The sequence below is a fragment of the Hevea brasiliensis genome, unplaced genomic scaffold (genome assembly GCF_030052815.1).
Source record: "Hevea brasiliensis isolate MT/VB/25A 57/8 unplaced genomic scaffold, ASM3005281v1 Scaf328, whole genome shotgun sequence".
NCBI classification, from domain to species: domain Eukaryota; kingdom Viridiplantae; phylum Streptophyta; class Magnoliopsida; order Malpighiales; family Euphorbiaceae; genus Hevea; species Hevea brasiliensis.
Genome location: NW_026614838.1, coordinates 1 through 72,089, shown reverse-complemented (window position 1 = coordinate 72,089; position 72,089 = coordinate 1). Strand labels below are relative to the sequence as shown.

The 72,089-nt window shown below is 34.7% G+C and overlaps 3 protein-coding genes and 1 pseudogene across 3 annotated transcripts; 1 reads left to right on the top strand and 3 right to left on the bottom strand.

The window, feature by feature from the left end:
• Positions 1–35,213: 35,213 nt before the first annotated feature.
• LOC131177096 (decapping 5-like protein) lies at positions 35,214–42,137 on the top strand. Its single transcript, XM_058142081.1, has 7 exons — positions 35,214–35,470; positions 35,570–35,670; positions 39,098–39,169; positions 39,276–40,139; positions 40,834–41,001; positions 41,322–41,429; positions 41,530–42,137. The coding sequence occupies exons 1-7, from the start codon at positions 35,302–35,304 to the stop codon at positions 41,668–41,670; spliced, it is 1,623 nt and encodes a 540-aa protein (XP_057998064.1). The 5' UTR covers positions 35,214–35,301; the 3' UTR covers positions 41,671–42,137.
• A 16,190-nt stretch (positions 42,138–58,327) lies between these two features.
• LOC110667893 (protein MODIFYING WALL LIGNIN-1) lies at positions 58,328–60,113 on the bottom strand. The gene is made up of 3 exons (XM_021828858.2): positions 59,770–60,113; positions 59,469–59,674; positions 58,328–58,598 (listed from the first exon to the last, which is right to left on the bottom strand). Exons 1-3 carry the CDS (start codon positions 59,872–59,874, stop codon positions 58,364–58,366), a joined length of 546 nt encoding a protein of 181 aa, XP_021684550.2. The 5' UTR covers positions 59,875–60,113; the 3' UTR covers positions 58,328–58,363.
• A 2,949-nt stretch (positions 60,114–63,062) lies between these two features.
• Positions 63,063–67,041, bottom strand: LOC131168713 (uncharacterized; the record flags this gene model as incomplete). The annotated part of the gene is given in 5 exon segments (XM_058142080.1): positions 63,063–63,418; positions 64,384–64,526; positions 65,392–65,473; positions 66,389–66,466; positions 66,601–67,041. Coding segments are annotated over 5 exon segments (762 nt in total). The 3' UTR covers positions 63,063–63,208.
• Positions 67,042–68,152: 1,111 nt separating this feature from the next.
• LOC131177095 (conserved oligomeric Golgi complex subunit 6-like) lies at positions 68,153–70,899 on the bottom strand (annotated as a pseudogene).
• Positions 70,900–72,089: the final 1,190 nt, after the last annotated feature.

Here is a 72,089-nt window from a genome sequence, read left to right as displayed (position 1 = left end):
TAGATGATTGTGAGGAGAGCTTCTAGAAGCTTAAGGAATGTCTAACTACAGCCCCTGTGTTAATGAGTGGTGAAGGATATACCGTATACTGTGATGCCTCTAGAGTTGGCTTAGGGTGTGTTTTGATGCAATATGGAAAAGTAGTGGCTTATGCTTCAAGGCAGCTAAAGAGACATGAGCAGAACTACCCCACCCATGATTTGGAAATGGCAGCTGTAGTCTTTGCACTAAAGATCTAGAGACACTACCTGTATGGTGAAGTGTGCAGATATACACTGACCTTAAGAGTTTGAAGTACATCTTCCAACAGAGGGATTTAAATTTGAGACAGAGGAGGTGGATGGAGCTTCTGAAGGACTATGATTGTCCCATTCAGTACCACCCTGGGAAGGCCAATGTAATAGCAGATGCTTTGAGTAGAAAATCTTCTGGCAGCTTGGTGCACATATCAGCGGAGAAGAGATCGTTGATTCAGGAAGTACATGAGTTGATGGATCAAGGTCTGATCTTAGATATTTCAGATGAGGGGGTATTATTGGCCCATTTTTCAGTGAGACTAGACCTGCGAGATAGAATCAGAGTTTCCCAGCACAGAAACCCGCAATTGATGAAGATTATAGAAAGAGTACAGTAAGGTGAAGGTGGTGAGTTTGGATTTGCCGATGATGGTGCTCTTATGCAAGGTTCCAGGATATGTGTGCTTGACGTGGACAATCTCAGGAAGGAAATCATGCGAGAGGCACACTATACACTATATAATGTCCACCCAGGCTCCACCAAGATGTACCATGATGTGAAAGATAGCTACTGGTAGAATGGCATGAAGGGAGACATAGCAGACTTTGTGTCCAAGTGCTTGACTTGTCAAAAGGTGAAGTTTGAACACCATAGGCCGTCAAGGAAGCTGCAAGAGCTCCCTATCCCAGAATGGAAGTGGGAAATGATCACTATAGATTTTGTAACTGGGATGCCTCGTACCACGTGAGGATATGATTCGATATGGGTAATTGTAGATCATCTAACTAAATCAACTCATTTCTTACTTGTGAAAACTATCTATTCTATTGCACAGTACGCCCGGCCCTATGTTCGAGAAATAGTCAGATTGCATGGAGTTCCTGCTTCCATAATATCTGACAGAGAACCCCAGTTCACTCATAGGTTTTGGAGAAAGCTGCAAGAGGCACTTGGCATGCAATTAAACTCTAGTACCGCCTTTCGCCCTCAGACAGATGGGCAGTCTGAAAGGACAATTCAAACATTGAAAGACATGCTTCGCATGTGTGTTTTCGATTTTGGAGGTCAATGGGATTATCAGCTACCCTTGGTGGACTTTGCCTACAACAATAGTTATTATTCCAGCATCGGGATGGCACCCTATGAGGCGCTATATAGCAGAAATTGTAGGTCTCCTCTATGTTGGACAGAAATGGGAGAAGCGAAGGTGCATGATGTAGACCTAGTGCAGTACACTCTAGAGATGGTTCCTTTAATCAAGAGACGATTGAAAATAGCTTTCAGTAGGCAGAAGAGTTATGCAGATCCCAGACAAAGGGATGTAGAGTTTGCAGTAGGCGATTACGTATTCTTGAAGATTTCTCCGATGAAGGGAGTCATGAGATTTGGAAAGAAGGGCAAGTTGGCACCTCGGTATATTAGACCTTATGAGGTTACTGATAGAGTTGGAGCAGTTTCCTATCGGTTGGAATTACCACCTAGCCTTTCTCATGTTCATCCTATATTTCACATCTCCATGCTCAGGAAATACATACCAGATCGCTCTCATGTGCCACATGAAGGAGCAGAAGCATGGAAATTGGTGCATTGGAGCATTGAATTTCAAAAATTTTCTTCTAGGGTTTCATGCATCATGCCACATCTCTTATGTGCCTAATTAATTTCAATGCTCAATTGCATATTAAAACACTTTTAATATGCATTAGGATCTTCATTTGCCATTTAAGATTGTGAATTAATAAATTAATTCAATTAAACCCTAATTTGAAAGAGGAATTTAGGCACTAACCTCTTTGATGTACTATGGATGCAATTGACACCTTCAGGAAACTCCTAGGACCCTAAGTGTTGTCCCTCTAGCTTGTCCACACCAAGATCACCAATGGCAGCCAATTTTGCTTCTTAAGCCTTTGCCAACCAATTATAATTTGTGATTTTGCTTTTAGAGAGGTTATATGTGTGTATAGGACACTAGAAATAATTCCTAGCAATTTTAATTCAAAGGGAATGAATAATTCTTTTTGAATTGATGAAGAAAACAACAAGAGGGAGAGGGAATAGTGGCTGCCGCCACTCTTAGAATAGAGAGAGTTATTTTTTTAATTCTTCTTTCTTTCCCTTTTATAGTTAGGTCAAATAATCACTTAAACCCTTTGCCACATGTCACCACCACATTGCATCTTATTTTTAATTGACTTAATCTCATTAAGCCAAGTGTTAAAGCTAGACTTAATATTAACTTTGATTATTTTGCATGATAGGAAGACAAATGGAAAGTTTATATGGTGCCATATGTCACCATCTCATCCGTCTGCAGTTGGAAATCCATGTGAAAGTTAAGATGTCCAGCTGCTCAATAAGCCGAACCATCTTGTGGACATGATCTCCTACATTCTGTCTCTCAGACATCCTCATGCGGAATAGCTGTCTAGATATCTCATACCTAGCATTCCTGCTGTGCTCACCATACAACTCTTGCAGGTGAAGGAGGATCTCACTTGCATTTTGCATATTTTCATGCTGCTTCTGTAACTCATTACTCATAGAAGCAAGCATGTAACTTTTAGCTCTCATATCATGCTCCTTTTGTAACATCCTCCCTGTACGTATTCTGTACGTTCTGTTGCTCCAGTGGCCAAATATCAGTGCAGGCAAGCCAGGATGTCTGGAACTACACTTCGGTGATAGTGAATAGACATATAATGATAAAATAAATAAAAAGAAAATACAAGAAAAAATTAAAGAAAAATAAAAGAGAGAAAAAGACACTAAGTTAAACGAGAAGACGCAAATGTGATGGGTGACAAAGACTGAAGGCCATTGCACCCCAGATCATGAGAACCCTCGAAATTTAATTTCGGGACGTAAGTAAAGATCTATTGAAATATAATTGACATTAGAATTATCAAATAAAAATTAATAAATTAGTACAAAGAAAAATGAAAAATCGAGAAACAGACAAAAATTAATGTTACCAAAATATCGGGAATATAACCCGAAGTAGGGTATTTTGATCATTTGACACCAAGAGCTGCCTTTTGACCTCAATGTTCATTAAAAATAAATGATATTACACTTAAGAAATATCATGAAAAATTAAAATGAAATACATTATGTAAATAGTAAAAGATTAGTGGCAAATGAGCAAAATTAAGGAAATTAAAATTAATGAATTATTTAACCAAGTTAGTGCTCCACTAGTGACATCTTAAGGTACCCATATTAAGCTTTAGTGGACTGAAACTACCATCTTCAACCTCAAAGATAAGAACCAGCCGAATGGAAAAACACCATGAATCCTCCATAGCCGAAGTTTGTTCAACCACCATGCAACCATCTTCAAGCCATCTTTTACCATAATTTCTTTATTAAAGCTTGCACACTCAACTTAAGGAAGCTTTTGGGAACAAGAAAGGAAAGATTTGATCAGGTTTTGGGAAAGATCTCAAGAGGTAAGTGTCCAAAACCTCTCCCTTGCTTTAGTAAACCTTGTGTTTAGGTTGAGGTGAGTATTTTGGTGAAGAGAAATGAAGAGAATAGTGAGAAATGAAATGGTCCATTTTCGGCAGCCATGAATATTTGTTGTATTTGAGTTTTTCTTACCTTTAATGGATAGAAATTAAGGTTGATTAACTCAAATGGAGGATATAGTAAGTTAAAATCTAAGTATGTGCATGTAGTGCTTGAATTAAGGGTGTGAAATGGAACCTTAATGCTTTGGGCAAACTGCCATGTTTGGCAGCCTATTAAATCATGAATTTGTGTATGAATATGAAGTTTATTAATGAAATATGCTAGTGTTAAATTGTGGACAGCATATGCAATTGATATTGAAGTATGAGTATATTGAAGTGTATGTGTAATATTGATATGGAGATATGTTGAATTTTGGTGGAAGTGAATGTTGAACTTAATGATGAATTGTGTGTATTAAGCACTTGAATTTTCTGTCCAAAATTGTTTGCTGGAATTGTGTACAATATATATATATATATATATATATATATATATATATATATATATATATATGGAAGTGCCATTGATTGAATATTAAAGTAATGAGGAGGAGAAGGAATATCAAATTGGAAGTGTAAGTGTTTTGTGCAGGTTTTAAATTGATGGCAGTACCTAAATTAGGTCATAAGTGCCAAACTGTAAACCCAATTGGTATGAGGCCAATGGGGGGTGAAACTAGACACCAAATAGGCCAACTTTCATGTAGAAATGTTGCCAAAATTCTGCTTAGAAACTGACTTTAAAAATGACCAAATCAGGAATAGCAACCTTGCAACCCAGATTTTTGACCATATGAACAGTAATCATTAGGATGACCTAACTTACTCAAAACAGGTCCAATTGATCTGAAATTTTTACCATGGACAGCTTAGACATAGAGCTAAAATTCTTATGAAGACACCAAAGCCCAGAAATGACCAGAACCAAGTCAAATAGTTAGCACAATTTTGGGTACCAAAACTGCCAGAACTAAAAGTGACTTAAAATTGAACAAATTTTGCACTAAAGGTGCAATCTGTCCAGTTTTAGTAAATTGATCATATCTTGGTCTATACAACTCAGAATGACCTGAAATTTTTCTCCGCATGCAATAAGACATAGAGCTACAATTTTGCTTCTTTGACCAGAAGCTAAAAACCAAGAGAAATAGGACTTTAAGCTAGACCAATCTAGCACACCAAAAATTGAGAATTTGACATTTACATACAATGATGCTGTAACACCCCGTTTGCATAGCCTGGTAGATTTCACTGTTCCGGTGACCGGTGTCGGTCCGGATAATTAAGGAGATTAGAACCACACTTAAGACAACTAGAGAAGCCATAAACACAAATAATTAGTAATGTTCAATTAGTTGAGTATAAATAAGAAAAACAGAACAGAAGAAGTTAAACGAGCCGAGAGTTACAGCGATGGGTAACTTTCTCGGGAATGACTGCGAAGTCATTTTAAACTCAAATTTCGAACCGTAAAAAGTGACGCTGCGGTCCTTAGGACCCTTATGAACACAGTGGAAAAGAGAAAATCATGAAAAAGAACTGTTAAGCTACCAAATAATTAGGTTAGGAGCGGAAGAAATATAGAATTAATTGCAAACCGGATGAACTGAGGGGCAATTTGGTCAATTGACCACGAGAGTGACTCGACCTAATCACAAATAAAATCGGAGAAAAGGAAATTTCGGAATCGATAATTAAATTAAAGAACTAATAAAAAAAAAAAAAAAAGAGAGGAAAATTTAAAAGTAAAAAGGTGATGACATCATGCATGACCTCATGCATGATGCCATAACTAAATTAATTAAATTATTTATTAAATTAGCTTTTGTGGTCTTCCATAAGCAAAAATTATAAAAGAAAACAAAAGAAAAAAAAAATAGAAAAATCTCATCTTCATCTTCTCCCAAAAACGTCACTCTCTTCTCTCCCTCACAAAACCACCATGAAAGCTCTATTGTGAGCTTGAAGAACTAAAAATCCTACCACAAAAAAATAGTCTACCATATATAAGACTTGTTTGGGCAACTAGAAAACAAGATCTAAGGGAAAGAAAGAAAAGAAAAATTTGAAGAAAAGGAGGAAGAAAATTCTGCTCAAGGTTAGTACTATAAACTTCAATTTTTTTTGTTTAATTAGTGTTAGTGTGGCATCAAGAGCTTGTAAATAAACTTAAAATGAAATAAAAATATGGGGAAGGACCAAACTGAATTTTCGTCCAGCCTATGTAGGGGTGAGTATTGCATGAGTTTGATTGAATGAAATATGTTAGAAAGCTTGAATAAGTTGAGGAATTGTGTTTGTATGGTTGGAATTAGTAAAATGCAATAAATTAGGTGAGTTAGGGTTTGGAGGCCTAGGGTTTTGAGGCAAATTTTGGAGAAATGCATAAATGATGACTTTGACCTATTGTGAAGTGAAAAATGGTCAATAATGACCAAAGGAGATGTGTGGGAATTGTTAGAATGGAAGTCAAATTCGTAGGGTAAATGCAGCATGACCAAGCCAACTTTGAAGGACCAAAACGGAAATTTTACAAGTCCAATTGATATGCCACCAATTGGGGATGAAAATAGACATAAAATGACACAATTTTCATTAAGGAACCATGCCCAAAAACTGACCAAAACCTAGTGAACCAATTGACCAAAGTTGGTTAAGAGCGATCACATCACAAACTGACCAAATGAACAGTATTTGTTCATTTGGTCATAACTCGAGCTAGGAAGGTCAAAATGACCTGAAATTTTACCAATAATTAGATAAGATATAGATCTAAAACTTTTATGAAGAACACTAACCCAAATTATGCCATTAACCTAATCAAATTATTGAGCAAAGTTGAGTTACTAAACCTGTAAAACTGCAGATTTCCATTTGAACAGTAAAGTTCCAAAGCTATAACTCTATCTAGAAAACTCCGATTTAGGCGAATCTTGAACCGATGGAAACCTAAGACATAGTAGAACATTTCGTATGAAGGAAATTAGACCAAATTATGGACTTAACTTGATCAAATTACTGAATAAAGTTGGATCAAAAATCTGCAAGAACCAAAATTGCAGCATGAACAGTGCACGTGAACAGTAATTGTATTTTGGCTATAACTTGAGCTACAAAACTCCAATTGGGGTGATTCAAAAATGAGAATACACTTAAGACAATAAGGAACATTTTCTATGAAGGAAGGTTTGCCAAATTCCAACAGTAAAAGGACCAATGAAACAGTGCAACTTAGGACTCCAAAACCGAAAATTGGCAATTTTGCCTAAAAGACCTAAGCTTTGAGAAAATGACCAAAACCAACAAGTTTAGTGACCAAAATGTGGTATGTGGGTAAATTTAGAATTCCCATACCTATTAAGCCTTAGAAAGTCAATAATTTGACTTGAATAGTGCAGTGAATAGTAACCCGAAACACAAAATTTCGAGAACGTCGAATTTAACACGTTAGAGCTAGGTAAATGTGAAGCTAAATTTATTTTGGATTTATTTTAAGTTCTAGTACTGAAACATTGTAAAATTGCGTGTTTCAGTGGAAAAGAATACCGGGACAGAACCCGAGGAGTCGAGTCAAGGCCAACAGGCGACTCGTTTGAGGTTTGTGCACAACATCACTATGCTTTAAAATGTATTGATAAAGTGAATGAAATATGTATTTTACATTTGCTTTGAATTGTTGAAAATTTATTTGTGACATTAGTTATGATGTTTTGACTTAAATTGTTGAAAGTTATTGTGTATATTTGAAATGACAATGTTTAGCAAATTGTTAAGATAAGTTTTGAAACCACAGTGTCATGACCATATATTTGAACACCTCACTAGCATGACTAGTGGGGGTAATTTGTTTCGAATTTTGATTCCTTCTCTGGAGAAGTGTTGAGGTGTGCCAGTAGAAGAGGATGTGAATGGATATCCATATATTTGAGCTAGCTAGCCTTGTGATGTGATTTCTCTTTAGCCTCTGGCTATTGAGATTCTATTTGTTTCGAATGGCATGATCTAACTGTGAGTTTTATGAAATGTGATTTGATACTTCAAAATGAAATTGTTTGGGATTAAAATCTCATAATGCATGATTTGTATTTAATTCTCATGTTCAATCAAATTTTCGAATAAATGTGATTTAAGTTCTGCATAAAGATTATTTTAGTATGTTGTGCACCACTGAGTCCTAGTACTTAGCGATAGCTTTCATTGCTATCGCAGATTTAGAGACTAGAGGAGCAGCAGACTGAGCTGCTGAAGATTGAGGATCATACAGCTTGAAGTCTTCAGGTATAATTTATACCCTAACTGTAAATATTTCTTTTGATGTATATATTGCACATAAATGTATGGACATGTAAAAATGGGTCTTGAGCAGTTTGTATAAAAATTGTATAAAGTTGTAATATATATTGTAGTTTGAAATTCTCTTAATGTAAATTTTATAATGTTGTATCTAAATTGTTTTATTTCCAATGAAATATGAATGGAACTATTTTATTTAATTTGAATGAAATGTATTGTTGGTATTTTGAGGATTATTGAATTTTGAACTTGAGAAATTGATTGAAATGATTGTGGAGTTGTTGAAATGGATTGAGTTTGATTATGAAATTGAAGCAGTTATTGAGAAAAAATTTTAGAAGTGCTTTTTACAGGTATTTGAAGAACTGTTTTCTCAAAATACAGAGGAAACTCTGTCAAAATTTTTATAAAATTTGCGGAAAAATAAAATGGGCCAAAATTTCCAACTAGCTTTCAACTTAATTACATGTTTTAAATACTTATTAGAAATGCTCACCACTTATCAAAAAGAAGAAAATTGTTTTAAAATCCCTTGTAGGGTACTTAATGAGTTATCGGTAGGTGAAGTTCGGTAATTCATTAGGTATTCTACGGGATCATGTTATGCCTTACAGAGGGGTAAGGTGTGACATGTTTTAGTGGTATCAGAGCAAAATTTTGAAGTATGTTTTAAATTGTGAATTTGTGTATTTCTTTGTTAAGTACAACTGCTCAATGTCCATAATTGTTACATACAGTGCATTACATCATGAATATGAACTAACGGAGGGAAATCTCCTTGTGTTACTTGTTTAGGAGATACCCTAACTTCAGCTTGAAATGGAAGAAGGGGATCGCTCAGTTGAGAAGTCTGTTGAAGCTAAGGCACAAGGGGAAGCCCCAGCTTTACCGAATGTTAGTGGATCAGCAGCACCAGCCCCACAAATGCCACAGTTCCCTGCACAGTTCATACAGCAGATGGCTACGATGTTTCAACAAATGGCTGGGGGTATGCCTGTTCAAGCTCCACCCCAACCACCTGTGGCACAACCACTGCCTCCAGCAGCATTATGATAAATTACTAAAGTATGGGGTGCAGAATTTAAGGGTACAGTGGACCCTTTAGAGGCAGAGCAATGGCTTGAAAGAATGGGCAGAGTGTTTAAGCGCGCGCCGGATGAGTGAAGTTTGAATATTACGTGTCGCCATCGCAGGGGATGCGTATGATTGGTGGAAGACCATCCCCACGGCTTGGTTGAACCACGATCTTGACACAGGATGACTTCATCGAGAGTTCAGATGAAATACATCCCGGATGCATATGTTGATCGAAATTGCAAGAATTTTTGAGTTTGAAACAAGGGAACCGATCGTGGCGAGTATGAGAGGAGTTCTCACCGAGTCACTATGCGGAAGTCTCCTTACTACTAGCAAGGCAAGGTGCAAGAGATTTGAGACGGGTTTGAAGCCCAAAGATAAGGATGCAAGTTGTGGGATTTCGACACGAACTTCTCGAGCTTATGTCTCAAGCACTTGAACCGAGAGAATTGAATCGAAGCAACTCGGTGAAAGAAAAATCGAGAAAAGTCGAGAAATCGGGGAAAAGACAAGGGAGAAAAATCAGTTGAACAGAGTTCTGGTGCTACCTCTGGAAAGAAAAAGAAGTTTAGTGGACCCAGCAGGGGTCGAGGTGGAAGATTTGGTAGGGGTAGATTTTCTGGACAGAGACCCCCTAGGTCTGGTCAGCAGTCGAGCAGGGGTTCACATTCTGCCCGCCCCTGTGAGACTTGTGGCAAGATTCATGGGGGGGAGTGTTATTGGGCCACTGGAGCCTGCTTTAATCGTGGAGGCACGCCATATAGCTAAAGACTGCACTAGTGCTTCGCCAAGATTTGGTCGGCTCCTACTACGCCGAGGATCTATTCAGTCCCACTCCTAGAGGTTAATAGTCTTTTGGAAGAGTAAGAGGCAGAGGTAGGCACCGCTTGAGCATCGAGAACAGATTGGTCAATCGACAAGGAAGTGCTTCAGCCAGAGTCTACACAATGAGACAGCGAGAAGAGGCTGAGACTTCCGATGTGGTAGCTGGTACATTCTCTATCTCTGATCAAGAAGTATTTGTATTGTTTGATCCGGGTTCAACCCATTCATATGTTAGTGCTAGCATAGTCAGTTCACTTGCTGTTCCATGTGTGCAAATGGGTTTTGAAGTGCTAGTAACTAGTCCGTTAGGACAAGAAGTCCGGATTAACAGAATTTATAAAGACTGTCCTTTGGTGATCCAAGGACATGTTTTCCTGTCAGACTTGATTGAAATGCCCTTCAGAGAGTATGATATCATCTTGGGCATGGATTGGTTAGCCAGGCATCATGCCATGATTATCAGAGATCAAGACAGTCACTTTTGGTCTCCCTTTGTACGGTGATGTGCTAATACATGGGGAGAGGCATTTACTGCCATCAAACATCATTTCGGCTGCACTAGCCAGAAGAATGATCAGAAAGGGGTGTGAAGCATACTTGGCACATGTAATAGACACCCAAGTGGGGAGTCCAGCACTGAAAGACATCCCTACTGTATGTGACTTTCCGGATGTATTTCCTGATGAATTGCCAGGATTACCTCCAGAAAGAGAGGTGTAGTTTGAGATTAATGTTATGCCTGGTGTGGATCCAATCTCCATAACGCCATATAGAATGGCACCTGCAGAATTGAAAGAGTTGAAAGTGCAATTGCAAGAATTGCTTGACAAGGGCTTTATCCGCCCTAGTGTGTCACCTTGGGGAGCGCCAGTGTTGTTTGTAAAGAAGAAAGATGGCACTCTCCGCTTGTGTATTGATTATCGGCAATTGAATAAGGTGACAATAAAGAATAGATATCCATTGCCCCGCATTGATGACTTGTTTGATCAGTTAAGGGGTGCAGCTGTGTTCTCCAAAATTGACCTGAGATCAGGTTATTATCAGCTAAAAGTACAAGAGCAGAGTATTCCTAAAACTGCCTTCAGAACCCGCTATGGCCATTATGAATTCTTAGTCATGCCATTCGGGTTAACTAATGCTCCGGCTGCTTTTATGGATCTGATGAACACTATCTTCAGACCATACCTCGACCAGTTTGTTGTGGTATTCATAGATGATATATTGGTCTATTCGAGGAATGCAGAAGAGCATGATAGACATCTGCGGATTGTACTGCAGACTTTGAGGGAGAAACAGCTATATGCCAAATTGTCGAAATGTGAATTTTGGCTGAAGGAGATATCCTTTTTGGGGCATGTAGTATCAGAAGAGGGCATCAAGGTGGATCCAAGTAAGATTGAAGTCATAATTGGAGGCCACCGAGAAATGTCACGAGATTCAGTTTTAGGTTTATTTGGATACTACCGTAGATTTGTGAAAGGATTCTCCATGTTGGCATCTCCATTGACCAAGCTGCTTAGAAAAGATGTAAAATTTCAATGGACGGATAAATGCCAACAGAGTTTTGATGAATTGAAGAGATGTTTGACTGAAGCTCCAGTCCTGACTTTACCTACTCCGGGTAAAGAATACACAGTATATAGTGATGCTTCTCACAATGGGTTAGGCTGTGTATTGATGCAAGATCAAAATGTCATTGCCTATGCATCACGCCAGCTAAAACCGCATGAGAGGAACTATCCAACACATGATTTGGAGCTTGCAGCTATTGTGTTTGCTCTTAAGATCTGGAGACACTATTTGTATGGGGAAAAGTGTTACATCTACACAGATCATAAGAGTTTAAAGTATTTGGGCACCCAGAAAGAGTTGAATTTGAGACAGAGGAGATGGTTAGAGTTGATAAAAGACTATGATTGTCTGATAGACTATCAGCCAGGGAAAGCTAATGTTGTGGCTGATGCCTTAAGTCGCAAGACTATGGCAAGTCTACGGGTTACTCCTTTGTCTTTGGTACATGAGTTGAGATCATTGCATGCCAGCTTAGAGATTAATGATGATGGGCAGACAGCAGTTGCATGGCATGTACAGCCAGTGTTAATTGATCAGATTAGAATGGCTGCTCAGAATGATCAGAAGTATCAGAAGCTGTTGGAAGAAGTCAGGCAGGGCAAGAAACCAGAATTCTCAATCAGAGATGATGGTCTACTGCTACACCAGGGCAGAATATGTGTTCCTAATGATGTTGAATTGAGGAAGATCATTTTGAAGGAAGCACATGAGTCTCCTTTTGCCATGCACCCTGGTGGTACAAAAATGTATAAGGGGCTAAAGGAGCATTACTGGTGGATGGGTATGAAAAGAGATGTGGCAGAGTTTGTATCCAAATGCCTAACTTGTCAGCAAGTAAAGGCAGAGCATCAAGTACTACTGGTTGTTACATCCACTACCGATGCAGTGGAAATGGGAGAGAATAACGATGGATTTTGTGATGGGACTTCCGAGGACACAGAAGAGTCATGATGCAGTTTGGGTCATTGTTGACAGACTGACTAAATCTGCTCATTTTCTGCCAGTTTGGATGGACTACAGTTTAGAAAGATTGGCCAAGTTATACATCGATGAGATTGTGAGACTGCATGGAGTGCCAGTATCCATCGTGTCAGACAGAGATCCTAGGTTCACTTCTAGATTCTGGGGTAGTCTTCAGAAAGCCCTAGGAACTAGATTGAACTTCGATCGCATTCCATCCATAGACAGATGGCGACCCGAGAGGGTAATTCGGATCTTGGAGGACATGCTACGGGCTTATGTGATTGAGTTTGAGGGCAGTTGGGATACACACTTGCCTTTGATTGAGTTTGCTTACAACAACAGCTACCAATCAAGCATTGGGATGCCTCTATATGAAGCTTTGTATGGCAGAAAATGTAGAACCCCGTTGTGTTGGGATGACGTGGGTGAAAGAAAAATGATTGGACCCGAAATTGTTCAGCAGACTGAGGAGAAGATCAGGGTGATCAGAGATCAACTTAAGACTGCATCAGACAGTCAGAAGTCCTACATTGATTTGAAAAGGAGGGATATTGAGTATGCAGTGGGTGAGAAAGTATTCCTCAAGGTTTCTCCTTGGAAGAGAATTATGAGATTCGGTAGAAAAGGGAAACTGAGTCCTCGTTTCATTGGGCCATATGAGGTTCTGGAAAGAGTGGGTCCTTTGGCATATCGTTTGGCACTACCTCCAGAGTTGGAAAAGATACATAATGTCTTCCATGTGTCTATGTTGAGGAGGTATCGATCAGACCCATCTCATGTACTACCAATAGAAGAAATTGAAGTAAATCCAGACCTCACATATGAAGAAGAACCCATAGAGATTATGGCTTATGAGGTGAAGCAGCTACGAAACAAGCAGATACCATTGGTAAAAGTGTTGTGGAACCATCATTCGGGCCAGGAGGCCACTTGGGAACGAGAAGAGAACATGAGGAAATAGCACCCACAGTTGTTCAGAGATTGATACCAGGTAAAATTTCGAGACAAAATTTATTTAAGGGGGGGAGAATTGTAACACCCCGTTTGCATAGCCTGGTAGATTTCTCTGTTACGGTGACCGTTGTCGGTCCTGACTATTATGGATATTAGAACCACACTTAAGAAAACTAGATAAGACATAAAAACAAATAATTTGTAATGTTCAATTATTTGAGTATAAATAAGAAAAAGCGAGCAGAAGAAGTTAAGCAGTAGAGTTACAAATGATGGGTAACTTTCTGGAATGACTGCGAAGTCATTTTAAACTCAAATTCGAACCGTAAAAGTGACGCCATGTCCTTAGGACCCTTATGAACACAATGGAAAAGAGAAAATCATGAAAAGAACTGTTAAGCCAGTCAAATAATTAGGTCAGGAGCGGAAGAAATATGGAATTAATTGCAACCGGATGAGCCGCGATGGGCAATTTGGTCAATTGACCCCGAGAGCTGACTCCTGACCTAACTGTCAAATAAAATTGGAGAAAAGGAAATTTCAAAATCGATAATTAAATTAAAGAACTAATAGAAAAATTAAAAAAAAAAGAGAGGAAAATTTAAAAGTAAAAAGGTGATGACATCATGCATGACCTCATGCATGATGCCATAACTAAATTAATTAAATTATTTATTAAATTAGCTTTTGTGGTCTTCCATAAGCAAAAATTATAAAAGAAAACAAAAAAAAAATAAAAAAATAGAAAAATCTCATCTTCATCTTCTCCCAAAAACGTCACTCTCTTCTCTCCCTCACAAAACCACCATGAAAGCTCTATTGTGAGCTTGAAGAACTAAAAATCCTACCACAACAAAATAGTCTACCATATATAAGACTTGTTTGGGCAACTAGAAAACAAGATCTAAGGGAAAGAAAGAAAAGAAAAATTTGAAGAAAAGGAGGAAGAAAATTCTGCTCAAGGTTAGTACTATAAACTTCAATTTTTTTTGTTTAATTAGTGTTAGTGTGGCATCAAGAGCTTGTAAATAAACTTAAAATGAAATAAAAATATGGGGAAAGACCAAACTGAATTTTCGTCCAGCCTATGTAGGGGTGAGTATTGCATGAGTTTGATTGAATGAAATATGTTAGAAAGCTTGAATAAGTTGAGGAATTGTGTTTGTATGGTTGGAATTAGTAAAATGCAATAAATTAGGTGAGTTAGGGTTTGGAGGCCTAGGGTTTTGAGGCAAATTTTGGAGAAATGCATAAATGATGACTTTGACCTATTGTGAAGTGAAAAATGGTCAATAATGACCAAAGGAGATGTGTGGGAATTGTTAGAATGGAAGTCAAATTCGTAGGGTAAATGGTCATGCTGCTGGCAGCATGACCAAGCCAACTTTGAAGGACCAAAACGGAAATTTTACAAGTCCAATTGATATGCCACCAATTGGGGATGAAAATAGACATAAAATGACACAATTTTCATTAAGGAACCATGCCCAAAAACTGACCAAAACCTAGTGAACCAATTGACCAAAGTTGGTTAAGAGCAGTCTGCCACTGCACAAACTGACCAAATGAACAGTATTTGTTCATTTGGTCATAACTCAAGCTAGGAAGGTCAAAATGACCTGAAATTTTACCAGTAATTAGATAAGATATAGATATAAAACTTTCATGAAGAACACTAACCCAAATTATGCCATTAACCTAATCAAATTATTGAGCAAAGTTGAGTTACTGAACCTGTAAAACTGCAGATTTCCATTTGAACAGTAAAGTTCCAATAGCTATAACTCTCTCTAGAAAACTCCGATTTAGGCGAATCTTGAACCGATGGAAACCTAAGACATAGTAGAACATTTCGTATGAAGGAAATTAGACCAAATTATGGACTTAACTTGATCAAATTACTGAACGAAGTTGGATCAAAAATCTGCCAGAACCAAAATTGCAGCATGAGCGATTGCGTGAACAGTAATTGTATTTTGGCTATAACTTGAGCTACAAAACTCCAATTGGGGTGATTCAAAAATGAGAATACACTTAAGACAATAAGGAACATTTTATATGAAGGAAGGTTTGCCAAATTCCAACAGTAAAAGGACCAATAAAACAGTGCAACTTAGGACTCCAAAACAGAAAATTGGCAATTTTGCCTAAAAGACCTAAGCTTTGAGAAAATGACCAAAACCAACAAGTTTAGTGACCAAAATGTGGTATGTGGGTAAATTTAGAATTCCCATACCTATTAAGCCTTAGAAAGTCAATAATTTGACTTGAATAGTGCAGTGAATAGTAACCCGAAACACAAAATTTCGAGAACGTTAAATTTAACACGTTAGAGCTAGGTAAATGTGAAGCTAAATTTATTTTGGATTTATTTTAAGTTCTAGTACTGAAACATTGTAAAATTGCGTGTTTCAGTGGAAAAGAATACCGGGACAGAACCCGAGGAGTCGAGTCAAGGCCAACAGGCGACTCGTTTGAGGTTTGTGCACAACATCACTATGCTTTAAAATGTATTGATAAAGTGAATGAAATATGTATTTTACATTTGCTTTGAATTGTTGAAAATTTATTTGTGACATTAGTTATGATGTTTTGACTTAAATTGTTGAAAGTTATTGTGTATATTTGAAATGACAATGTTTAGCAAATTGTTAAGATAAGTTTTAAAACCACAGTGTCATGACCATATATTTGAACACCTCACTAGCATGACTAGTGGGGGTAATTTGTTTCGAATTTTGATTCCTTCTCTGGAGAAGTGTTGAGGTGTGCCAGTAGAAGAGGATGTGAATGGATATCCATATATTTGAGCTAGCTAGCCTTGTGATGTGATTTCTCTTTAGCCTCTGGCTATTGAGATTCTATTTGTTTCGAATGGCATGATCTAACTGTGGGTTTTATGAAATGTGATTTGATACTTCAAAATGAAATTGTTTGGGATTAAAATCTCATAATGCATGATTTGTATTTAATTCTCATGCTCAGTCAAATTTTCGAATAAATGTGATTTAAGTTCTGCATAAAGATTATTTTAGTATGTTGTGCACCACTGAGTCCTAGTACTTAGCGACAGCTTTCATTGCTGTCGCAGATTTAGAGACTAGAGGAGCAGCAGACTGAGCTGCTGAAGATTGAGGATCATACAGCTTGAAGTCTTCGGGTATAATTTATACCCTAACTGTAAATATTTCTTTTGATGTATATATTGCACATAAATGTATGGACATGTAAAAATGGGTCTTGAGCAGTTTGTATAAAAATTGTATAAAGTTGTAATATATATTGTAGTTTGAAATTCTCTTAATGTAAATTTTGTAATGTTGTATCTAAATTGTTTTATTTCTAATGAAATATGAATGGAACTATTTTATTTAATTTGAATGAAATGTATTGTTAGTATTTTGAGGATTATTGAATTTTGAACTTGAGAAATTGATTGAAATGATTGTGGAGTTGTTGAAATGGATTGAGTTTGATTGTGAAATTGAAGCAGTTATTGAGAAAAATTTTTAGAAGTGCTTTTTACAGGTATTTGAAGAACTGTTTTCTCAAAATACAGAGGAAACTCTGTCAAAATTTTTATAAAATTTGCGGAAAAATAAAATGGGCCAAAATTTCCAACTAGCTTTCAACTTAATTACATGTTTTAAATACTTATTAGAAATGCTCACCACTTATCAAAAAGAAGAAAATTGTTTTAAAATCCCTTGTAGGGTACTTAATGAGTTATCGGTAGGTGAAGTTCGGTAGTTCATTAGGTATTCTACGGGATCATGTTATGCCTTACAGAGGGGTAAGGTGTGACAGATGCTTGAAACAATTTGGCAATGAATGCCAACTTGTAAAAATGGTAAATTGCACTATATTGGCAGCATATTGAATTACAATATGTGACATGTTGATGCTAGAAACAACTTATCCATAGTACCTAAAAAGGTCAACATATGCATTGACTTATGAACTACATAATAGTTAGTAAACTCTAAAAATTGAAGAATTAAACAATTAATTTATAATGTGCCCTAGTTTGCCTAGTTGACTAGTTTGGATAGGTTGGCATGCCAATAGGATTACGGCAATTACGTAAATGGCTTCATGCCATACTATATTTTTACGGCTTATTATGCCACACTGTGGCTTTAATAGCCTACGGCTATACATATTGTGTATTTATTATTGGCTTATCGCCAGATTGACTATATGGCTTTTTAGCCACGCTATTTGCACACTGGGAGACACTTTATGACCGATGGTGTGATGGCCCGAGGTACTAGGTACCCAGTGCTAGTATATCCGTTTATCCAGTCTAGTCAGTATATAGGCTACACGGGCAGTAATTCAAGTACTATTAAATGAAAATAGCTAAATCCAGTCTACTGACATACAGCACTACCAAAAATTAGAAAATATTAAAATGTTAGCAAATAAAAGTAGAATCAGCAACTGTAAAGTATATCGATGTTATAAATTCGTAAACACTTTATTTACTTTATTTTAGTGTATATTTCTTTATATTTGGCACCACTAAGAAAAATTGCTTAGCGCGTTGCTTTTGTAACGCGTAGGTATTGGAGACATAGCTGGGGAGCCCAGCAGACCTATGACCGAGTGAGACATCAAATCTGCACAGGAGTCCAGAGTCATCTGCACTGCATTGCATATATGGTAGGACTTAGGATATCTTGTATTTTGTACTTTTGTTGTATTTTTGAAATTCGGCCTTATATTTTGTAATATTATGAAAGCTCTAAAGTTTGTAATATCTTGTACATATTAAATAATATGGAGATTTTCTGGATATATTTAAATTATTATGGACTGTATGGTGGAACTGTTTAATGATTGTAAAAGTCTATTGACTTTACTGATAAATAGAGACTGTGAAATTTCTGAGATTTTGATATTTTCATATTAAACTGTTTTCAACAGGTTTGAAAGGACAGTTTGTCCGAAATACAGACGGCACCTTGCCAAATTTTTATTACCATTTTTGAAACACTAATTTTATCAAAGTATGAAAATAGTATTAGCATGATATGAATATTGCATAAAAGACTTCTTAAAATCAAATTGAGTTCAGGAAATGAAATAATCACAGACTAGGTGTTCCGGCACGCCGTGTAGCATGCCTTGCTCGGCTATATTATAGACGGGTGAGGGGTGTTACATTTAGTGGTATCAAAGCACGGTTTAGGCGTTTTTGGACCTAGATAGATTGCATATCATGCATTGCATTGTAAGTGTTAAGATGACTCTAATGCAGATCTTTTGATTTGTTTTGTTATTTTGATTAGAATATGGACTCTACATCGCAAAGAGTGGTCGATGAGGAGGTGGAAAGTCATGCTCCATCTATGACTGAACCAGGAGACAGGAGGGAACCTGCTCCACCAGTACTAGGTGCACCAGCCACATTTCAGCAAATGGCTGAGTTCTTTAGATAGATGGTAGGAGTTATGCCACCACCACCACCTCCACATCAAAAATCTCATATGGAGAGACTCAGGAAGTTTGGAGCAGTGGATTTTCTGGGCAAAAGGGAAGATGATTCTATCACAGCTGAAAACTGGTTGGACAGAACTGGAAGAGTCTTGAAACAACTTCATTGTACTCCAGAGCAGAATTTGGAAGCTATTGTATCACTACTGTAAGATGATGCATACCAATGGTGGGATACAGTTACTAGTGAGGCGCTACCAGAACAAATAACTTGGGATTTCTTTCTCACTGAGTTCAGAAAGAAGTATGTGGGCAGTGTATACCTGGAAGAGAAGAGAAGGGAGTTTATTACCCTACGCCAAAGACAGCTGACAGTGGCTGAATATGAAAGAGAATTTGTCAAACTGAGCCACTATGGGCGAGAAATAGTCCCTAATGAGGCAGAGAGATGCAAGAGATTTGAGGAAGGACTCAATGATAATATTAAAGTAATGATTACAGCCTTGGGGATTACAGAGTTTGCCAAGTTAGTGGAAGCTGCACTGAAGGTTGAAAAAGTTAGAATGAATGAGCAGAACAGAAGGGACAGACAGCAGAAAAGAGGTCAAGGTCAGACCGGTACATCTTCTGCCCCTAGTAAGAAATTCAGAGGTTCGCCTACTCAGAATTTCAATAGAGCACCAAGTCAGGGTCAGTCACAGAGGCCCAAATTTCAGTTTGCACCAAGGAGAGTCCAGTCCACACCTTCAATGGCTAGCTCTCCAGGGACAGGGTACAGGGGACTAGCCCCAACAGTATCTGTTGCTTGCCCACATTGCCAAAAAAGGCATAAGGGTGAATGTTGGAGGATGATAGGTGCTTATTTGCAGTGTGGATCTACAGACCACCTAGTTCGAGATTGTCCTCGCAGAACTGCTACATCCACTCCAGTATCAACTGTTAGGCCTGCCCCTCCAGCTCCAAGGGGTAGAAAGCCGGGTAAGGCCGAGCGGCAGTACTTCACAAAAACATGTCGAATGCGTGGAGAGAGCGGAAGGTAAAAACCAGCGAGCCTATGCTATAAGGGCACAGGAGGAACAGGATGCTCAAGATGTCATCAAGGGTATGTTCCTCCTCTATAATATTTTTGTGCATGCATTAGTGGATCCTGGATCTACTCATTCACATATTTGTATCAAGCTGCCTGTGGAAATGGGAATACTAGTAGAGGAAAGTGACCAAGACATCCTAGTCACAAATCCGTTAGGCCACAGTGTGATAGTAAACAAGGTGTATAAGGATTTTGTCGCCCATTAAAGATTCAAGGGAAAGAGTTACGGCGGACTTAATCAAACGCCTTTTCCATGAGTTTGATGTGATTTTGGGAATGGAGTTATCCCATCATCGCAATAGTAGATTGTAAATTGAAGAGAATCTCTCTGAAAACTGCTGAGAACGAAGAAATAATAGTTGTGGGTGAAAGGACAGATTTCTTGTCCAATATCATCTCAGCTACAGTTGCAAGGAGATGGTTGAGAAAAGGGTGTAAAGCCTATCTGGCACACGTGGTTGACACTAGGCAAGGTAAATTTGACTTGTCTGACATACCCACAGTAAGGGATTTCTCTGAGGTATTTCCTGAGGAATTGCCTAGTTTGCCACCAGAAAGGGAAGTTGAATTTGCCATTGAGATTATGCCGGTACAGCTCCAATTTCAATTGCTCCGTATAGGATGGCACCTACTGAATTGAAAGAGTTGAAAATCCAGCTACAAGAATTACTAGACAAGGGGTTCATACGCCCCAGTGTGTCACCGTGGGGAGCTCCAGTACTGTTTGTAAAGGAGAAAGATGGGACACTGAGGTTATGTGTTGACTACCAGCAGTTAAACAGAGTAATAGTGAAGAATAAGAATCCGTTGCCTAGAATTGATAATCTGTTTGATCAGTTGAAGGGAGCCGGTGTGTTTTCTAAGATTGATCTCAGATCAGGGTATCATCAGCTAAGGGTTAAGGATGCAGATGTGCCTAAGACTGCATTTAGAACCCAGTATGGGCATTATGAATTCTTGGTGATGCCATTTGGGTTAACAAACGCTCCAGCAGCATTCATGGACCTGATGAACCATATCTTCCATCCATACTTAGATCAGTTCATAGTGGTCTTCATTAATGATTTCTTGGTGTATTCCAAGGATAAAGCAGAACATGATGAGCATTTGAGAATTGTTCTGCAGACTCTAAAAGAGAAAAAACTATATGCTAAATTGTCCAAGTGTGAGTTCTGGTTGAATGAGTTTGCATTCCTTGGACATGTAGTATCAGCTGAAGGGATTAGAGTGGATCCCAAGAAGATTGAAGCAGTGATGGAATGGAAGCCTCCCAGAAATACAACTGAGATCAGAAGTTTCTTGGGGTTAGCTGGATATTATAGAAGATTTGTAAAGGGATTTTCCCTGATAGCTGCTCCAATGACTAAATTACTACACAAGAATATGAAATTTGACTGGAATGACAAGTGTCAAGCCAGTTTTGAGAGGCTGAAGGCTATGTTGACAGAGGCACCAGTGTTAACACAGCCAATGTCTAGAAAAGACTTTGTAGTCTACAGTGATGCCTCACATAATGGGTTAGGGTGTGTACTCATGGAAGAAGGGAAAATGGTCGCATATGCTTCCAGGCAGTTAAGGCCACATGAAAAGAATTACCCTACTCATGATTTGGAGTTAGCAGCAATTATCTTTGCATTGAAGATATGGAGGCATTACTTGTATGGAGAAAAGTGCTACATATACACAGACCATAAGAGTCTGAAGTATCTGCCAACCCAGAAGGAACTTAATTTGACACAGAGGCGATGGATTGAATTCCTGAAAGATTATGATTGTGTGATTGACTACCACCCTAGGAAGGCAAATGTAGTCGCTAATGCTTTAAGCAGAAAATCTATTATAGCATTAAAATCTCTGAATGCCCAACTGTCCTTAACTCATGGTGGAGTTATTTTGGCTGAGTTGCAAGTGAAGCTGAATCTGTTACAACAGATACAAGATGGGCAGAAAATAGATGAGAAATTAATGGCTATTATGGGCAAAATCATTAAAAGGAAGGAAACTAAATATGAAGTGAAAGAAAATGGATGCCTGTACTATAAAGAAAGAGTGTGTGTTCCAGATGATAAAGAATTGAAAACTAGTATTCTGAGAGAAGCACATAACAGTGTGTATGCTATGCACCCAGGAAGCACAAAAATGTACCATGACCTGAAACTCCAATAATGGTGGCCAGGTATGAAGAAGGACATAGTTGACTATGTAACTAGATGCTTGACATGTCAGCAAGTCAAAGCAGAACATCAAGTTCCATCAGGTTTGTTACAGCCCATAAACAGACCTAAATGGAAATGGGACCGAGTCACTATGGACTTTGTCAGTGGTCTACCTCTCACTCAAAAGAAGCATGATGCAGTATGGGTGATTATGGATAGGTTGACCAAATCAGCACATTTTCTGCCCGCCAAAACAGATTACTTACTGGAAAAGCTAGCAGAATTGTACATCAGTGAGATAGTTAAACTACGTGGAATTCCGCTTTCCATTATATCTGATAGAGACCTGAGGTTTACATCTAGATTTTGGAAGAAATTACAAGAATCCTTGGGCACACAACTCCATTTTAGTATGGCTTTTCATCCTCAGACGGATGGACAGTCAGAAAGAATAATCCAGGTCCTCGAGGATATGCTGAGAAGTTGTGTTATTGAGTTTGAGGGAAGTTGGGACAGATAACTTCTACTGGCAGAATTTGCATACAACAATAGCTATCAAGCTAGCATACAAATGGCACCTATGAAGCACTGTATGGGAGAAAATGCAGAACATCTGTATGTTGGACTGAATTGGGTGAAGATAAGCTAGTGGAGCCAGACCTGATAAAACAGACAGAGGAAAAGGTGAAACTGATAAAGGCCAATTTGAAAGTTACCTCAGACCGACAGAAATCTTATGCTGACTTGAGGAGAAAGGACATTGAGTATGAAGTTGGCGAGAACATATTTCTCAAAGTATCACTGTGGAAGAAAGTGTTGAGATTCAGGAAAAAGGGAAAATTAAGCCCTAGGTTCATTGGCCCATATGAAGTTATGGAATGTGTGGGACCAATAGCCTACCGATTAGCCTTACCACCTGAGCTGAACAAGATACATAATGTGTTCTATGTCTCGATGCTCAGAAGATACAGATCAGATCCTTCACATGTCATCTCAACAGAAGAAATTGTGGTACAACCTGACCTGACATATGAAGAAGAACCAATTAAAATCTTGGCACAAGAGGTAAAAGAGCTCAGAAACAAGACAATTCCACTAGTGAAAATCCTATGGAGACACCACAACACGGAAGAGGCAACATGGGAGAGCGAGGAGACAATAAGGTAATAGTTCCCTCAGCTCTTCACATCAGGTAAATTTCGAAGACGAAATTTTTATTTAGAGGGAAAGAGTTGTAACATCCTCCCTGTACGTATTCTGTATGTTCTGTTGCTCCAGTGGCCAAATATCAGTCTAGGCAAGTCAGGATGTCTGGAACTATACTTCGGTGATAGTGAACAGACATATAATGATGAAATAAATAAAAAGAAAATACAAGAAAAAATTAAAGAAAAATGAAAGAGAGAAAAAGAAACTAAGTTAAATTAGCCGGCACCGCAGCGATGGGTAACCATACTGGGAAGGCCGTTGCCTACCCCAGGACCGCGGGGAACCCTCAGAATTTAATTTTGAGACATAAGTAAAGGTCTATTGAAATATAATTGACATTAGAATTATTAAAGAAAAATTAATAAATTAGTACAAAGAAAAACGAAAAATTGAGAAACAGACAAAAATTGATATTACCGAAATATCGGGAATATAACCCGAAGTGGGGTATTTTGGTCATTTGACACCAAGAGCTACCTTTTGACCTCAATGTTCATTAAAAATAAATGATATTACACTTTAGAAATATCATGAAAAATTAAAATGAAATACATTATGTAAATAGTAAAAGATTAGTGGCAAATGAGCAAAATTAAGGAAATTAAGATTAATGAATTATTTAACCAAGTTAGTGCTCCACTAGTGACATCCTAAGGGACCCATATTAAGCTTTAGTGGACTGAAACTACCATCTTCAACCTCAAAGATAAGGACCAGCCGAACGGAAAAACACCATGAATCCTCCATAGCTGAAGTTTGTTCAACCACCATGCAACCATCTTCAAGCCATCTTTCACCATAATTTCTTCATTAAAGCTTGCACACTCAACTTAAGTAAGCTTTTGGGAACAAGAAAGGAATGATTTGATTAGGTTTTGGGAAAGCTCTCAAGAGGTAAGTGTCCAAAACCTCTCCCTTGCTTTAGTAAACCTTGTGTTTAGGTTGAGGTGAGTATTTTGGTGAAGAGAAATGAAGAGAATAGTGAGAAATGAAATGGTCCATTTTCGGCAGCCATGAATATGTGTTGTATTTGAGTTTTTTTTACCTCTAATGGATGGAAATTAAGATTGATTAACTCAAATGGAGGATGTAGTAAGTTAAAATCTAAGTATGTGCATGTAGTGCTTGAATTAAGGGTGTGAAATGGAACCTTAATGCTTTGGGCAAACTGCCATATTTGGAAGCCTATTAAATCATGAATTTGTGTGTGAATATGAAGTTTATTAATGAAATATGCTAGTGTTAAATTGTGGGCAGCATGTGCAATTGATATTGAAGTATGAGTATATTGAAGTGTATGTGTAATATTGATATGGAGATATGTTGAATTTTGGTGGAAGTGAATGTTGAACTTAATGATGAATTGTGTGCATTGAGCACTTGAATGTTCTGTCCAAAATTGTTTGCTAGAATTGTGTACAATATATATATATATATATATATATATATATATATATATATATATATATATATATATATATATATATATATATATATATATGGAAGTGCCATTGATTGAATATTGAAGTAATGAGGAGGAGAAGGAATATCAAATTGGAAGTGTAAGTGTTTTGTGTAGGTTGTGTATTGATGGCAGTACCTAAATTAGGTCATAAGTGCCAAACTGTAAACCCAATTGGTATGAGGCTAATGGGGGGTGAAACTAAACACCAAATAGGCCAACTTTCATGTAGAAATGTTGCCAAAATTCTGCTTAGAAACTGACCTTAAAAATGACCAAATCCGGAATAGTAACCTTGCAACCCAAATTTTTGACCATATGAATAGTAATCATTAGGATGACCATAACTCACTCAAAACAGGTCCAATTGATCTAAAATTTTTACCATGGATAGCTTAGACATAGAGCTAAAATTCTTATGAAGACACCAAAGCCCAGAAATGACCAGAACCAAGTCAAATAGCTAGCAAAATTTTGGGTACCAAAACTGCTAGAACTAAAAGTTACCTAAAATTGACCAAAATTTGCACTAAAGGTGCAATCTGTCCAGCTTTAGTAAATTGACCATATCTTGGTCTATACAACTCAGAATGACCTGAATTTTTTCCCCACGTGCAATAAGACATAGAGCTACAATTTTGCTTCTTTGACCAGAAGCCAAAAACCAAGAGAAATAGGACTTTAAGCTAGACTAATCTAACACACCAAAAATTGAGAATTTGACATTTACATACAATGATGCTTGAAGCAATTTGGCAATGAATGCCAACTTGTAAAAATGGTAAATTGCACTATATTGGTAGCATATTGAATTACAATATGTGACATGTTAATGCTAGAAACAACTTATCCATAGTACCTAAAAAGGTCAACATATGCATTGACTTATGAACTATATAATAGTTAGTCAACTCTAAAAATTAAAGAATTAAACAATTAATTTATAATGTGCCCTAGTTTGCCTAGTTGATTAGTTTGGATAGGTTGGCATGCCAATAGGATTCTGACAGCTGTTCTGTAAATGGCTTCATGCCATACTGTGTTTTTACGGCTTATTATGCCGCATTGTGACTTTAATAGCCTACGGCTATACATATTGTGTATTTATTATTGGCTTATCGCCAGATTGACTATATGGCTTTTTAGCCACGCTATTTGCACACCAGGAGATACTTTGTGACTGATGGTATGACGGCCCGGGGTACTAGGTACCCGATCGTGATATCCGCTTTATCCATGCCGTGATATAGGCTACACGGGCAGTAATTCAAGTACCATTAAATTCAAATATCTAAATCCAGTCTACTAACATACAGCACTACCAAAAATTAGTAAATATTGAAATGTTAGCAAATAAAAGTAGAATCAGCAACTGCAAAGTATATCGATGTTATAAATTCGTAAACACTTTATTTACTTTATTTTAGTGTATATTTTTTTATATTTAGCACCACTAAGCAAAATTGCTTAGCGCGTTGCTTTTGTAACGCGTAGGTATTAGAGACACAAATGGGAACCTGCAGGACTCTACGACGGGTGAGACATCAGATCTGCACAGGAGTCCAGAGTCATCTGCATTGCATTGCATGCATGGTAGGACTTATGATATCTTGTATTTTGTACTTTTATTGTATTTTTGAAATTCAGCCTTGTATTTTGTAATATTATGAAAGCTCTAAAGTTTGTAATATCTTGTACATATTAAATAACATGGAGATTTTCTGGATATATTTAAATTATTATGGACTGTATGGTGGAATCATGTTTAATGATCAGAAAAGTCTATTGACTTTACTGAGAAATAGAGACTGTGAAATATCTGAGATTTTGATATTATCATATTAAACTGTTTTCAATAGGTTTGGAAGGACAGTTTGTCCGAAATACCGATGGCACCTTGCCAAATTTTTATTACCATTTTTGAAACACTGATTTTATCAAAGTATGAAAATAGTATCAGCATGATATGAATATTACATAAAAGACTTCTCAAAATCAAATTGAGTTTAGGAAATGAAATAATCACAGACTAGGTGTTCCAGCACGCCGTGTAGCACGCCTTGCTCGGCTATACTGTAGATGGGTGAGGGGTGTTACACCTTCCACTTATCCAAAGTATCATGTTCCTCTTGAGTGGCCTCTGGAGGTAAGGTATCAGGAACCTTTGAGTCTAGAACATATCCAATACGTTCTAGGTTTAGGACAAGTTTTAAATTTCTAAGCCAATCAGAAAGATTAGGTCCTGTTAATCTATTGTGATCAACTATGCTCGCAAGGATATTGGATGGTGGTGGTTGTTGTGTGCTCATTATTATCAAAAAAATTAACTACAGAAAATAACTAGATTAATTAGTAAATATATCAAGTAATTAGCCAAAATGATTATGGTCTTTTAATCAAATTGGTCCTTACACTAACTTAGCAAATCTTACACTTCCAAAGTAGGAAACAGAAATCCTAGTTGGATGGATTTCTAATGGGTGATTGAATTCTTATAGTCTTATTGATCATCTTCAGACACATCCATTATTGGAATTACAATAAACTATAAGTGAGTAACTCCTTGCCCATCACATCTCATGTGAGGTTCAATCATTTATCTAGCCCCTAATGCTCAAAATCTCAGGCACATCCATTATTGATTTATCTTGCATTAGTTAAGTTGATCCCATTGAGCTAGTAAACATGCAAATAATTTAATTTCCTCAGGCACATCCATTATTAGCCATCAACTATTTACATATTTACAACATCTCATGCTAAAGGAGTACATATTAACACTTGATCTGATTTCCTCCCACTAGTCCCACCAATGCTCTTGACCTCATTGATCTTCTTGCAATCCAATTACATTGTAATCCTTAGCATACCAAGGCGAATTTACAAGAATATGGACTTTAAAGTCCTCAAATAAATGAAATTATAACCCAAATTATTACAACATTTATAATACATACCACTAAAATAAAATTAATTATTTTACAACCCAAAGAAAAATAAAAGAAATAAATCCAATCACATTGGTCTTTTATTGTCCATGATCATGCATATTAAAATTTAACAATTAAATAAAATATACATACTAAAAAATTAAATTGAATATCACATATTCAACCAAAAAATTCAGATTTGAATCTCATTCAAACAAATTTAAATTTAGAAACCCTTTCCAAATTTAATACCTTGAAAACATTTTTCAATAATTAATTGTGTGATTAAAATTCTTAATTAAACAATTTAATTAGGTATGGGCCTAATTATGGGCCTTAAGATATACAACAATTGCATAAATAAGCCCAAAACCAAAACGCACCCTTGGGGTGTGTATCTTAACCATGCCGCCACCCATGAACACCATCACATTCATACCGCCACACATGAGCACCCAAACAGCTTTAGATCAATCCAAATTTGATCCAATCACACAATTAAACCTCATATTTAATCCTAAAGGCAAATATAATGGCTTCTGATACCAATTGAAAGAGCAGAAGCATGGAAATTGGTGCATTGGAGCATTAAATTTCAAAAATTTTCTTATAGGGTTTCATGCATCATGCCACATCTCTTATGTGCCTAATTAATTTCAATGCTCAGTTGTATATTAAAACACTTTTAATATGCATTAGGATCTTCATTTGCTATTTAAGATTATGAATTAACAAATTAATTCAATTAAACCCTAATTTGAAAGAGGAATTTAGGCTCTAACCTCTTTGATGCACTATGGATGCAATTGACACCTTTAGGAAGTTCCTAGGACCCTAAGTGTTGTCCCTTTAGCTTGTCCACACCAAGATCACCAATGGCAGCCCCCAATTTTGCTTCTCAAGCCTTTGCCAACCAATTATAATTTGGGGTTTTGCTTTTAGAGAGGTTATATATATGTATAGGACACTAGAAATAATTCCTAGCAATTTTAATTCAAAGGGAATGAATAATTCTCTTTGAATTGATGAAGAAAACAAGAAGAGGGAGAGAGAATAGTGGCTGCCACCACTCTTAGAATAGAGAGAGTTGTTTTTTTAATTCTTTTTTCTTTCCCTTTTATAGTTAAGTCAAATAATCACTTAAACCCTTTGCCACATGTCACCACCACATTGCATCTTATTTTTAATTGACTTAATCTCATTAAGCCCAGTGTTAAAGCTAGACTTAATCTTGACTTTGATCATTTTGCATAATAGGAAGACAAATGGCAAGTTTATATGGTGCCATGTGTCACCATGTGAAATGACCAAATTACCCTTATGTTTTATTTTTGAGTTTTTAACCCAAAATCATTATTTCTCCTCTTCTAATCAATTTATATCAAATATAAATTAATTAATTAATTAATTTCTCACAATTAAATTCATATTTAAAGACTTTAAATATAAATTTAACTTATACTATACATCCAATAACCTAGATTCGGTTTTAAGCCATGCTAGGGACTTTACAATCTCATTACAAATTAAACCTATTTAATTAATCAATTAAACTCTTTAATTTATCAATTAAATCACATTGTTCTTGGTGATTAACTTGTGTATGTGTGTGACTCACTAGGCTCATCACTAATTAGCAATGAGATATGATATTAACTCTTAATATCATCAGAACTTTTTCTTACCATAAATGATTCTCTAAAGGCATCTCATAGACCATGGTTGATACCTAGCATAGTGTGCTATGGCCACCCAATCAGTAACAAGGAATACCTTAAATGAACCTATAATTATATGTTACCATGCACTAGAATCTCTCTGTTACAAAATCCCAATTCGAGCTAGAGTCATGGTTAATGTCAAACCCCATTTGCTATGAACATTATGTTCTCTTTTAATTCCAGTTCTTGATTAATTAGATTTTCTTGTCAAAAACTCTTTTCTGACTAAATCTGTCTGTTCTGGCCAGGAACTTGAAACATCAAGAACAATTAAATGAACATAGGATTTTATCCCTATTTACTTAGGGTAACGGATTCCATCTTGATCAACACCTATCTCCATATATAACTAATAGGAGTCAACACATGCCCATATACCCATACACAGTACAAGTATGAAAGCAGTATCAAACTCAAACCACCTATATACAAGATAATTGTGTTATCTCAGGTCTAAAGATTATGTGCACTGATATGATATATGACAATGCATTGACAAGAGTAAACTCTATGTGCTTGTCATAAGCGTCACTGGTTTGGCCTACTTATCATGTATAAGTGCCTATCATGTTTGTTATGTGACATGAGACTCACCATTCCATCTTATTTATATCTCATATAAATACCTTGGGAACAAACATGATTACAATCTTTTCTGAATAAGTTATGTCCTTTGCGAAGTATCCTTGATTGTGAACCAATTTATGATACTTTGTACTAGAAATACTGTCACTCATATTCTTAACAACTTAAGAATAGAATTTCTAATAAAATATCAATGGACCTTTTCTATTACACATAAAAATATTATGTAAATGAAAAAGTAAAGTTGCATTTTATTAATAAAATATGTATAAGATACATACAAAATGATATGCTCTAGGGCATACTACTAACACTACGAATGGATACAGTAGAGCTGAAGGAAGACTTGACGTTTGAGGAGCAGCCAGTAGCCATAGTGGACTACCAAGTGAGGCAACTAAGGTCAAAACAGATCCCTATGGTTAAGGTGTTGTGGAGGAGCCAATCAGTAGAAGAATGCACCTGGGAGTCAGAGTGGGACATGCGTAGCAAGTACCCTTATTTGTTCAATGTGTAATTCTATTCTTTTATTCTGCCTTGTGTAAAAATTCGAAAACGAATTTTCTGTAAGGAAGGAAGAATGTAATACCCTTAATTTTTAAATTAATTATTTTATGGGTAGATATTAATATTTTATTTTATTTAAATTTTGGGAAATTAATTGAAATTTTTCAAATTTTTGAAATCAGATTTGATTTTTCAAAAATATAAAACTTTGATGATTTTTAAAAATTTATTTAAAGACCACGTGGCAAAACTAAAAATATATTTAAACTCTACGAATTTTTTTGAGTTTTTTGGAATTTTTTCGAAATTTTTGGGCATCGTTTTCAGTTTCAAGGCAGAGTAAAAATTAAATTTTGGGTACCCTGAATCGAACTGAACAGGATCGAACTAGTCGAATCGGACCGGCCCTCTTTCCCTTCTTCTTTTCTTCCCCTCGCACCCTCGACACCCTCACTTCCCTTCCCTCTTTCTTTCTCCTCCTCCTCTCTCCTCGCCGCCCACCGCCTCCCTCCCAAAGACTCCTCCCGCCGCCGATGCTCCAAGCTGCCGGAAAACGGCCCAAAAACTCTCCCTACGTGCCACACGATGTTTCATCTTTTCGGCCAAAATCCGGTCAATCCGGCCACCAATCGGATCGGGTCTTGTCCCAAAACACATCTACACCTCGAGAGCTTTTCATAGAAACCAAGAATACAAAAATCCATCGAGCGGTTTGTCAAATTTTTGGCCGAGAAGTTTTAGCCCATTTTAACTTTTGGGCTAGATTTCTCAAAAACCGTAAACCCCACCAAAAATTTGAGAATACTGGAGTGCTCCACTTGTCGAGAGCTTTACGGCAATACCCATTTCAAATTTTTCCTACACCATTTTTCCGTGGGTCCCGCGAGACTTCGCAATATTTTTCCGAGTATTAAATGAGTTTAAAAAATTTCATAAAAATTATATACTAACCCCCGTGTTATGGGATTCACGTAGGTACATTCAATTCACGGAAATTCCACGATTGCTCGAGTCTGTAATTTTGGGTCGGGCAGATAGACTATCAGAAAAGCTTCAGAAGTGGGCTGAGTATAGGCTACTCCACTATTTTCAGACGTCTCGGATGCGTCTCCAGGGTTGGAATTGGCATAGGTAAATCCGAACCCTACTTTTTCTTAATTATCTAGTGCCTGATTTCGATTAAAAATCTATAAATTATTCGTGGTAGGTTAGAAAAATATAATTCCTTTTGTATTAGTTTAATAATATTGCTAAGGATCTCGGGGCAAAGTTTTAGAATTTTTAGAGCTCATTTGGGTAGTTTTTGCAAAAGGGTTAGTTATAGAGACTAAATTATAATTTTTTAAATTATGGTTAAAATTAGTATTTTACTCTCTGAGTCGAATGCTCACTCCTGTTCATCTATTTTTTCAGGCTATAAAAGAATTACTTGTTGTGACTAACCCGCTCTTTTTCTTCGCAGGTCAATTAGTAGTATCTAATGCATTTTATATAATTGAGTTAAATTTTAGACTCCGCATATGTTAGGAGTATTTTAATTAATTTTGGGTCTGTAATATAATATTGTGTTAAATTTGTAAGAATATTAAATGCATGCATGACTAAATTGGATGAGGGAGCTGAGTTTCCATTGGATTTTATGATATTATGAGTATGTGAAGGGTGAGTTGAGCTCCCAAATTTATTATATATTGTGTTTACAGGTCGGGCGAGTCAAAAACTCTCCGTTGAATGGTCCATTTTATGGCCAGACTATGTGCGATTAAATTCTTGAAATTAGGCCCAAATGGGCGTTAGGATTGGGTTGAGAAATAATTAGGCTTACTACTGGCCTCGGGGGCTTTAGGCTGGCCTAGATCTTAGTGCCGGTTCTGCCCATAGGTTGGGTCGTAACACCATTCTTGGGGTTAAACTAGTACTATGACTTGGATAAACTTAAAGCTTACTGCAAGCTTTGACAACTTTAAGTTAGATTAATTAGCGAGCTTCATTAGTAAAGGATTCCTAAAAGTCCTTTACAAAAAAGATTAAAAAAAAATGAGGATTTCAAATGCAATTGAGAAATTGAGAAACATTAAGAGAATAATGAGAGAGAACAATAATGTAGATAAATTTATTTTAAAATTTTATTTTTCTTGTGAATCCCATTTATTATGAGAAGATCGTTTGTTTTTTAATGCAAAATAGTGTAACATAAGCATTTCTTGACGATCTAGACTTCGTCTGGTATTTTGGTTTGAAGTCTTCTTTTTTTTTTAAAAAAAAAATCATTTTTAGATACTGTTAAGAAAAACTATTTAGTTGATTTGTAGTTTTTATGACTAAAACATACTAAAGTTAGCTTTAAACTTATTTTTAATACAATTTAACTAATACATTTAAAGATATATTTTTATTTACAACAGCTCCAATAATAACACCAAATAACCCTATAGAGAATTTATCATTCTTTTGCTAATGAATTGTTGTGAGCATTCAATCAATTCAACTTATGTGCAGGAGAGACCTTTTCCTTCCCACTCGCTTAGTACCTACTTTTTCGCAATAGAGTTTGCTTCTATCTATCCTTCCTTTGGGTTGACATTGTTCTGTTTGCCAAAGGAGAATTGTCTTCCTTTTCTGTTTCAACATGCACAATAGTCAATCTAATGTCTTTTTATGTTTTCCTCTGCCATTTTTTCTTTCATTTTCCTTATTTTACATGCAAAAAGGACAATGTTTTTCTTCTTACATTGTCCTTTTCACTCATGCCAGAGTTTTGTACACTATCGACGACAAATGATTATGTTTTTCTCCTTGATAGAAATTAAAAAAAAAAACTGAAATAAGAGAAAAATCGAATTGAATTTGAATCAAATCAATTTGACTTTATTCATTGATTATGGGATGAGTTTTAGGACTTTTGTTTTAGCGTAATAAAAGACTCAAAATTACGCAGTTGAGGTTCTTTAGGATTTTGTCATCTCACTACTAATGGAACTTTATCCTAAATAATCTAGAGCAAATAGGAATCCATATCGATTATGAATGAGGTATTTGCAAGGCTCGTTCTTAGTCCTTTCCAATTGTTGTTGATTGAAAGGATGATCTTGAGTCAAGGCATACTAAGACTTGCAATCGTAGCTACATGAGATAATTGATTTTGTAGGAAGCCTCCACAAGATTTGGTGGATGATATCAAGGGAGTATTAAGAATAAGTTATTCCTAACGAAAATTTGTAGAATCACATCAAAGAATGAGAATCCAAGGATTAGAACTATTAGACAAAACCTTATTGAGTTTCTCCTTCTGCTAGATTGTGGTATACTCTTTTTTTGGGCTTTTCTTTTATTTTTGGATTTTTGCTATTTTGTTGCTTTGGTTTTATACTTTTGGGATATGATTTTTCTTTTAGTTTTAGTTCTTTTTAGGTCTTATGGATCTTTTATTTTGCATATCGAGATTTTTCTGATTTTTTCTGCTTAATAAAATTATTTGCTTATTAAAACAATCAATTATAAAAAAAGGTAAAATCCTAATTCTTCTTAATTAAGAATTTGCAAATGAAAAAAACAATAAGAGATTTAGTTATTTCATAAACAAAAATCTAGAAACAAAAGAATTGCTTTATAAAGGGAAATAAATTATTGTTAACAATCAAATGGGAGAGAAAATGATACAAAGAACATAATACCTAGTCATAAACTAAAAAATCAAAACAAATAATTGATAGACAAAAAAAGACACTATATCTAATCAATAATCTCAAAAAATATAATACCCAATCACCTTAGTTTTAAGTAAAAAAATGCACCAATTTTGTTTATATAGCCAAATTCATTTCAAAAGTCGTCTTCTTCATCAACTTTTCCACTTGATGCATGAGCTTAGGGCTAGCAAGATTGCTTTACATAGGGGCAATAGTGAGTCACAGTCAGAAAGACTAAGAGAAAGCAAATTGCAGACTCATAAGGAAAGATCATAATCACAAAAGAAGAATCAAATAATTGAAGAAGAAGAAGTAAATAATAAAAAAAAAGAATAAGCAAGAAATTAAAGAAGTAAAGAATCAAAGAAGAAGTTGTAGAAAGAGGAAGCAAACTGATTGCAAATGCTAAGCGCAAAGAAAGGAGAAGTTAATATGATATATGAAAGGAATAAAAAAAAAGAAAGTGAAAAAATAACTTATGCAATTCTAATTTGCAAAACATATTGTTTTAAAGAAATCAATTTAATTTGATTTAATATAATTTTTTTCCAAAAATCAAATTAAGCTAAATAGATTAAATATTATAAAAATAAAAATTAAACTAAATTGAATTATTAAATAAATTAAATGTAATTTACTAATTAAATTAGTTTAATATTTATATTTGAATCGATATCAATAAAAATAAATACTTAGAGCTTGTTCATTTATGAAAAATTACGATAACTTTTACGAAAATTTTATAAAAGAATTAGGAAACAACTTTTTTTATAATATAGATTATATTATATTTTTTTATAATTAAAATTAAATAATTATTTAAAATATTAATTTGAGAGGATAAAAATTTAATTATATTATGATAAGTTAAATACATAATATATATTTAAAAAATTTAAATAATAATAATTTATTATTTTATTTATGAAAGTTGAATAATTATTTTTCGAAATAAACAAGTCCGGCCTTATAAATCACCCATTTAACGTTAATAAGAACCCTAACCCACTAATATCTAGAATATTTGGCTTCGTTTTCCTTCACTTTCTTGTTGATTTTTCCATTAGGTCATATAATATGGGTTCATTTTCGTCACCGTGTTCTTCTGTTTCTCCTGCAAAATCGTCAAATGCGGGAGATTCCTACATTGGGAGCTTTATTAGTCTCATTTCAAAGTCCGAGATTCGCTACGAGGGCATCCTCTATCATCTTAGCGTTCAAGATTCCATTATTGGCCTCAAGAATGGTGCATTATCCTATTCACTGTTTCATATTTCTTCAACTTTTTTTTTTAATTTAATTTGTATTTTTTTTTAAATTTTTTGGGTATATTATGATGTTGCAGTAAAGTCTTATGGAACAGAAGGTCGAAAGAAAGATGGCCCCCAAATTTCCTCAAGCGATAAGGTTTATGAATTCATTCTTTTCCGTGGAAGTGATATTAAGGTAAATGCATTTACTATAACATCAAAAAAATTATGGAAAATTGATACATTGTTAGTTGGGTATGATGTTTACAAGGAAATATCTTTTCTTTTTTTTTTTTTTTTTTGTGTGTGTGCAGTTATATCATGATATTTGTGTTTTGTCACAATTCAAAAATTTGTAATGCTTGTCTAAGTCGTTGGGAGAGTCTTTGAATATGACAAATTGGAAATGGTTGATACTTGTGGTTAAATTTTGAAATTGTTTTTTATACACATTAGCCATGCTTTGTAATGCTCTATTGGCATAGATTAAAACCAATGATTATGCTTCTTTGGGTTATTGGGGTGGAATTCCTAGTGTGGATTTTATGCTAATGGGAACCTTGGGCGCTATGCTTCTTTGGGTTATGGGGTTGGAATTCAAAGTGTGGGTTTCCTTTCAATCCGTTGCAGTTGGAGATAGATTGATTCTAGAGAGAGAAGGATTGTCTTTTGCAATTTGATTAATTGAACTAACATAGGAAGTGGTTTTCAATTATGTACACTAATATTTCTTCCCAATCCATCGACATTGGAGATAGCTTGATTCTAGAAAAAGAATGATTTTCTATGATATTTATCTAAGTGAAAACCCCATCCCTATGAGGTCTTTATCTCTCCTACGTTGAGTTTTTGGACATACTTAGAGCCTGTTTGGCATTGTAGTTAAAACTTTTTTTTTTTTCGAAAAAGAATCATTTTTTATGCTAGTGGAAAAAGCAGTTTGAAAATGTAAACATATCAAATTTAACTTAAAATCAATTTTTAATAGCCTCTAACCAATATATTTAAGGTGGTATTTTTCTCAACGATACTCAACTCAACTCAACTCAACTCAACTAAGCCTTTTTCTCAAAAATTTGGGGTCGGCTATATGGATTCGCTTTCTTCACTCTAAACGATTTTGGGTTAAATCCTTAGAAATATGTAATGCTTATAGGTCATGTTGTACTACTTTTCTCCAAATCAATTTAGGTATACCCCTTTTTTTCTTTTTATCCTCTAACTTAATATGCTCTACTTGTCTAACTGGAGCCTCCGTATGTCTACGCTTCACATGACCAAACCACTTAAATCTTCCTTCTCTCAACTTATCTTCAATTAGCACAACTCCTACCTTTTCTCTAATACTCTCATTTCGGACTTTATCTAGTCTAGTATGGCCACTCATCTACCTTAACATTCTCTTCTCTGCAACTCTTATCTTAGACGCATACGACTCTTTCAGTGCCCAACACTCACTGCCATATAACATAGCCGGTCGTATGGTTGTACGGTAAAATTTTACTTTCAACTTATTGGGAATTTTACGATCACATAAAATTCCCGTGGCACGTCTCCACTTCAACCATCCGGCTTTAATCCTATGATTAACATTCTCCTCACATCCCTCATCTACTTGAAGGACTGAGCCTAGATATTTAAAGTGATTATTTTGGGACAGTACAACTCCATTCAAACTAACTCTTTTCCTATCATCCATTTGGCCTTCACTGAACTTGCAATGCATGTATTCTGTCTTCGTTCTACTTAACTTAAAACCCTTTGACTCTAGAGTACTTCTCCAAAACTTTAACTTTCTATTGACTCCTTCTCGTGTCTCATCTATCAGAATAATATTATTCGCAAACATCATGCACCAAGGAATACTCTCTTGTATATGTTTCGTCAATTCATCTAAAACTAATGTAAAAAGGTAAGGGCTTATGGCTGATCCTTGGTGTAATCCAATTGAGATCGGAAAATCTCTTGTGTTCCCTCCCACTGTACGCACAATAGTAGTTGCTCCTTCATACATATCTTTCAACACTTGTATGTAACTAATAGATATCCTCTTTTGTTCTAACACATTCCATAAGACATCTCTTGGAACACTATGATAAACCTTCTCCAAATCAATAAAAACCATGTGTAGATCCTTCTTCACATCTCTATATTTCTCCATCAAGCTTCTAACGAGAAAGATCGCTTCCATAGTTGAACGACCCGGCATGAAACCAAATTGATTGAGAGAGATAGAAGTATCATGACGTAGTCGATGCTCCACAACTCTCTTCCACAACTTCATAGTATGACTCATGAGTTTAATTCCCCTATAATTTGAGCAACTCTATATGTCTCCCTTATTTTTAAAAATAGGTACTAAAATACTTCTCCTCCATTCATCAAGCATTTTCTTTGAGTTTAGAATCTTATTAAATAATTTAGTTAACCATGCCACTTCCATATTTCCCAAACACTTCCACACTTCAATTGGTATTTCATCGGGTCCATAGGCTTTACTCATTTTCATTCTCTTAAGTGCTTCCTTTACTTCTAAAGATCTAATCCTTCTAGTATAATTCACATTCTTTTGTATTGTTCTATAGTCTATATTCACGCTATTACCATTTTGACTATTTTTCTCAACGATACCTCAAAAAATAATGTCAAATATACCCTTAATCTCAGAAGACAATGTTTGTGTCATGCTGCTGAACTATTATTTTTTCTCTGTTGGTTTTATCCATTTTATCTTCTTTTCTTTGTGTATTCTTTATGTCCTAGGTTTGGAACTCTTAATAAAATTTTTAGTTCCTAACCACTTCCAATCCCCTAGCCACAAAAAGAAAAAAAAAGGGGAAAAAGGAACAGATATAAAGCATTGTAGGTTAATATTTTTTTCATTGTCTATACGTTGTATGACAGGCATTGCTGTTTAACTGTCATTAATGATTGCTCTGACCTTTAGATTATCTAAGAATTTATCAGAGAAGAATCATTTAGCAACTATCTAGGGGTTCAAATAGGCAAATTGTGAGCTGCTGATGTACAACAGGTTGAGAAACCAGCCTTCAAATGCTTTAATGGTAGGCAAATCTTAAGCAATTTACAAGTTTAAGCAGTGTTCTGATTTAAGGAAGAAGGGGACTAGGGTTAAGAATTTGATTTAGAGCTAATAGATTGAGAAGAATATTTGTGGTTGTTTTTTTTTACTGTGAACAGTATCCAAAGTATTGTAGCAGCTGAGTAAAGCAGCAGCAGCAGCAGCACAGAGAAAGAAGAGAAATGAAGGGGGAGAGAAGAGTAATGGGCACCTCGTCTTCCAAATCAAATACTCAAAATTCCATCCCCTTTGTGCTACAGTGTGCCTTGCACCTTTTAAAACTATTATCTCTGTGATTCTGATCCCCCACCATTGCTGCATGGAGAAATTTATAAATTTTAGTTTTCCTTTCTTTTGGGTTGGTACAATTATGTCACAATGATCCTTTCCCATTCTCCTCAATATCTCTGGACTGTTTGTACATTTACGGTATTCAGCATTGATATTTGATACTGTAATGAGTGAATTTTTACTTATTTATGTTTACATATACTGGTTTGTGCTGTATGTGTATATCCTAATCAATTATCGGGATTTTCAGGATTTGCAAGTTAAGACCGCACCACCTGCACAAACTGAAGAACCAATTCCTGATGACCCTGCTATCATTCAGGTTTTGACTTTTGACTTTATTTAAGGAATTGTAACCTTTTGAAGTCTCTGAATTATGAGGTCAAATTCATGTTTTTATTTAGATTCTGGTTTTTGCTATTTTGCAGTCACACTATGCAGGGGTTCCTTTAAGTTTTTCAGCTTCAGTTGGTGGTAAAACTTTGGCAGAATCTGCTCTGGTCCAAGATATGCCTGCTTTGACAAGCAGAGGCTATCCGACTGCACTGACTTCGTTGCAGTCTGTAAACCATGTTGGTTCAAAAAATCTTTCCCAGGCTGCTGAAGATTCTGATCAATCATTTTCTATGTCAATGTATTGGCAAGGATATAATGGAACATCAATCAATAGGTCTAATACTTCCCAGCACTCTATTCCTTTTCAACCCCCATCCATGGTTTCATCTTCCTTGTCAGCACAGAATCAGATGCCTGCTGCAGCATTGACTGATTCTCCAATAATGGGATTAACAAATGCATCAGAATTTGCTACTCCTGTACCATCTGTTGCCTCTAATAATTCAACTTTTAGTCCAGTACAATATTCTCTTTCTCATGATATGCCATCCTTCTCATCTGTAAAAACGTCCCTACCATCTCTTACTTCATATACTAATATTAATAGGCAAACGGTATCTTCAGTTCCATACTCTAGTGAAGATACAGGTCTCACTAATGTTCAAAATGTTAATAAAGCTGTTTCTGACCCTAAAACAGTGTACACTGCCCAATCTATGCCTTACCCTATATCTTCTTATGAGGCTTCTACTTCAAGCCCCTTGTTAACACGAGCTCCATCTCTCTTAAGTCCTGATCAATTAGCACAGTCTAGATCACATGTGCTTTCTTCCATGGTGTACCCTGATCAGAAGAATACGGATCCTCTGACTCCTTTATCATCTACGTCACTGTCCTTTGTTCCTTCTCCAGCTTCTCAAGAACCATTATTGCCATTGCCAAGTACTGTACAGAAGGTTAGATACGTTTTATTATTTTCATCAAAGTTTCTTGTCATTGTGTTGCATGTTATGGTTAAAGCTCTTTTGCCCCCTGCATCTTTGCACTCTATTTTGTGAGAATTTGTTTGCAACAATTTTAAGGTTCTTCAGTTGAAGGCCTGAATCATTTAAGCTTTTTAATTCAAATCTATACAAAGTTTCTGTCTGTAATTTCTCTTTCTATTTTTTGTTTTGCAAGTATGGCTTCGAATTTTAATAATCTATACGATGAGGTTTACTTGACGTACAACTTTCATGAAATCATTGTGTAATATGTCTGATTTTTGGAGAAATTTCAAATCAAAGCTGAATCTTTTAGCTGTAGATCACATGGTGATATTTGTTATTTATAAAAATTGTGTTTAAAAACTTGTTATGGTTGATGAGAACTTTTTTTTTTAATGTGAAATTTTTTAGAATTAAAGGGGGGGAAAATCTATTGTGTTTGAAGTTGAAATACTTAAAACTTCCAGGCTTCAAATTGTAATGTTTTGAACATTAGGACCTTACTTGAAGTTCTTAAAGAGTGAAGTGCTTACGCCATTTGATGGTATGCAAGTGTATCAACTAGGAGTGAATTAAGTGAAGGGTCTGCCTTAGAAGTTTTGGATTCACAGTTTTGCATTGCTTCCTGCTTTTTAGTTACTCTTTTTTACACTTCTCCATGCAGTTCACTGAAGAATTTGATTTTGAAGCCATGAATGAGAAGTTTAAAAAGGATGAAGTTTGGGGTTATCTTGGAAAGGCAAATCAGGGAGATAGCACAGTGGGCACAGAGGACAACCAAGGCTTCGAGGACAGAGAGGTTCCTTGCCTGGTGCCTCATTTGGATGCTAAGGTAGGAGGTTTAACATATTTACGCATGAGACGGATTTATTTACTTATTTATTGTTTGAAATGAAAATACAGATCGCTATTATTGGTTCTAATTTACTTTGTAGGGTAACTTAACATCATTTTATTAACATCATTTTAAGGGATTAGGGATCAAATTCCACTCGCACTCAGTTGCAGTGGGGAGTTACCCTCTGTGATTATGGAATCTAGCTACTGTTTTCTTCTTCTTCTTCTTCTTCTTCTTCTTCTTTCATCCCCCCAAAATAGAAGTTGAAGTTTTAAATTATGCTCGATAGTTAACCTTATTATGTTTCTGTGCAGCCTGCATACAAGAAAGATGAATTCTTTGACACAATTTCTTGTAATACACTCAGCCAGGGAAGGAATGGTCAGAACCGATTCTCTAACCGAATGACGCTAGATAATGAGGTTAGCATATTTCTTACACACAGAAGATGTGGATCAAATTATGCTCAACTTAATCTTCTAGGTGATTTATTGACTTTCTGCTCTTGTATTGTTTGATTAGACTTTTGGTTGGCGCAATCAGAGATCTAATCCTGGCTATGGTGGATGGGGTGCCGGACGTGGCTATTACTATCATGGCAGACATAATGGGGGAAGGGGATATGGTTATGGTGGGAGGGGGAATGGGAACTTGCCTTTCTGATGCAGCCCTTTCAAACCACCACCACATCCCCGCCCTCCCTTCTCAAGAGATCCATTTGTTTTTGTACATCATGGTCCACCTTTCATTTCAGCTTGCCTTATTTTTGATATTTTGCATCGGAAGGATTTATCCTCAAGGTAATATGATAACTATATGAGGTATCTATATCTGGTGATTTTAATGTTGAGATACCTGGTAGGAACCATTAAATTGAACAGTTATGGCAAGTTCATGTTTTTTTGGGTAATGGGCTGCCTTTTCACTTTTATTGTTAGAAGGAACAATGCAATTAGGTTTTCCAATCGATCTATATCTTGAACTCCTTTTTGTACTTAGGTATGCATATTTGTGCTCTGTAAATTATGGGCAGACATTGTATTGATTTAGTGTTCTGGAAATATGCTAAGGTGGCGTTGGGATGCCCCATATTAATGAAAGCATTATTAAATTCAGCTGATTAATTTGAATCAGTTTCGCTTTTCACAGATTTATGAAATGAGTTTTTCTGCTCCATTTCTAGATCTCTTTGTTCAGGTGGATGGGGAATTTGAGTTTGATATTATATTAAAGTTATGATTTTTCACTTGAACAACAAATACAAATCCACATTCATTTAAAATGAATCTTTATTGCTTTCGGTTTGGACTTTAGAAATTTTATAAGAATTCAATTCAATTAATTTTTTTTTATTATTAGAAAATTTTAATTAAATTTTTTTCAATTTTTCTAATAAGCTTGGTTGTGTGATAATTCATTAAAATTCTTTTTCCTGCAATGAATTGAATATTTAATTTACTGTTGTCATAATTATGATTGAAAGTTGGCCTGGTTTGGCATTGTTAAAGAAGCATGGCTAAATCTCTAAATTTGAATGATGTTAGCTTAATGATAAAGCATCTAAAATTTCAAGCACAATGAAATTATATATATATATATATATATATATATATATATATATATATATATATATATATATATATATATTTTTTTTTTTTTTTCAGAAGATGTGAAGATCATGCAATTTAACACTGAGAAGCCTTCTTTGAATAAGAAGATATTTGAAGCCTTTGCACTGACGTTGAGGTTAATGAGGTGGAGTGGCTGTGAAAGAAAGAGAGAGGGAGAGAGACGTGCGTAATGGGCTGTGGAAGAATGAGAGAAAGGCGAGCATAAATAGAGAGAAATTTAGAATTTTTTATTGGGGAATGATAGTTTTGTTGAGGAAGGCTAGTTTTGTTAAAATTGATGAATGGACTTAATTGTTTAATGAAAGTAAAGTATAGAGTATAAATAGTATATTTTTTAAAATATAAGAATAAAATGTAGGGATTAAATAGTAATTTAATTTAAAAGTTTAATTTGAAATTTTGGTTTATTTTATGGATTAATTAGAAAGATTAAATTATTAATTGAACTAAAATATAGGGATCTTTTCATTTAGTTTCTAAAATATATGGATTCAGTCATTAATATTACTATATTATAAGAACAAAATTATAATTTGCCTATATTTTAAAAACTAAATTAGTTTTACACAACCAAATGCAGAAGTCTTTGTTTTTAATTATTGAAAATGGTGAATTAATCAAAATTGAATGAAGGGTTAATTATTTTTTCGTTTCGTCTTATGCTGTCTTGTATTTTGAAAGGTTTAATTATAAAAATAATTTATAAAAATAATTTAAATAGTTTTACACAACAAATATGATTGTCTTATGCTGTTTTACATTATTAATAATTTAATTTGATTTTTCATATAAAAATAATTATATTGAGTCATTGACAAAGATATTTTTATTTATTTTATATATTTTTTTATCATAAAAGTTTAAATATTGTGAAAATAATTTAATAAATTAGTTTAGATGTATATTTGTTGAGTATATTTTATATAAAGATTTTAAATATTAAACATCATAAAATAGAAAAATACTAATATACAATAAATTTTTAATATTTAATAATATAACTAATATGATTAGATTTTCAAAGTCATAATTAATTATAAATAAATATTAATTTTTAAATTTAAAAGAAATATATTAATAGATCCATCAAAACATAGAAAAAAAAAACTCATAAATACTTAAAAACAGAAAAATAGGTTTAAAATTTATGATTTCATAAGCAGAAAAAAACTTAAAATCTTAGAAATATTTTTATATGAAAAAAAAAAACAACTTTTTCCGATAATAGAAGTGATAAACAATATAAAAATTCTTTACATTTATGATAATGCAACATTGTTCACCATAGTTTTGATGACCAAAAGTTATTGCAATAATTTACTTACCATTAAAGTGTTTAATTGATTTTAAATATATAAAAATAGTGATGAATTGTGCACTTCAAAAATCAAACTTCTCGTCTTTCATTAGGAATATTGAAAAATTTTGTGCTATAATTTATGTCACGACCCAACCTATGGGTGGACCAAGACTAGGACTTGGGTCACCCTAAAGCCCCGAGGCCCGTAGTAAGCCTAACTGCTCATTTACCCAACGCCGAGGCCCATTTGGGCCCAATTTCAAAACAAACGGACAGAGTCCGCCATAAAATGGACTTACCAACGGGAATTTTTGACTCACCCGACTGTAAACACAATAAACAATCCATTGGAGAGCTCACCACCCTCCACATACTCATCAACATAATAATAAATGGGAGCTCACTCCTCATCCAATCCATCAAAACAGACTTAAAATATTAAGTTTACAGTCCAACATGATAATAATATTACAGCATCAAATTCAAATAATTATCGCTAACACATGCGACAATTCTACGAGTAAATAAAAATACACACATATCGACAAACAACCATGAAAGTATAAAAGCAGGTTAACCCAGAATAAAATATCCTCCCGGCTCAGTAAAATTTTTGAACAGGAGTGAGCGTCGACTCGAGAGTAAAATATCAATTTTAACCATAATCTCTATAACTATCTCAGAACTAATGCACTCAGTAGAGTGAAATGCAACATCAACATCATATTCACATCATAGCATCAAAAGGTAATTTGGAGCACTCACACACCTGTAGTATCAATCATAACATATGGGAGCCGATCCCCATACACTCTCTTAAATCCAACCCGTGCCGTGAATTACTCAAGCTCTGGACTTCCACTTAATAACCAAATCGAGGGTCCCAAAATTACTCAAGCCGTGACTACCCTCAAGGATCGGGTCCCAATGAATTACTCAAGCCGTGGATCGCCTGGCCCTATCCATAGTCCACACCACATCACACGCACACTGCTCCAAATTACCACCACAACATTCATGGCACATTAACAGTTATGAATGCAACATAATTCGTGCCTAGAGTTTAACTACATAAATATATGCATATAAGTGATGCATGGGCCTGCTGAACATAAAAAAATATCGAAATTACAATTAAAATTAATATTTTACTCACAGACTTGACGACAAATTATCGTATGGCCATGGAGGAAGAAGGCTGTCCCGGCTCACCTGACAATTACATTACATCTATTTAATAAATTTGACTCAATACAAACAAAGAAAAAGATCAAGTACGTCCTAAGTCGTGCCGAAAATCCGGCAGAGTCTCCCCTATACCTAGGACCTACCCAACCTGCAAAATGGCTCAAAACACACTTCTATATTCAAAATCCATATATCCACAGTTCAATCATATCACACAGCCCCTCCTGGGCCCATCAAATCAATCATCCATCACAATACGCAAAATTTCAATTTAGTCCTTATTATTGATCATTTTTACAAAAAACTGCCCAAACAAGCTCTAAAAATTATAAAACTTTGCCCCGCGGTCCTTAGCAATATTACTAAGCTATTGCAAAAAGAATCGTAATTTTCTAAGCTACCACGAATATTTTATGGATTTTTAATCCTATTTAAGCACTAGAAAATTACGAAAAAACAAGGTTCGGGTTTACCTTTGCCGATTCCGACTTTGGGAACGCGCTCGGGACGTCTGAAAATGGGGGGCTAGCCAAAACCTCGGTCCCACCGAGACTTTTCCAGAACGGTCCGTTCGCCCGAAATTTGCGCATCTTGGCCAATCGCCGAATTTCCGCGAATCGAGGATACCTACACGAAGCCCATAACACGGGGGTTAGTACATAAATTTTTTCAGAATTTTCTAAGCTCATTAAATGCTCGGAAAAACACTGCGAAGTTCCGTGGGACCCACCGAAAAACGGTGTCGAAAAAATTCAAAATTTATGTCGTTACGAAGCTCTCGACGAATGGAGCGTGCTGGTGGCCTCGGTTTTCTCGTGGGATTCACGGTTTTCGAGAAATCTAGCCCAAAAGTCGAAATGGGCTAAAATCTTCCCGAGCAAAAATCGGACAATCCGCTCGATGGATTTCGGCGTTCTTGTGTCTATGGAAAGCTCTCACGAGTAGATGATTTTGGACACAAGACCCGGTCCACCAATTGGCCGGATCGCCGACTTGGCTGGAAGCCAAACGCCACATGAGGAAGGGAGATCGCGTTTTTCATTGCTCGCTACCGGGGGATACCGGGAGGCGCGCGCAGGAGGAGGACGCAGGGAGGCGGTGGCGGCAGGGGAGGGGAGGAGAGAGAAACGAGAGAGAAAAGGGAGAGAGCCATCGCGCGCGGGAGAAGAAAAAGGAAGAAGGAAAAGGTTGCCCGATTCGACCGGTCCGATCCTGTCCGGCTCGATTCGGGCTGTTCGATTTTGAATACAATATTTTGAATTTTTATCGCCTGGAAAAACGAGATCCAAAAATTTCGAAAAAATTCCATAAAACTCAGAAAAATACGTAGACTCCAAATATATTTTTAGTTTTGCCACGTGGTCTTTAAATTAATTTTTTAAAAATCATCAAAGTTTATATTTTCGGAAAATCGAACCCGATTTTTAAAATCCGAAAAATCTCAAAAAAAATTCCAAAAATTTAATAAAATTAAAATACTAAAAATGCTCATAAAATTAAAAATTTTGGGGTGTTACATTCTTCCCCCCTTATAGAAAATTCATCCTCGAATTTTACACAAGGCAGAATAAAGCACATAATTATACATTGAACAAATAAGGGTACTTGCTACGCATGTCCCGTTCTGACTCCCAGGTGCACTCTTCCACCGACTGACTCCTCCACAAAACCTTAACCATAGGGATCTGTTTGGATCTTAGCTGTCTCACTTGGTAGTCCACTATGGCTACAGGTTGCTCCTCAAATGTCAAGTTCTCTTTTAGCTCTATCACATCCGGCTGCAGTACATGAGAAGGATCGGGAATGTATTTCCTGAGCATGGAGATGTGAAACACGGGATGAACGTGAGAAAGTTTGGGTGGTAGCTCCAACCGGTAGGCAACTGCCCCAACTCTATCAGTAACCTCAAAAGGTCCGATATACCGAGGTGCCAACTTGCCCTTCTTTCCGAATCTCATGACTCCCTTCATTGGAGATACCTTCAGGAATACATAGTCGCCCACTGCAAACTCCACATCCCTCCGTCTGGGTCCGTGATAACTCTTCTGCTTGTCAAAGTCGTTCCCTGATTAAAGGAACTACCTCTGAAGTGTACTGCACTAGGTCTACATCATGCACCTTCGCTTTCCCCATTTCTGTCCAACACAGAGGAGACTTACACTTTCTTCCATATAGTGCCTCATAGGGTGCCATCCCTATGCTGGAGTGATAACTGTTGTTATAGGCAAACTCCACTAAAGCTAGTCGCCATCCCATTGACCTCCAAAATCCAAGACACTCATGCAAGCATGTCTTCCAGTTGTTTGGATTGTCCTTTCGACCGTCCCGTCTGTTCGAGGGTGGAAGGTCAGATCAAGTTCAATCAGGTGCCAAGAGCCTCCCGCAACTTTCTCCAAAACCGAGAAGTGAATCAGGGCCCTCGTCGGATATTATGGAAGCTTAACTCCATGCAATCCGACTATTTCTCGAATGTAGAACCGGCATACTGTGCTACGTAATATGTAGTCTTCACAGTGTAAGAAGTGAGCCGATTTGGTCAAGCGGTCTACAATTACCCATATCGAATCATATCCTCGCGTGGTACGAGGCAACCTACCACAAAATCCATAGTGATCATTTCCCACTTCCATTCCGGGGATAGGGAGCTCTTGCAGCCTTCCCCGACGGTCTCGTGTTCAAACTTCACCTTCCGACAAGTCAAGCACTTGGACACAAAGTGCAATGTCTCTCTTCATGCCATTCCACCAATAGCTATCTTTCACATCATGGTACATCTTGGTGGAACTCGGTGGACACTGCATGTTGTATAGTGTGCCTCTCGCATGATTTCATTCCCGAGGTTGTCCACATCGGGCACACATATCCTAGAACCTTGCACTAGGGCGCCATCATTGGCAAACCCAAACTCACCACCTTCACCTTTGTACTCTTTCTATGATCTTCATCAATTGTTGGTCTCGTGGCCGGGAAACTCTAACTCGTCCCTTAAGTCCGGCCTCACCAAAAGTGAGCCAACAATACCCCTCATCCGAAAGATCTAGGATTAAACCTTGATCCATCAACTCATGTACCTCCCGAATCAATGGTCTCTTCATCAAATGTGCGCCAAACCGCTGTAAGATTTTCTCGCCAAGGCATCTCGCTAACATTGACCTTTCCAGGTGGTACCGATGGTGCAATCATAGTCTTTCGTAAGCTCCATCCATCTCCTCTGCCTCAAGTTTAAATCCTCTCACTGGAAGATGTACTTCAAACTTTTGTGGTCGGTATATCTCGCACACTTCACCATACGTAGTGTCTCCGCATTTTAAGTGCAAAGATTACACCGCCATTTCCAAATCATGGGTGGGGTAGTTCTGCCATGCCTCTTCACCGCCTTGAAGCATAAGCCACTACCTTTCCATTCTGCATCAACACACACCCTAGGCCAACTCTAGAGGCGCACAATACACGGTGTATCCTTCACCACTCATGTAGTGTCAACACAGGCGTGGTTAGACACTCCTTAAGCTTCGAAACTCACCTCACAAATATCCATCCAAATGAATGGAACATTCTTCCCGGTCAACTTAGTTAGGGAGCCGCTATCCCGGAGAAATCTTGTACAAAACGCCTATAGTAGCCACTAAACCTGTAAAACTTCGCACCTCGCTGATCATGTAGGCCTAAGCCAATCAATTACTTTTCAATTTTCTTGGGATCCACTTGAATGCCGCCACTAGAAACCACGTGTCCCAAGAATGAGATGCTTTCAGCCAAAATTCACATTTTGAAAATTTGGCATATACCGGTGCTCCTCAACGCTTGCAACACCATCCTCAAGTGCCACACGTGTTCTTCCTCGGTCCGAGAGTATACTGTAATGTCATCTATGAATACGATGACAAACGGTCCAAAAATGGCTTGAACACCCGCTCATCAAGTCCATGAAGGTCGCTGGTGCATTAGTGAGTCCAAAAGACATCACCAAGAACTCATAATGACCATATCTTGTCCCGAAAGCCGCTGGACACGCCTTCATTCCCGATTCTCAATCGATGGTAGCCTCGATCGCAGTCTATCTTGGAAAAGAATCTAGCTCCTTGAGCCGATCAAACAAATCATCGATCCGAGGAAGTGGATACTTGTTCTTCATCACCTTGTTCACCGTCTGTAGTCAATGCACAACCTCAATGACCCATCCTTCTTTCTCACAAATAGAACAGAGCACCCTGTGGTGAAGTGCTCGACGTATGAAACCCTTGTCCAAAAGCTCCTGTAGTTGCTCCTTCACTCTTTCAATTTCACTGGTGCCATCCTGTAAGGTGGCATGGATATGGGGTTTGTACCCAGACAACATTAATACAAAACTCTATTTCCTTCCCGGTGGCAACTCGAAGCTCCTGGGAAGACATCCATAAATTCTCTAACAACAGAACATTTCCCATGCCGACACCTTCTATGATGTATCTCTCACCAATGCCAAATACCCTTGGCATCCACGCCTCAACATTTTTCTAGCACTAATCGACACCAAATTATATGGAGCCACACTCGCCACCATCAAAGCTAAACTCTTCCACACTGTATGTGAAAATACACCTTTTGTTCTGCAGCCTAAAGTGGCATAGTGAGTTGCCAACCAATCCATCCCCAAGATTACATCGAAATCCACATCGGTAGAGGAACCAAATCACCGGGAGGATCTTTCCATCCACTACTCTGGGCTACCCGGAAAAACCATATCTACATCTATGTTGTCACTAAGTGGGGTAGCTACCGACAAAGGGCATTCTAAGGTTGTAGGGTTTCTACCCAACCTCATGGCAAACACAGGGAGACAAATGAGTGCGTAGCACCGGATCTATCAAAACACGAGCCTTATAAGAATGCACTGTAAGAATACTTGCCACAACCGCATTTGAAGCTTGAGCATCCCGGTGGGTCAGGTGAAAACCCGAGCTTGACTCTACCCCGAGTGGCGTAACTCGACATCGACTTCTACCTCCGACCGCCTCCAAATCCACGCCCCTTGTCCTCGCCTCATGGCCATCAATCGATCGCCGCCATGTTGGAAGCACCGGATACAATCGCCGAGGAACATTCGCAATGTAACCCCGTGACCCCATCCGTGGCTCACGAACATGGGGCATTCTCTAGCAAAGTGACCCGCTGGCTACACTCAAGCATACTCGATCCCATCAAACAAGGTCCTCAATGTCCTCTTCCACACTATGCACAAGGTGCCAAGGAGGATCTGAGCTGCACCTAGAACCGCTGCACTCGAATCGTGACCACCGCCGATCCGCACTGTCCAATCCTCGTGGTTTGTGTCTAAAACCACTTTTCTTGTTCCTACTCTTTCCTCTGTAATTACTCGCCACCACTATCCGGAGTACCCATGGAAGGGACACCGAGAACCCTCTCGCTGCTTTTCTTTGCTCTTCCATTGCCATCTACAAAGATAATCGATCTCAACTGCCTAGCTCGGCCAACCACCACATCAAAAGATCGACGACATCATGGCCAGTTTGCATATCTCCGCCAAGCCCCTTTAGGAATCTTTTCACCTTCATAGTCTCTGAGATACCGCTGTAGGGGCATATCCGCCAATTCCGTAAATTCGTAGCATATTCATCTGCTGCACCGCCATTCTCGTCTTAAGGCCTCAAAGGCCCATCGCTTTTGATCTCTCAAAACTTTCTCGCACAAACCGGTTGATAAAAAGTTCCACAACCGAGCCCATGTCAAACCCTCCATCCGGGTAACACGTAGTCATTCATCCATTGCCTAGGCATGGGCCCCATGACGGCCGCATACACTCTATCAATCTTCTATCACCAATCAGAATTCTGCTCGCCGTCAGGAATCCAAAACCGATATGCATCGTCGACACATCATAGGTACCGTGCACCAACTTCTTGAAATTTATGATCTGCTTGTAAGATTCTCTCTTGGTACGGTGGATCGCTGTGGAGGGTGGACTATATATCGCGCCATCATGTCGATGGTTCTCTGCATCAGCCTAGAGTACGCCATAGGGTCCATAGGACCGTGCCATGAAAGACTGTTTCGACCGTGGTAGTCGCTCTTCTACTTGAGCAGCCTCTAGGCCTCCTACCCCGCCTCCTGGCAGCGCCTCATCTGGCCGACACCTCGTCAGCACATCCGCTCGTGCAGTGGCGCCTCTCCCGCTTCTACGCATTTTCCCAAATTCAGCAGCATTAGCCCATAAAATTCAAAACTGCACATTACACAGCTCTATAGACTCATATTTATACATAACATATGAAGCATAAACTAGAAGCAAAGATGACAATGCAAGACGAATGTGGACCCTATATTTCCGCATGTGACTCCTAGTAGACTCTTCCCAATACTTTAGACAACATTCCTAAGAACTGGAGCCTAAGCTCGATACCACATTTGTCACGACTCCAACCTATGGGCCGGACCTAAGACTAGGACTGGCTAGCCTAAAGCCCCGAGGCCCGTAGTAAGCCTAACTGTTCATTTACCCAATGCTGAGGCCCATTTGGGCCCAATTTCAAGAAAACAAACGGACAGAGTCCAGCCATAAAATGGACTTACCAACGGGGAGTTTTTGACTCACCCGACCTGTAAACACAATAAACAATCCATTGGGGAGCTCACCACCCTCCACATACTCATCAACATAATAATAAATGGGAGCTCACCTCTCTCATCCAATCCATCAAAACAGACTTTAAAATATTAAGTTTATAGGTCCAACATGATAATAATATTACATCAAATTCAAATAATTATTGCTAACACATGCGAAAAATTCTAGGAGTAAATAAAATTACACAAATATCCATAAACAACTCGCAAGTATAAAAGCAGTTAACCTAATAAAATATCCTCCCGCGTCTGTAAAATTTTTGAACAGAGTGAGCGTCGACTCGTAGAGTAAAATATCAATTTTAACCATAATCTCTATAACTATCTCAGAATTAATGCACTCGTAGAGTGAAATGTAACATCAACATCATATTCACATCATAGCATCAAAAGGTAATTTGGAGCACTCACACACTCGTAGTATCAATCATAACATATGGAGCCGATCCCCATACGCCTCTCTTAAATCCAACTCGTGCCTGAATTACTCAAGCTCTGACTTCCACTTAATAACCAAATCGAGGGTCCCAAATGAATTACTCAAGCCGTGGATCGCCTGGCCCTATCCATAGTCCACACCACATCACACGCACACTGCTCCAAATTACCACAACAACATTCATGGCACATTAACAGTTATGAATGCAACATAATTCGTGCCTAGAGTTTAACTACATAAATATATGCATATAAGTGATGCATGGGCATGCTGAACATATAATAATATCGTAAATTACAATTAAAATTAATATTTTACTCACAAACTTGACGACAAATTACTGTGGCGGCTGGGCGAAGGAAGAAGGTCATCTGGCTCACGACAATTACATTACATCTATTTAATAAATTTGACTCAATACAAACAAAGAAAAAGATCAAGTACGTCCTAAGTCGTGCCGAAAATCCGGCAGAGTCTCCCCTATACCTAGAACCTACCCAACCTGCAAAATGACTCAAAACACACTTCTATATTCAAAATCCATATATCCACAGCTCAATCATATCACACACTTTCTCCCGCCCATCAAATCAATCATCCATCACAATACGAAAATTTCAATTTAGTCCTTATTATTGATCATTTTACAAAAACGCCCAAACAAGCTCTAAAATTATAAAACTTTGCCCCATGTCCTTAGCAATATTACTAAGCTATTGCAAAAAGAATCGTAATTTTCTAAGCTACCACGAATATTTTATGGATTTTTAATCCTATTTAAGCACTAGAAAATTACGAAAAATAAGGTTCGGTTTACCTTTGCCGATTCCGACTTCGAACGCTCGACGTCTCAAAATGGGGCTAGCCAAAACCTCGGTCCACCCGAGACTTTTCCAGAACGTCCGTTCGCCCAAATTTGCATCTTGGCCAATCGCCGAATTTCCGCGAATCGAGGATACCTACACGAAGCCCATAACACGGGGTTAGTACATAAATTTTTAGAATTTTCTAAGCTCATTAAATGCTCGGAAAAACACCGCGGTTCCGTGGGACCCACCAAAACGGTGTCGGAAAAATTCAAAATTTATGTCGCTGCGGCTCTCGACGAATGGAGCGTGCTGGTGGCCTCGCTTTTCTTGTGGGATTCACTGCTGAGAAAACTAGCACAAAAATAGAAATGGGCTAAAATCTACCCTATCAAAAATAGAACAATCCGCACGATGGATTTCTGCGTTCTTGGTGTCTATGGAAAGCTCGCCGAGTAGATGATTTTGGACATAAGACCCGGCCCAATTGGTGGCGGATCGGCCGGATTTGGCCGGAAGCTAACGCTGCGCGCGAGGAAGGAGATCGCGCGCTCGCCGCTCGGGCGATCGCTGGCCGGGATACCGGGAGGCTACGGCGAGGGGAGGACGCAGGGGAGGCGGCTGGCCGGCGGCAGGGGAGGGGAGGAGAGAGAAATGAGAGAGAAAAGGGAGACAGCCATCGCGCGCGGGAGAAGAAAAAGGAAGAAGGAAAAGGGCCGGTCTGATTCGACCGGTCCGATCCGGTCCGGTTCGATTCGGCCGGTTCGATTCAGGATACAAAATTTTGAATTTTTACTCTGCCTCGGGACCGAAAACGAGGTCCAAAAATTCAGAAAAAATTTCATAAAACTCAGAAAAATACGTAGACTCCAAATATATTTTTAGTTTTGCCACGTGGTCTTTAAATTAATTTTTTTAAAAATCATCAAAGTTTATATTTTCGGAAAATAGAACCCGATTTTTAAAATCCGAAAAATCTCAAAAAAAATTCCAAAAATTTAATAAAATTAAAATACTAAAAATGCTCATAAAATTAAAAATTTTGGGGTGTTACAATTTATTAAGTAAAATTATGTGTTATAAATTTTTATTCACTGAAAAACTATTAGACAAATTTAATTTGTCTCCATTTAAAACATTCATTGCTTAGGTTACAACAATTTCAAACTTCAATTTTCATAAACTAGAACTATGGGAGTTTAGAATTGTTGGTCAAATACCAATTTCATGTTTAGAATAACATTATTCTTTAGAAATTCTACATAGCATTAGAAAAGGTAAAAAAAAAAAAAAATGTCATAATGCAGAAATTCAAATAAGAGTTAACATACCTATTAAGTTGACATACATGTTGACATGAGAACTGTTTGAAAATTTGCTAACAATCATCTTTAGCAAGTTCATATAAAGATAAATCATTTAAGCACCTCTTGAGTTTCCCCTTGTCTTAAACCCACTAAAATGATCTTCATTTATCACTAATAAATATAAACTTTTGGCAGTCCAAGATGCATAAATATAATTGATTCAATCAAAACATAGAAAAATAGGTAAAAAAAGTTCAACAACAAATAGAAAAACAAAAGGACTAAAAAGAGATAAGATATAAAAAGAAAAGAAAATTGAGATTAAATCGATTAATAAATTATCGCTCCTTTTTCATATTAAATTCAGCTATTATTGTCGCTTATTTGCTTATCTTTTAACTTGCCAATATAATATACATATTTTCTATTATGTATTATTTCTAAATTTTAAATTTATTTTTTTCTCTAATGATATATTATACATAAAGTAATTTATAATAAAATTTAGAGAAAAACTAGAGAAAAATAATCTAATAAAGAAAAAATTCCATAAACATAATTTGAAGAAAAAGTGTAAAGTAAACATAATTTAAAAAAAGTGTAAAATCCAAATAAAATAAAAATTAATTAAGAAATAGGAGTTATAAATAATAAATAAATCAATTTAAATTAAAATTCATTTATTTCTCTTAATTAAAGATTATCAAATAGAAGTGAGAAAATTACTTTTTTTTTTGTGAAAATTGAAAATATATTTAAAACTCATAGAAAATGCCAAAAAGAGAAAAATGTTATTGTCCTTTGCTTTTATATAATTATATAAATTTAAAACGCTTAAAATTTTAATGCAATTAGATTTTTAAAATTTATAAAAATTTTAAGAAAACAAATTTTAGTACAATCAAATTATTATTTAGTTTCTTTATTCTAGTAAAATTAATTAGTTAATCTTTATATTTTAAAAAATATATTCCTTGATAAAAATAGAAATTTTGTTTTATGAATATTAAATTTAAATTTATATTTTTTAATCGTTTGAGTATTTTTATGTAATTCAGGAAATTTGTTGTATGAATATTAAATTTGAATTTATATTTTTTTAATTGTTCAAGTATTTTCATGTAATTGAGAAATCATTTTGTGTTTTCTATATTGGGAAACAATACTTTATTAAGTATTACTTGATCTACATCTCAAAGCAATCAAGAAGAAAATTGATCCTAACAAAGAAAACATAAAAATGATACTTAGAGAATTAAATAAAATTATACTTGAATAATTTTAAAAAAATGTAAATTTAGATAAAGTCTTCACAAAACAAAATTTTTATTTTTCATATAAGAATATATTTTTCAAAATATAAGGATTAAATCATTAGTTATATCAAAGTAGAGAGACTAAATAATAGTATTTTTTAAAATATAGAAAATAACTAATTAGTTTAACTAAAATAGAATGACTAAATAACAGTTTACCTAGTATTGACTAATAGAAATTTGAAGAAAAGAATAAATACTTTAACATAAGTAAAATATAGGGATTAAATAGTTAATTTCATTAAAATATAGAAGTTAAATAGTAATTTTTCTAACATTTTATCTAAATTTTTTAAAATTATGAAAGAATGTTGTAATTTTATCTAATTTTTTTAATCAATTCTTTTATTTTTTTTAAATTAAATTTTACTATTATTACTAATTATTTTTAAATTTCATTTTAATATCTATGATGCATTAAAGTCTTAACTATTTGGTCAAATTGAGTGGTTTTGGTCAAACACACTCTCTTTTCATTACTATTAATTCTCATTATTATTTGATCTTCCATGAGCATCAAAATGAAGAGTTAGTTATTGTCGAGTTAGTTATTGTCGTAAAATTGGATATAGACAAGTCGGAAATTAGGGTTCCAAATTCGATAGGTCAAAATTAAAAAAAAAAGATTTTTAAAAAATTTAATCAATTATGTCAAGATTTAAATGTTCATATTAAATTTACAAAATGCGGAAATGTTTAAATTATTTTATGATTAGGCCTTTAAAAAATAAATTAATCTTATTATAAACTTTTATCACTTTGTTTATTTTTTTAATTTATTATTAATAAAAAATGAAAGTACTTTAATATTTTTTTAAGATAAATTATTATTTTATTTATATTATAAACACTTTTGTCCAAATTTTATTATTATTATTATCATTATCATTTTCATCTCTCATATTGCCCATTTTACATCTTTAATAAAAAAAGAAATCAAATGATAAAAAAGTGAAGGGATGAAAGTGTATATGAGTTCAAAATTAATATGAAAAGATCTGTTTGATTTAATTAACAATGATAGTAAATTAATTTAAAAAAAAAACAATAATAGTAAATTAAAAACGAACAGTTTTAGTTTAATCAGAGAATTTAATCTTCAAAAAGATTTTAAAAGTAAAAAATTTGTAAGATAATATTGATATATTATATTGAAAATCAATAACAATTTTTATTAAAAATTATAAAATTTAGAGATTTTATATTAATAAAAAAATTAATTAATTAATTATTTGATTAGATATCATTTTTCTATGTTTCTTTACATGATTTTTAAAATGGGGAGAACAAAGTCCTCGAGCAAACAGGAGTCGGGCAGAATATTACATCGCTTTGCGTGTGCGAAATCACTTAGCCATGTAAACACCGTGTGCTTCGGGTGCTTTTGTTAAGAAGATACACGGCCGTAGCCTTATGACATGTCACCTGCCGTGTGACGTCGCAAGCTTTGGGCCACTTTTGTTCGGAGGAGTACATGACCGTAGCCGCGTAAGTGGATGGGCGTATTGATATCCTTCGGGATGAAGGTAGCAATCCAGAGAAAGTACACAACCATGTGGGCGTTGGACCTCTGTTTTTCTGGTGATTTTAAATATCCTATTTAAAATTATTATAATTAAAATAAGATAAATTAAAATTAAAGTTAAATTTTAAATATTTTTAATAAATATTTATGAAATAATTTTTTTTCAATAACATTTCAAACAACAAATGATACATATTTATTGAAAACAATTTTTTTTTTTCCAAACTAAAATGGAAATTATGAAATTTAATTAAATTTGGCAAAATGTGAAATTCATTTTAATTAAATAGGTTGGCATTCAGCTTTCTACCAAAGTTGCCTAAATTAGGGGTGTCCAAAAGGTAGATTCGGTTTCGAACCGAACAGAACCGATAAAACTGAAAATCAAAAATAAAAAATTTTAAAAATCGAACCAAACAGATTAATAAGAAAAAATTGAACCGAATCGAACTAATAAATATCAGTTCGGTTTGATTTTAATCAAACCGAAATTTATAAAATTTTATATTTTTAACATTAAATCTAAATAATAAAACATAAAAACAAAAAAAATTAGAAATCAAAACTCAAAAATCTTAAGGGTTGGTTCGGTTTTCTTTGATTTTGATTTGCTTCGATTCGGTTTGATTTTGTTTTCTTTGATTTCCTATATATATTAATAATTTCGGTTCTGTTTCGGTTTTTTTTATTTTTTATGAAAATAATCGAACCGAATCGATTAATCAAAATTATCAAAATTATAAATCAAATCGAATCGATTAAATTTTAAAACCGAACCGATTGAATCGAATTGAATTGATTTGGTTTGATTTTTTAATTTAAATCGAAAACCGCTCTCCCCTAGCCTAAATAACAAGTTGAGTAAGCAAGAAGAAACCTTATTAAATTTTACTATTAATCAATAATAAATCAAAATTATAGCAACAAGCTTTTATTATCATATCAAAAGTTTTAACAAATGCGCAATTTTAACTCTTTATGGTATAGTAGCTCAAACGCTATGAATTAAAGGGATTTGAGCGAGATGCTGGTTCACTGAGCCATCTCAACTTATTGTCTATAGAAATAATCAATTTAAATTTAGGGATTAAATTATTATAAATATTAAAAAATACAAAGACAATCTTGTTTCCCTTTGAAAAAAGATGACTTAAATTATAATTTTATTATATTTTGAAGAATAATTTGTAAATTACCTTATTATTATTATTATTATTATTTTATACAAGTTGTGCATGTATTCTTGCAGTTAGTTCACCTTGTACTTTACTAATAGTGAATAGTGAAGTAGCAAGTGTGGCTGCAATTGAAATCAAGACTAAAAAACCTGACCCAATAAACACTCCATCTTTGACTACATAGCATTTCTGGTCTAACCATCCTTTTCCATAGAGCTGTTTTCTACTCATGCTTGTGCCTGCACTTAATAAAATCACTGCAATCCCAAAGCAGATCCTGCAAAACCCCAAAAAAAAAAAAAAATAATAATAATGTAAAACAGGATTAAAAAATAGATTAAAAGAGACCATATATGCATGTCTCTAGGCGTTGAATTCCAGAATAGATTTAAGAAGTTGAGCATCTACAGGCTGTCCATGTTCTTCTTTACAGGTTCTTCTACCCAAATCATTCCACTTGCCAACCTATTACCAATCAATAGGACCCCACTTTGTTTGTACAAATATTAATTTTTTTTTATTAATTCAACAGTTAAAAAAAAAAAAAGAAAGAGGGTGTTTTTTTAATTTAAAATATATTTTTTTTATAAATTAAATTAAAAATAAATAATTATTTAATAAAATTATTTAAAAATAATTTTTAAATAATTTAAGTATTTAGTTAAAAATAATTTAATTTATTAAAATTATCAAAACATATATATATATAATTAAGCGTTAGTAACTATTAAAATTAAAATAATATTAATATTTTTAAAAATTATTAAGATAATATTATATTTTATTTAATCGAAGTGTAGTTTTAAAATAAATAGATAAGTCATGAAATTATTTTTACTAATGACTTCTGACTTGTTTTAAATAATTTTTTTAATTTATAAATTAAATTAAATATTAATTTATTTATAATTTTCTACTTATATACCCTTTATATTCTTTTTCTATATTTTGAAAAATTACTATCTTATCTCCACCTTTTTAGCTTAGGAATATTTTAAAATATCAATGATCATATTTTCATTGGATTTTATATGAGTTTTATTACAATTAACTATGTATCTAAATGTATAACAGTTGTATTCAATAAATTCCTATAGATTAGAATGTGTATTAACAGAGGAAAGGAGAGATTTGATTGATTACTTACCATGACAAAACCAGAAATGCTGTGGCGATCTTTGGTTTCTTAGCCTTGGAAGAATCTTCATCCTTTCTCAACCAAAAATTGCTGCAAATTACAAAATTTCCTATGATCTGAGCAATGACCAAGCATATTAGTGCTGCAATTCCAAAGCTGAAAGCTTTACTTTCAGGCAAATAACAGAGTTTATTATCCAACTTCATATCCTCCTCCTACAAAAACACCCAACCACAACAACCTACTTACAAAATTTGCATATACCAATTGAACAACAAGAATTGCAGCAGAGAGTTTAATGAGAGAGTACCTTGGCTTTCTGGGACTCTGCAATGATACAAGAAATGAAAGACATAAGGCCAAGAGAAACTACAAAGAAGATGATTAGCAAGAACCCATATTGATGCTTTTCCATTGTTGAGGAAGAAGAAGAAAAGAAGAAGAGGAAAAAATAAAACAAAGCAGCAAGTGGCGAAGGCTTAGAGTTTACTCAAGGAATATAGTGGGAAGATAATGGAGGTTTCATACTTGGCTTGGCTTCCTTGCTGGTTCCTTAGTGGTATTTAAAGCTTTCTTCCAAATTATCATGTCTCTTTCATTTGCTTTGAAGGGGAGATATCATTTCTAACCGTAAGTTAGACGGTTTAAATGGGAGCCTTTTATACAACTAATTTCTTTTCTTTTTTAAATTGTGCTAAGGATATTTTTGAACTAATTATTTAAATTTTTAATTAGGAGTGGGTAAAAATGAATATATTTTTAATAAACTCTCATATTTGACAAAAAAAAAATTTTCTAGTATAAATTTAAAATATTTATATTTATTTATAGACTCAATTAAATAATGAATATATTTTTAATAAACTCTCATATTTGACAAAAAAAAATTTCTAGTATAAATTTAAAATATTTATATTTATTTATAGACTCAATTAAATAAAGAAGTTAAGTATTCTATATTCTAAAACTTGAAAAGTTATTTTTATTGGTCAAATTAAAATAAAAAAATTAATGGCTATATTTTTTGAATTTTTAAAGTATTAAAATAAATTATAAAAATACTTAAATTATGAGTAAAATATATTAAATTTAAATATTATTTTGTCACTGATTTTTTAAATTTAAATATAAAAAAACTTGAATCCGTTGTTGACTCGCTTAATCTAAATTCTATGTCCATCATTAATATGGAGATTAAACTTTATTTTAAATAATTTTAAAAAATATGGCCTCTCACATTAAGATAATGTATTTAAAGTCCTTTCAATATAATACTGATAAAAGGTGAATTATTACCTTTACCAATTGAATAAACATAGTGGATCATTGCCCTACTTTTTCAAGGCTTGAACAGAGAAAGGAACAATTTAAGAAGTGTGCCAATAATATATATATATATATTGATTTACTCAAAGGCTGAATTATTAACATTTATACATCTTAAGAAACTTATTGTTATAGGTATTCTGAACTTATGATTCATATAAATTTATGTGGGATTTGTGAATTTGTTAGGAGGATAATGTTATTGGTGGTTTTAGGTAGAAAGAGATAAGGTGGAATTATTCAAGTGAGGCTGCAAATTGCATGTGATAGATCCATAGGAAGGTAATATATTCCATTTATTAAAGAGGAAAGGTCTAATCAACTTGTAATATTCTGAGGCAGCCATTGACTTCATGAAAAAGCTGATTTTTCTGTATCAGATTCCAATGTAATGAAAACTTAATTAATTTGTGAAAGTTAATTAAGAGGATAAAAGAAAGCTATTATATTATATTATATTATATTATATGATATTAGATCTCTATGAGCCTGTCAAAGCTAATAGCCGCCTTAATCACTGCATCAATAAACAAACATAAAATACAAGTAATGAAGCGAAATGGGTGTTTAATTTATAATGAAAAAAAAAAGTCCAAATATCCCTCAATTTTAGATTAAATAATGAAAGAAAAATAGCATAAAGGTAATGTTTTATATAATATACAAACGATTTATATTATTAAAAAACATATATTTTAATTATAACAATCGTAACTCAATGGCTAGTAAATTATTTATAGTACTAATTAATTTTTTCTTAATTTTTTAATTATTTTATATATATATATGTCAAATTTTTTTATTAATTTGATTTATAAATATATTTTTATATTTAAATTTTTGTAATTATTTTGATTAATAATTTTTATTAGTACTTTGTTTTTTATATTATTTGTAGTGCTAATTTTTTATTAATAAATTATTATTTTAATGCTAATTTTTTATTAATAAATTATTTTTTTTAAAATAAATTTTCATGAGAATTTTATTTATTATTTAAAAATTTAATTTTTTTATTTTTTTAAATTAGTAGCCGACTATTGATTGCTAAATTGATTGCAAATAACAATCGACCTATAAAACTGTTACAAAATTGCCAAGTTAAGGATACTGATTTTTTTATAACCGATTATGTATTTAATTTTGATTAATCAAATTTTTATTTAAATTGATTATTTTAGCAATCGATTCAGTTTTTTTATTGCTAATGGCAATTAATTTATTAGTTAGTTGCTAATCAATTAGCAACAAGTTTCATTGTAACCAACGGAATCGGTTGTTAAATCGATTAGTAATTAATTTTAATAAATTAAAAATTAATTTGATCGGCTGCTAATTTTTTTTTAAGTGAAAATATAAGAAAAATTATTATTATTTTAATTTTTTAATAAAATATTTTGTATCTAATTTTGATTAAATTTAATTAATTATATAAAATTAGATTTAATCTAACAAAGTGAAAGGCAAGTTTTATAAGACTGTAACAAGATGAATAACACGAACACTCATATTAAGATAGATATCTAATAATATAATAAATAATCACATTTGCCATAGAATGAATGTAGCATATATCAAAGATAACATAAGAGAGGATCATTTAAAATAATTTTATCATATATATAATGAAAATAATCAAATATTTCGATACAAAAATATGTTAAGGTGAAGAAAGTGAGAAAGGAAAAGGATAAACTTAAAATGACGTAGAGGAGATGGAGAAAGGGAAGGTCATTTAAATTTTCAAAGTAATGGTTAAATTCATAAATCTACAAATTTTAGTTAAATTAATAATTTACCAAAAGTTGTGAATATATATAGATACATAAGATTTTTTTTTTTTTTTTTGGGTGGTGAGGCAAATATATAAGAGGTTAATACGTTATGTAGAGGTAACTTACAAATGTGAATAGGGCAACCATTTAATAGAGACCTCTACAGCACCACCACATTGATCAAATTTATCTTAATTTTTAAATAATCTTGAAATCCTTTTCAAGGAAGTTGAATCTTAAATAATAAGGATAGATACTTTGCTGCAAATCTTTTATAGGATCAGTTTTTAAAAAACATAGTTATATTAGCCCTAAATCAATACTAAACCATCAAAATTTGGTAGCTTCAACCCTATAAACCACTCATGGATCTCTCAAATTGAGATAAATATTCACCATAATAATAATAATAGTCAAACAAAAAGGAAAATAAAGACCATGAGAATGGATTGTTAGCTATCGGCTACCAGCTACCATCTATCAGCTGCCAACAACAGTTGAATAAAGTAAGCCACTCGTAACATTTCAAGCACATACACTTTATAACAAATAGTCTACCATACAAACATATTTGTAAGATCATTTTCAATTTGCCACAACTATATTCTAAAGCTATGTGTTATCAGTGGTGGAAAAGAAAAACATATATCATTTGGAGTCATTGAGCTTAGATAGTAAGTAGAGGCAACCAGAGCAAAGTAGAACAGAAGCTGAGAAGCAAAGTAAATCCATGGGAGAGTGCATAACTGCTGTCTTACTTTTTTCAAAGAAACCAATCAGAAGAAGCATGACAATGACATGTCCCAGCTTGGTTTTCAGCTCATTCACAGTTTTTACTTCTAACCATTTCGGTCGTTCCTGCATATGGAAAGAATTAGATAAAGGATAAGAGAAAAGGCCTAGTAGCAAAAGATTCAAAATTTTATAAGTATTTTTGCAATATGTCCTGATTTTAATATATAGATGCAATTGTGTCCAAACAGTCAAAATTGATCAAAATTAAATTAAAAAAAATAGAATTTGAACCTTTTTATTCTAATTTTAACCTCTAACAATGTGCCTCTGTTTGTGCATAACACATCTCTAACAACTCTGCAGCGTTTTGGTCCCATTCTTCTGCTGCAATTTTTTAACCTAATCATTTTTTTTTTAAGAAATGCATTTCCTCGTCAGACACACGTCTCCATCTTTCAAAATTTTCAGACACAGGCTTAAAATGGGTCAAGGCCGTGTCCTGCCATTTTCGTCCCGGAAAAGTTTCCGACATGGGAAAACGCCAGCAACTGGCATTTCCATGCTTCACAGCCGTTTGGAAACAATTACAACTAAGTTTTAAAATCAAGACAAACTTGTCAAAGTTAAAAGTATAAAACAAAATTGCAAAAAAACATAAAGGTAGATGTTCACAAAGATTAAAAATACTCAGGATCACAGTAACAAATGGAAGCAACTTAAACCGAAGACTCAAGTAAAATCATTCCCATATGGCATCATTAGAGCTGAATTCAAGATAACTATGCAGTAAGAAAGCGTTTATAAAATCGTTAAAAGTTGTCTGAAAAAAAAAAGACCAATATTTTTCCTTTAGGGCATAATAAGTTTATGGTCTTTCTCTTCCCCTTCTCCGCATGGCACAACTCTTTAATTAAGGTGATTTTCATAAATCCCCTTTCAGGTAATGGGATATCTTCATACATTTCACAATAATGCTAAGTATGGATTACTACCTGTCAACAAAAAGCTGCAAATTCTACAACCCAGTAGATGCACTAGATTATAGAATTTGCTGAAGCATGAAAATTGCTCAAAATCTAGAGAAATACCTTCAAGGTGAATAATCCAAATAAACTTGATCTATGAGGCACGCTTTGCCCTGACAATGACTTTGCAATGTCAAGATTGCTAACAAAAAGCTCATAAAGACCCATTCCAAAAACCAGCATCACTGTTCCTAAAAGATAGACATCTGAAAGTGCAACAAAATGATAAATCAGTCACTTGATTACGAAAATTTGGTAGGAAGTGAAGTGACATATATTTAATTTACATGCAAAAACGAAAGAACATGATGAAACTTAAAACTTCCAAGGTTTGCAGCAGAACCTTCTGTGGAAAACCAATGGTACAAATCACAGTGTCCAGTCCACACCATAGAAATGCTCTTGGCTAAAATGGAATTGTATCTATTGCATTATGAATACAAGGCACATTACTAATCTGATGCAGAAGTTTCAGCTTAAGGAAATATTTGACAATTGATATTAGTTATTTACTGCCAGTAGCCATAAATAGTTTATACTACTGAACCCGAAAGAAAGGAAGTTTGAGCGAGGCAAAGAATTCAGTGCAGATGTATAACAAAACACAGGCATAGCTAAACATTTCAAAGAAGATAGGGAAAGGGGTAAGCAGACAGGCAGTATGATCATTGATGTAAAATTCCACACAATTTAATTGTAAATGAGAAGGGATTAGCAATTTATTATAAAATTAACCAGCTAGGTCATGGATGAGTTCAACAAAGCTTATCTAAGACAATATCCATTTGTGCAATATATTTGCAGATGACATATTGTTAATAGATGAAATCGGTTTGGAATTAACGGAAAGTTAAGAGTTTTGGAGGAACGCCAGGGTTTAATTTAAGTAGAACTATAACAGAGCATATAAATTGCAAATTTAGCAATGGATGTGGAAGGATCAAAGTGGAGTTAGCTTAGATGGGTGCAGATGTCCAACAAGGAAATGAGCAAATTACAGTCTTAAGTTCAATCAAACCAGCAATGAGAACTATAGAAACAACAACACTAACAAAATTGATAAACGCTCACCTATGGCCTCTACAAGCAATATAATCACTTTGCCATGATTCACAAAGTATTCCATGAAAGATGACACGACATAAGTGCATCCCTGCATATCAAAGCAATTAATGTTATACCAATGAACTATAATGTTTTTAGCAAGGGTGAGGTATGGCACTATTCAACTGTAAAGAATTTGGACTCTTCTAAAATGGAGTTCCGCATTCAACTGTAACTTCTTTTCTGAATGGACAGGTGCAAACCAATTTTAAAAAATTTCCCAAGTTAATCAAGTTGAAGTAGTTCTTCAGATTTTCTCTTAGCAAAAGAAGCATCTCCCAAGTGGGAAAATCAAAACTAGATTAATTCTCATTTGGAGTCAAATGGAATGGGTTAAAGCTCCAAGAACTACCTTTCCACTCTCTCTCTCTCTCTCTCTCATTTTCTTTTCTTTTTAATTATTTGTCCATTTCTATGACAAAGACCAAACGCCTATTTAGCATTGCTTTTAAAGGGCCAAAACTACTTTTCTGAGTAGAAACACCCTTTTAGGGCCCTTTTAACATTACGTTAAAACTGCTATTAAGAAAATCATTTTTTTTAATATACTATTTAGAAAGTATTAAAAAATTAATTTAAAATTAAATTTACTAAATTGTAGTCATCAAAATAGCTTTTCTGTTTTTTTTTTCAACATCATTTAAAATCATGTTTTTAAACTCAATGACAAATAGGCACTTAAATGCTATTGAAAAAAAAAAGGTTTTGAAAAAGCTAGTATTCTCATGGCTAAAACTTATTAAATTTAAATTTAAATTATTTTTTGATACTTTCTTACTAGTATATTTAAAAAGTGATTTTTTTTTTTCATCAACAATTTTAAAGAAATGCCAAACAAGCCCTGAGTTTTCTTTTTTGGTCCAAAAAAAATTTTAACAAAGGCAGGGCCTAGCTCTGTCTCTACAACAAGGATTATATAAAATTCAACCACAAACAAATGAATTCAGAGTTGGAGGAAGTGTACCTTCACAAAACACAGAAATGATCCAATCAAGGAACCAAAAACCCCAAGAATCGCCAAGAAGCGGCATCCATAAATAATCTACATCATTTAGGAAAAGAATTGGGGAAAGCAATATAAGTCAGGATTATTATGGTTGCATTTATGAAATTTATCCACAAGAATCCTTCTTAAGATTGAATAGAGAATCATAAGTGTATAAAACATTATATCACCTTCTCTATGTTCTCCTCCACAGCCAGCAAATTGTGTATCTTTGATGAGAACACAGGAGATGAAGAAGAAGAAGAAGTCTGTGTACCTTGTGGTGCTAAAGGAGAATCAGCTCTAGAACATTTGGTGATGGTCAATGGAAATCTAACACCAAAAGGACGATATCCAGAAACCCTTTTGGAAATTGGAGATAAATGGGTGGTTTTGATAAAGAAAGGAGAGGTTTTGATGAGAGTAGTGGAGAAATTCATGTGGATGAAAATGGAGAGGTTTTGGCATGAATGAATGTTGCAGAATCCCTAAGCAAGTACTGTATTAGATTTTATTACTTGCTGTTGAATGATTAAGCTCTGTCTACTGTATTATTCTTTGTTTCTGGAAAAGCCAGAAAATGAAGAGAAGACCGAGGAGGCAGAGGAATAAATAAATAAATAAATAAATAAATAAATATATATATATATATGTATATGCAAAGTTATTAATTGAGAGATGGAAGTGGGACTTTGTACAAAAATTTGATAAAATTCAATCAGTCCATCAGTTACAAACGTTAAATTATGCTACTGTATTAAAAATAATATAATAAACAACATAAAACAATTTTAATTACTGATATTTCTTCTGTTACACTTATTATAAACAGGTTTCAAAGTAGATATATTTAATTATTTTGGTAAAAAATTGTAAATAATTAATGAATCATTATTATTTTTATCCTAAATTATTTATATATATATATATAATATGTATAATTAAAAAATATGAATCTTTTATATATATAAATGCGAATTGTATCTCTAAGAACTAAAGTTTACACATAAAAATTAAAAAAAAAACTCTAATTGTTTTATCATTTATTAATTAATTAAGAGGAAAATTTTGTAAAAATTGCATATAAAAAATAAAGTCACTAGCATGCATAACGCGCAACCCACATTAGTGAAAAAAATTAGTTAAAAAATAAATTATTATAACAAATATTTTATTTAAATTATTAATTAAAATATATAAAATTAAATAAATTCTAAATATTATTTTATTAATAATAACTGAATTTTAAATGAATTAAAGTAATTTAATATAAAATTTAATTAAATTTGAAATAATTTAAATATTAAAAATAGAATTTGTAGCGAGAAGAACGCAGAATTACAATTCCCTTTTGACATTATGATTTAAACAATTTTTTTTTTTTTAAAAAGGTTACTTAATTGTTTTAAAAAATTTTATTATTAAAATTATTAAATTTTACTTAAAATCAATTTCAATAACACCTCATTAATATATATTTAAAATAACTTTTTTAAGGAATAAAGCTCATTTTTACTGCTGAACTTTTTATCTATATTCAATTTTGTATATTTTCAAGTTTCTGATTCAATATACCCAAACCTTTAGACGTAAACTCAAATTGGCTCCTCCCTGTGAAAGTAGTGCATTTTTTTAAAAATTATTTTTTAATATTAAAAATCAAAAAATTAGGAAAAAAACTTAAAAATAAACAAAATTGGACATAAAAAAAAAATTAGGACAAAAAGGAGCTTTCATTCGCAATACCAAACAGGAACATCCATTTAATAACAAGAGAAATTGCACACAACAATTTTATAGAGTTGTCATTATACATATCAATAATTGACCAAAACATCTTCCATTACATTTAGAATTCTTCTATTACCTACAAATGGCTATCAAAAAAATATCAAATGGAAATGACTTTCTTCTTATCTGTTAAACCCAAAAAGATTTTTAAAAAAATAATAATAAATTGAATCTATAGATGATCAATTATTCATATTCCTAAAATGGTCCTTATCTGATCTGGAGGATGCCTTGCCAATGATTTGGGTTCTGAGTAATCATTCTTGGGATCCAGTATTACTTTGTAAATAAGCTCATAAGCTTCAGCAAGGGACTTCGCCACTTGAATAGAAGCTTCAGAACGCAACTTTGGAACCTGTATCTGCTCAAATTCAGGAAGGGAACTCTCGCTTCCTAAAATAAGTCCGAAGAAACTCCTCAAAGACTCGGAAAGAGAAGCTGAGAAGTGTCTTCATTCTCTGCCAGTGGAGTACCAACTGCTTCATTGCCAAGTGAATTACGAAAGTGAGACATCATATCCGACAAGCCACATCTTCTTAGAATAGCATCCACTTCTTTAGCAACAAGAGCATGCATGTGATTTTCTATTATTGCTCCAAGTTTCTTTACATATTCAGCTGCAACCTCATGCCCAGATAGCGGTTGCTGGATGGCACACAAGCAGTTGATGAGGAATATCTTGGAAGGTGTTTCACTATTCTGCATGGATCAACAAATTAACTAAGCAAAAGCTACTTTGAAGACTTCATAAGAGCATATAAAATTATAAACTTCATCACATTATTTTGAGATAACTCATCCCAAACGAAAGCAAAACAATAAGATCTTGACGTTTCAGTCTCTCCTATAATAATCAAAGAAGGATTACATATACATGTAACAATCAAAAAGATGGATAGAAGGTGATGTCTCTATCTCACGGAAAGCAGAATATGTTACTTCTATGCCTCAGTTATTACTGGCAATATCTTGAAAGATACAAATCATTAATCCATGACATGATATCATGGATGGCTTCTGACAGCCTAATTGTATAATGAGATGCATTATATAAGGTTCAGGATTTAAGAAGAGCACGCCAATATTAGGGACCAAAGGGGAGATATCATCATAAAGACCATGGTCCAGAGAGTCTCAGTGCAAAATCCAATCATCCTTGATCACAAATTATTAGGACCATGTGTTCACCAAATAATGCCACTTATGAGGCAGAAGTATTCTAAAGCTTGAAAGTTCTTTAAAGTATGCAAGAATCTCTTTTAGAATTGGATAAAGTAATGTCTAACACAATAGCTGATTTCAGTGGTACTAGATCCAAGTCTGACGGAGCATGGCAGCAGCAAGTTTGTAAAAGGCATTTCAAAGCTGGTTCTAATGCACAAGCATTTATTGGGCACATGTGACACGTCCAATTACAACTTACAAGAAACTGCGCTAGGAACTTGACTAGCTTCAGCAGTTAATGCCGAGCTTAGTTTTGTGCTCTTTAAGCAGGAAAATTGCTGGAGTTAATTTTTAAGAAGCAGGGGCATTTTTGTAATTTGAGTTTTTGCCAGAACAGGTTAGTTGAATGTCTCAAGGGCTTAATTTCGAGTTTTTATTTTGATTTGAGTCCTTCACGATTTAGGAAAAGATCAATCCTTTTAGTTTTCCATGAAATTCAATGCCGCGGCATCACACTCAGAAAACCATTAGGTTAGAATAGCCCATCAACCACTTAATGCCTCACAAAAAAAAAAAAAAAAAAATCATAGATACACATCAACATATCTGATAAGACAAGAACTAATTCCCCCCATGATTGGCAAGGATGTTTGAATAATGAAAAAGAAAATAGGAAAAGTATAACCTGAGAGGATGGGGCAGAGCTGCTATTTGACAAAAGTGCATCAACTGATGATTTATTAATTTGGACAGAGTCTGAACTCATTCTTCTTCTTGTCAAGTGGCCAACACCCTTGGACTTGTGTGCCTCTGCAGCTTTCTCACACATCTGCAGTGATTAGAAGCAAAACACAAAACTCAAGTTATATTATTATAATATTAAATTACTCCCCAAGAAATCACCCTGGTGGTGGTCATGAGACATACACTAGAAGAACTCAAGCTCAAATTGCTGCAGGGGGTAGGGCTGGTTCATATTTTATAGATAGAGTGGGAGACCCATGTAGCATATCTAAAAAAAATAAAACCTTGAATTAAAGTAGTTGTGTCAATATGGAGCATTTAACAGCAGGTCTGAAAACATGAATCAGTTTCAAAAGAATGACCCAAATGAATACAAAAACGGCTCAGAATGTCAACTAATCAGTACTTTACGTAGAATAGATGGCAGGTATTCTTTTTCAACTGCAACAAGCATATTTAGGTCAACAGTAAATTATAACATTCTAATATAAGCTAAAAGATCCAAATTTTATGTTACAAAACTATGATGCATCAAGTATGTTACAAAACCTGAGCCAATAACAAACCTGAATGATAGGATCAAGTATAGCAGATATCACAGGATCAAAATCAGGCTTTTTCTCTGAAGCAGGAACCATCATGCTGTCATGAGTCTCAATTATTTCAAGTAGAACAGAGACTCCTTCCCGCACTGCTTCCAGGTGGGAAAGATCAACAGCGACAAGGGAGGATAGCGTAACAGCTTCTCCCCCGACTTTTGAGAATGTCAAAAAATGTTTTCTGTGCAGCATCCTTGAGCATCAAAGTGTCCACAGGCGCTGTATCTCTCCCAAGCAAATCTGATATCTACAGCACAATCATCAAAACGGTGAAAACATGTCAACTGAAAGAAAGAAAAAGAAAAAGAAGATACTAACACCAGCAAACTTCAACTGGATTTTTATCTGAGTTCTTGAACTCAATTTACTTGCAAATTAAGTTCTTAAATGGACTAACGATATCTAATCAAGTGCATCTATAAGGTCTCTTTCACTGGAACATAGATGTGAGCCATCACATGCTCACATTTAATAGATAAAATGCTGCATTAAAAAAAAAGAAGCCTGAGCAAGATCACATGAATTATGAGTGATTGTTTTTAAAAGAACATATTCCTTCAAGTCTCCTTTTCTCTTATCTCTCACTGTTACCATAATACTCTTTCCACTTCAAAAATTCTAACCAGCCACACCAGCAAGAGAAACCAGACAAATGCACTGTATCAGAAGTCAGTTGTTTGTGGCAAAGCAATTGATTGCAAAAATTAAAGTTTTTAAGCACTCAAGAAATCAAGTTAAGTCATCACTGCGTTTAAAATATAGTCTGCTTTATTTTATAAGAGAGAGAGAGAGTATATATATATATATATATATATATATATATCTATATATATATATATATATATATATATATATAAAGTAAAGTGTAAAACAAAGATGGGGTAGTTTAACTCACAGTGAAGCAAATCCTGAGCAGTGTATTACCTAGTTTGTATGCAATTATAAGACTAGCTGTGACGCAAAACTTGTTCAACTCGGGAACTTTAAAAGGTCAAAACTTCTTCAAAATTCTAATCCAATCATGAAACAGCTAAGTCTGATTGTGTTCTTTTCCGTACTCACTCCAAATTCTGGGCAATCGATTTATAGAGGATCTGAAAGAGCATCCATCATACATCTGGATCAAGTAACACAGAACAAGTTCTTTCAGATGCTGAAGGCCCATATACATGAAGTAAATAAAATATTGCTGATAAACAGTGAGGAAAAAAAATAATACCTAAGATTATAAAGAAAAAACTACATAAAAATAACAACAAACAGAATAATAATTAGGCTATGATCTCAATCCATTGGGGTCAGCCATGGTATGTGATCCAAACAAAAACCAACTTAAACGCTTCAAATCAAACCTGATAAAATCCATCCAGTACGTCACCCAC

Coding starts and splice junctions, on each gene's coding strand:
- LOC131177096 (XM_058142081.1), top strand. CDS start 35,302: ATGGGTTCATTTTCGTCACCGTGTTCTTCTGTTTCTCCTGCAAAATCG. Junction 35,471..35,569: donor CATTATTGGCCTCAAGAATG/GTGCATTATCCT, acceptor ATGATGTTGCAG/TAAAGTCTTATGGAACAGAA. Junction 35,671..39,097: donor TCCGTGGAAGTGATATTAAG/GTAAATGCATTT, acceptor CGGGATTTTCAG/GATTTGCAAGTTAAGACCGC.
- LOC110667893 (XM_021828858.2), bottom strand. CDS start 59,874: ATGGAAAAGCATCAATATGGGTTCTTGCTAATCATCTTCTTTGTAGTT. Junction 59,675..59,769: donor CAGAGTCCCAGAAAGCCAAG/GTACTCTCTCAT, acceptor GTGTTTTTGTAG/GAGGAGGATATGAAGTTGGA. Junction 58,599..59,468: donor GCATTTCTGGTTTTGTCATG/GTAAGTAATCAA, acceptor GGGGTTTTGCAG/GATCTGCTTTGGGATTGCAG.